The sequence below is a fragment of the Nymphaea colorata genome, chromosome 1, assembly GCF_008831285.2.
Source record: "Nymphaea colorata isolate Beijing-Zhang1983 chromosome 1, ASM883128v2, whole genome shotgun sequence".
NCBI lineage: Eukaryota > Viridiplantae > Streptophyta > Magnoliopsida > Nymphaeales > Nymphaeaceae > Nymphaea > Nymphaea colorata.
Genome location: NC_045138.2, coordinates 39,655,265 through 39,724,060, shown reverse-complemented (window position 1 = coordinate 39,724,060; position 68,796 = coordinate 39,655,265). Strand labels below are relative to the sequence as shown.

The window sequence follows — 68,796 nt, the reverse complement described above, 5'->3', positions numbered from 1 at the left end:
GTGGATGCTTCATTGTGTATGCCTCAAGTAGCATTACCATTCTTCTTCTTGCTCACAACCTTACTTAGATCATATGATCCCATTGTTTGGTTGTGGTATTTGTAGCTTTCTTGAGTTTGTTGTAATTCATGAAGTCTTTTGCATTATTAGCCTTGCAGAGAGCTTCGTTGTGGTTGATGTTGTTCCTGAGTATGATAGTCATCAGTCCAATTTTTTGGGATATAACATGTTGCACATGTATTATCCACTGCGGGTTGTGAAATTTTGTGTCTTCAGTGATTTTTTCCTGTGCTCTTTTTGTGGGTAACGTGTGCTTGCACATCTGCATTTTTGTGTGATAGAGATAGTTATCCTTTATATTTATTCTCTGCAAAATTGTTTGACTGGGGTTCATTAGACTTCATTATCAATTTGCAGAGGGTATAGATGGTATAGTGCCTCTTTTTTCTTCAACATTTCAATTAAGTGTTGCTTCTTTTATGTCATCCATTCTTGTTGGTCATTGGATGTGGCAAATAACATTTATCAGACATTTTTTTGGTGGACTTGTCAGATTATGCAAGTTGGTGTAATAATTGCTCATGTGTAAGCTTTACCTTGAAAGTGCTTCCAGCTATAGTAGTTACTGACCTGCTACATAAGGTTTCCGTTTTGGTATTATGCTGGAAGCCTTGAATATTTTCTCCTCATAGCTTAGGGTGCTTTCCAATGATCTGATTTGGGAACCAAGGAATTGAAAATTGGACTTGGTGGAGCTTATCTGGCTTCTTCTTGATGCCACCCATTTAATGTAGCTTTTCATGTGAAAAACTATAATTGAAACCCCATCAAGCAATCTTGCCTTGGATGTGCAATTGCATTATTTTCTTTAGGTCTTAGCAGTAGCCAGGAGCACCATTTTGGTTTTAGTTTGTCACTTTGTCTTTGCAAGAGATTCACTGTTTCTCTTTGTTGGTGAGTTGGTACAAAATTAACCTGATCCATAATATTCAGTTCAAAATTTCGAACCTGATCCGTGAAAATCAGTTCAAAATTTCAAATTTCTAACTGAGATATATATGCTGGAAGTTTGATTCTTACGTTCATGTTTTTTGAACTTGTTTATTATTTCTGCATATTATTAAGTTGGCATAAAGTGAACATACTATAATTTATGCATTCTAGGTGGTAAGGTTGTTTATGTGGGGTTGGTAGTATGGTCTGTTGTATGCATTTAGAAGATTGTCACATGACTGACATCACTCATGTTTATTGCTATTATCCGGTTGTTTCCAAACTGATTGTTTGAGTGGAGTGATTGATCAGAAACTAGTTATGTACTGCAATTTGCTGTGTCACTGGCTAGTGTAATGGGTGCATACTCTATGATTTATATTTTTTACATGTTCTTGATAATTCTTAGTGTCTGCTTTTTTGACCTAGTTATTGCTTGGATAATATTCTCTTAGTTTTTGTTACAATGCTTCAGTTGTCACCATTCCTGGTGTTGTGTTTGTTATGGAAGTGTTGGCGTATTGCCCATGTTGTAATGTTAGTTGTGTGATATAGGTCCGTAGTCTATTGCAACATATTATAGTTTGTGGCTTGTTTCAGACTCTCGAAAAGGATGTAATTTTGTATGACACTCAAAGCATAAATACCATTCACTATATGTAACATTGCATGTCGTAAGATACTTTAAGTTACATAGCATAACTATAAGCTAGCGTTTGATTGCACACCCTGATTTGGAGGGGAAACTTCACTAGGGGAAAGTGCCCTTAGTAAAGGGTGGAAGAAGAGAAATTTCACCTACATGTCACACAATCAAGAATATAAACCAAATGTATACCTTCATGTCAAATAATTTTTAACTCAACAATTTATTTTCATATGCCTTCCTCTTCGTCATGGGCAAGAAACATTTATTGGGGTAGATAGATGGAACCCCCAGGGTCCGACTATACCGTGAAATTGCCCGATTTTTGGTAGAACTTTTTCGGCTGCTTGATTTGCGCTGGCGGGGTTACTCTTGCCCCCTCTCTACACTGTTTCCCTGCCCCATTGGACACACCGTAAAGGAAAACAATACCATACACACCTGAAAATAGTTTCAGGATTTTAACTACACCATATCGTGTTTAACTGATACTTACCAGGGTGCAACTTCACAACTTGAAAACATAAAAGAGTATTACTTTTTTTTTTGGGGGGGGCTGAAATTTGTATAAATTTATTAAAGCTGAATATTAACTTTGATATGAAAGGCACTCTTACAGACTTGTACATATCTAAATTAAGAAAAACAATTTTTTTTGCCATGGTTGATTTCATGTAATAAATTATAGCTCTTTCAGTTTCTCTTGTAACAGCTTTTCTTTGTCATTATAAATAAAAAGGTTCAAATTTTCTGATCTCCTTTGATAACTCCAAGGAGTATATCATTGATAATGAATATTTGGTTTCGTTAATTCTATTTAAATATCAGGAGTGGTTTAAGTGGTTAATTTTAATTTTTTCTTATAAATGTGCACATGTTGGGAGCATATGCTGATAGCTTTCTTATGTTTATGCAATTCTGCCTTTTTAGGTTACCAAATCTTTTTCCTATTTTTCCTTGCTTTTATTATTATTTTGTATTTTTATGTTTTGTTGTACTAAAAATTAAATTTGCAGTTTTATGTTAGTTATCTATCTTTGGACCTACTGCTGCAGGTTATATCATGCATTTTACATGACTGGATCTGACAGTGTGAATGCCTATCCTTGATATCTGCATGTTTTGGAGCTTGTTCTTTTGCTGGATTTTGTGCTTGTGATGATGTGTGTCTTTGTATACTTAGTGCTGCATGACTTATATGGCATGTTTGTGATCGTCTTTGTTTTGGTTCATTTGGTGGCTTATCTGATTTAGTTGTTGGCATCGCCATCCTCATGCTTGAAGTACTCTCCTTATAGATGATAGAACCTGGAAGTTGTCTTGGATAATCATGGTTTAGTAACTTTAGTTATGCCTTTACTTTGTCATTTGAAATTCTCTTTTGATGGTGTGAGAGGTGTGTGTGGACAAATTGGTAGGGCCAGTTGCTATGTGACATGAGTACGTGCAATTTGCGTGTTGGTATGTGGGTACGGCTAGGTACGACTGCATTTTAAAACATTTAAAATTATATTTTCTAACTTAATTTTTTCTTTAATTTTGATTTTTCCCTTCTTTTATATTTCCCTTCCACTAAGATTCTGTATTTTCCTCCCATTTTTCTTTAATTTTGAGAATTTTTGTGGATTATAACACAAAGTGTGAACTATTAATGCTTTTTTTTTTCATTTTTATCATTTTGAGAATATAAAATTTGCTGTATCCATGTACCTACAACTTTCAAAATTGCCGTGTCCGAACCTGTACCGTTATATCCGAACCCATACCCGTACCCACACCCATGTGACATAGGCCAGTTGTATGATCGTAAATTTTGGTCCTTATTAGATAACTTGTGATTTTGATTTCAAAGTGTTTCCTAGGTTTGGTGTCATGATGTGGTGGTAATTCTGCAGTTTGTAAAAATAAGAATCATTAAGAGCAATATTTTGTTATCTCCAATATTTTACCGAATGTGGATGTGAAAAGGGCTGGATTTGACTTGTTTCTCTTATCACCGCATTAGGTCATGTTGATCACAATGAGTTTGTCGACCATCAATCCTATCCCTATTTGCTTTAGGTAGGTTTTTTGGGACTGTGTAAAAGTTTGTGTGGATGTTTTCTTTAAAGGGGCCATAAAAACAGGAATTTCTGAAATATTTTTCTCTATTTATGAAATGTTGTGTGCATGTAGTAGTGTATTAGTGTCTCTCCCCTACTCTTCATATTAGGTCATTCAGACTACAGGATGATTTCAATAAGCTGTCAGCCATCATTCTTGTACTGGTTCGCTGGTAAAATTGTTGTCTATGGAAATGCTTTTGAGGTTCTGCAAAACTTTGGAGGGAATAGTTTCTTTGCGAGAGGCTATAAATTGTAAATTTCTGCACCATCTTCTGCTGACTAACTCCTTTAAAGGGGGTGTACAATCAGGAATTTCTCCCTTTTATTATGAATCCATCTGAATATGTAATAGTTGGCCTAAGTGTCACCCTTATGGTCCCACTGACACCTACCTGCTCTGATGGTTTCCTCAGCATGTGTTTTGTAGAGTTTATTAACCACTTTATGTCATATATGTGTAATATCTGGTTGCTTCTGACTATCTTGTGAAGCTTGAAATCACGTTGGTGAGCTCAACAACTCAATTTTGATTCTTGAGAGGGGATGGTTGCAGCTGGGTGGGGCTTGTGAACCATGAAATTTTGATTGTTTCCCAGGGATTTGCATGTTCTGATGCATGTGGTTTTGACTTTGTTGGTATTCTGTTGTTCCTTCTATGCTTGTTTCTTGGGTTGATTGGTGTTTGGTTTCATTGTTGTTTTTCATGCCTGATTTCTTTCAATCTGATTGATTTGGAATGATGTATTGAATTGTGATGGATGTGTTATTCAGGTGTATGAAAGCTCTTGGGCGCGAATTGCTTTGTATGGTTGTGGTGAATGACTGAATGCAGACATGTATCTGATTTGATGAATGGTTTAGCAAACTATGTGGCTTCTGTGCTCTGAACTCTTTACAGATGCAGCTTGTTTTTGCTGAATGGTATTAGGGAGTGACTGAGCGGCCAACAAACACATATCTCTGTTTGACCCTCTATAAAGAGGAGGTTTATTATATTTACTTAATGTTTTTTTTGGATTGTCTGGTTCTTATGCCCGTGATCTGATAGTTGTTCTGTAAGTGCTTATAGATTATCGATGGGTTGTTTCTTTGTTTGTCTGTGGGTTCTGTGATTGCAACCTTCTTGCCTGTGCTTCTAAACCTGTCATGGAAAAAATGGCTGATGTTTCTTCCCTTTTTTCTCATTCCCTAGTCTGATGAACTTGTAATTTGACGAGGCCTTTCTTGTCCCCTCTTAATTGCCAATATATGTTCTAGATCAAAATAGGGGGAAAAACAATTAGTTTTTCAAGGAAAGGTCATGTCCAGAGTGTATTTTTCATCTTGCGTATTCCTTGGTTGTATTCTTCTGTTATCGTTTACCTGTGACCATGCAAGGCTTATAAGCTTTTGTGGTATGCTGGTACGTTTGAGTCCTAGTTTTCTCCCATTTCTGCTTCTCAAAATCGTTCTTGTTAGTGGCTGTGTCGGTGTTTGGAAAAATCTTCAGGACTCATCTGAGATCAATTGTGTTCATTGTGTTTTCTTTTATGCTTCTGTCAGCATTTTTGAAATTGCTTTCTTTAGCCCAATTCATTTTTTCATCAATTCTTTCTCTGTTTTGATAACCTTTTGTAAACATTTATTCAAGATGAAGAATTTTTGTTTATGGATGCTGGAATAGAAGAATAATTGAATATAAAATTTTACCCTCTTTCTTAACTTTTTTTTTTTGGCTTTTGAATGATTGGTTCACTGTAGTTGGCTTTTGTGGCACATTAATGTAAACTTTTTCTTATTAAATTTTCTTTGAACCCAACTGAGAGATCTTAGGCATGGTTGAAGCTATCTTGAAGCTGATTCTTAAATGACCTTTCGGTTGGTTCATGATTGGAATTGGTTAGGCTGGTGATCTTGGACTTGATTGATATTCTAACGTACATCTGTGTTACAATTAGCTTGTCATGCTGAATTTGTTCGCATGAATTATTAATTTATCAACCAACTTTAATTTCCATGATGATTAAATTCATTGTATTGTTATCTGGGGATTTTTTTTTCTTTGCTGCGGCTGTTGTTTTTATATTTCCTAAGAACGTGTTATCTAACATTCATGGATTGTGACGGTATCCTGTGGCTAGAATGGTTCCTTTTTTATTTATGCTCTCTCTGTTTTGTTGGTTTGGTGTGGTTTGTAGGATCTGAGTGTTGTGCTTACTTAATGCGTCAATCGTCGAAGTTAAATGATAAATCCAAACTATTGTTGTGAAATCTGCTTATTTTCCTTTATACTACTGTCGGTGTCCAAAGTTGTCACCCCCTCGATGCTAAGGTGCTGAGTTGCTAAGATTACTGTACTGGACAATTCTTTTCTGGTCTGCTATAGTCATTGACATTGGCTGCAATTCACCAATTGTATTTCATGTGCAATTTTGGTCTCAAGAAACACGTCGTTCTTCTGACCCTCGAAGCGTGGAACATTATCTTCTCTTGACGATATGGCTCGAAGTTTGTTCATGGGTTTACTTCACGTAAGAGTATTCCGATCGTTTGAGAAGTTTAGCAGCATTGGTCTCGTCTATGCCTTGTTGGTCGATCTAGTCCCCCCCGCCTTCTTTCTTCTTTCTGGCCTCTTTTCTTAATCAAAATTATCTGACGGCCATGTGCTAAAGCGACCCCTTTCGTGGCAATAAACTTTTCCTTGTCGATTCCTGCCTGCCCGTCAAACCTAAATCTCCTTAGGCACATTGAAAGCTTCTCTAGCATGAACCCTCCTCTCTTTCGGCCGTCCGGATTAACCGTTTACCAAGGCCCGGATCTCCAGTGCTGATTTTTCTTCGATCTTCACACAGGTCCAAATGACTAGCCATCCGTTTTTATCTGCATCTAGGATGTTGCGTTGGTCGGGTACTTGTCTGTTTGAATATTTTAATTTATTCTATCTCGTGGTTCTTAGAGGCGTTGTAAATGTTTTGTTATGTCTGGTTGGGATCGAAGGTTCTACGTATCGAGAAACGTGAACTGTACAGCTTCTGTGGTCAATAGCTAGGTGAAAATGCACTGCTGATGGCTTTTTTATTCATTGGAATTTGATCTGTTGTGCATAACGTTTCTGCTCTAAGTTTGATTGGGTGGATCAGTATTTTGTTTTGGTTTAGCTGTCGTGCTTCATCGATCATAGCGGCTTCAAGCGTATCAAACGCTGATGCATCTAGCGTTGTAAATAAGCATTGAAATTCAGATATGGTAGACGCTGCAGCTTCTGAATCCTCACATCCAAGATTGCAATGGAGGGTACCAGGTTGAGAGTCGATTCAAAGCTTGTAATTGTAAATTGACCATTTGAAAATGTAAAATAGCTGTTGACTTTGATGTTGCTATTTATTACGTTCTTTGTTTTTGTTTGCACGTGGAGCACATGATGTGGCCAACGAAATCCAGATTGCTGTTGAAATTCAACATAAAATAACCTACATATATTATTGTTGATGAGGTCCAATAAACAATGTGTCAGAGAAAGTGTGATGGCTCGCGTCACGACTCCAGTTTGCCTATCTAATTAAAAAGATCGAGGAGTTGGTTGTCAGATTATTATAATAGATGAGAGCCACGCTTTATGCTGACCCCCGTGGCATCGTTTTAAAAGAAAGCCCGAAGTTGGTACCAAAATATTTCTACTTTAAACGGCAGCCGTATCTTATTTTAGTTATTTTTGGTGTTTAATCATGTCAACCTTTAGGGGGCATTTGGTGGGAAGAAAAGGTTTAGAAGTTTCAGTTTGCTCATAGTCTAGAATATTGTTTCTGGAATTGAAACTGATTTGTTTGATACAATATAAATTTGAATTTTAGAATTGACAAATCAAAAGCATTGTCAAAGTGTCATAAAAAGAGTAAAAAATTGTAAAATTGTAATTCAATTCCTCTAATAATAAATCTTGATTGAAGAATGATGTTATGATTATGGAATCAAAGGAATTTTGATTGAAAGACCTTACGATTTTGGAATCAAAATTTTTTAGTTTTCATTTAATCGAAAATTTAAATTTTAAAATTACAATTTTGTCTTAGTCAAACACCACTTTAACGTAGTCTTTCTCGGCAAGAAGAATCTCCCTAAAGTTAGCTGTCGGGATTTTGAAAATTTTCTAGTACATTTTATCGTGATTTTTCATTGGACTGATTCCGAAAATGTTGGTAATTGGAACATCATTTGGAGCATTGATCGCAACATATATGTTTAAACTTTTAAAATTTCTAATGGAGAAAGGCAGGAAAATTGTGTGCGATATACATATAAAGATATACAGATGACACTATCACTTTCATCACAAAAAAGGTGTATGTTATTGTTGCAAGAAGTGTACGTCTCATCCACAAAAAAAGAAAAGAAAAGAAAAAGAGTGGCGCAGGTGCTCCACCTCAACTAATTGCCACCTCAACTAACTGAAAAAAATAAAGTACATTAAAAAAATTAAAAAATTTTTAGTTGCTTAATGTATTTTTTAGATTCAGGTTTAGTTTGGCCTTACATGAATAAGTTCGTTCCGTTTGATCTGCCCCTCCTGGCTCTGCTTTGCCGGCCAGCCCTCCTTGACTTCGACGCTGGCCATGCCCGCCTCCCGCCCTAGCTATGACCGGCCATCCTTTGTTGGTGTCGCCATGGCCGGTGTTGTGACTTGGAATGTTTAGAACCGCCCTTTTCTTCCTCTGTTCGATGATTGTCAATTTGTCACCATTTGAAGGTGTACTCGCTGGCGGTCCTTCCATCATTGCCAAGTGTTGCTATGTCAGCTCAACTTGGTTTTGAGTCTTTTTGATATTTCTGCCGAACCTTAGTTTATTATATGTTTTGGCATTGGTGTTGTATGTATTGGCATTCAACGGTGTCTTTATTATATTTTTCTCAAATTTTTTACGTGCCTTAGTTCACACTTTCTTTTCTGCTTTGTGATAGGCAATCCAGAATAAGTTTGCAAGTTCACCAATACTTGTTGTTTGCATATTCTCTTAATATTATCATCTCAATTTTGGTTTTCCTAGTTTTGTTTATGTGTTTATCAATGTTAATAATGCACAACTTATGGTTTGTTTGTTTAGATAGTTAATTAAAACATTTTAACTGTTTAGGACAGACGTGCTATGCGCCAATTAAGCAAGCATTTTCTGTATTGTTTACGTTAGGATAGGTTGAAACATATACCAATTACGTAGGTAAACGTCGTATCTGTTTGGGTTTACAAATTATTATCGTTTGCATATGCATTGTTCTTTGTTGATACACTTAGTATTTAGTCATTTTTTCAGTTTTGTTATTATTTTTATAAATGTTATGTCAATTCATAAATTTATCCGTGAAGCTTAAGCTTCAATTAACTGCTCGCCTCATGAGAGGCACAATGCCTCACATGACCTTATTGTATACATGTAAAATGGTATTTACGCCAATACATATAAATGCTTAGCTAGCATTTCGGAGTCCGTGGTTTGGGCATATGGCTCATTAGTCTTCCAATGTTTAACTTACCCATATCCACGCTAGGATGTCATGATCTAAAATTTTTACCTGGTACTTCGTTTTTCTTTTATTAAAAATATATCCACCTCAGCAGTTAGGCATACAAGGACTTCAATTTTTGACAATTTTCGTTGATAAACTTTGTTGATCTATTTTGTGGATGTGATTTTAAGACCAAAAAAAGAAAAAACGTCTTTAAAACGCGTAGGGCATTTCTCACACATAATCAGAGCCACCCACGAACACAAAATAAAACTTGATTCCTTCTGATGATTTTTACATATTAGGTCACATGCATATGCTCAATCTTGCATAAAATCACTAGAGTTTCACTCTGACTTGCGTTTCTCATATGTGCCTTTAAACTTAAGATTACTAACTATTCTGTTCTTTGAAATAATAATAGCACGACACACGAAAAATAACAACCAATTTTCATCCGATGAAACAATAAGCTGAAGCCAACTTGTTCCAGTCCATCGTTTATCATGTCCCATAGTATCCATCTGTTAACATCACCCGTTGAGAACAGCCATCGACAGCCATGGTTGGCATGCAGACAAAGTTGAGGAACCGCAAACCTGCACACAGGCGAAAAGTACGATGAATTGGACATGGCATTTCCTAGTGTTACGAAGGAAACGAATACCTGTTCACAGGTAAGTTTTTTGTACTGCTTTTGTTCAAACTGCTAAAAGACCCGGTTCTTTGTCCCCAAAATAATTTGCCACAATCACTTGAACATCCTGCAATCCTACTCCCACACAAATTGGTGCAGTTGCAGGGTCTTCCATGACTCCCTCCTCATTGGTGGTGCTAGTAGCAGCTGTGCTCGACACCACTCTGACGTTAGGCCCATCGCGGCACTTCCCCAAGCATTTGCACACTGAGACGGCTCCACCTGCTCCTAAGACCCTCTCGAATGCCTCCACCACCTGCTGAGCCCCTGATTTCTTGCACTTCCCTCCCATGCAGACCTCGATTTTCGTTTTTTCAGTTGCTTCTTCAGGAGCTGCTGCGATTGCCGGAGCTGCTTCGATGGACGCTTCCACTTGCATCGTCGACGATTCAAGTAGATGAATTTGAGGGTCCATTGGTGCCGCCGTCTGGCACCCGACAACTTGCAGCAAAGGTGGTCGTTGCTGCAATTCTTCACGAAGCTCTGTTCTGTGCTGTTGTGCAGCAGCGACCCGAAGATCCTTCATGCTAATCACCTCGCCGCACTCACTGTCACTTGAGGACTCAGAGGAGCAACTACTGCTGCTGGACGAATCCTCTTCTTCTGCCCTCCCGTCTTCGTTTTCCATCTTAGCATGAGCTTTCCTGGGTACCACCCTTTCCGCTTTCTGTTTCCTCATCATCTCCATCTCCTCAGCTGTCAGCGCTTCCAACTGAGTGAGTAGAGCCTGCGCAGCTTCCTGAACAAAAACAGAGAGGCAGCACATTGACTTCCAAACCGACAACAACAGATTCGGACTGAAATGGCGATCAGACAGTGGGTGCCCAGAACCAAAGACAAGCAAACACCCTCAATTCTCAATTTAAATGGAGAAAGCTTGAAGCCTTGAAGTAAAATTGACTCTTGGTTAACGAGGGAAAGAAAACAACAGTGCCAAAATAACTAGCAGACTACAGGAAAAGTTTCAGGGAGCTAAATCATGTGATGTTTTAAGCAAGAAAGAGCCATCAAATCATGAGCAGCAACAACTGATTAATCCTGACTCGCTTTGTATCTGAATCGCTACGCCCTCTCGCTTGTTCATTCATCTTTATCTTTTAAGACTTGAGAGCTGGTATCTTGAGGGGACCCTCAAAACCTACAACAGAACGGACAGATGTTGATTTTTGACTTGCTCGAATTGTCCCTACACGTTAGGACGAGGATCCTCTTCTCTCCGAGAGGCGTCTATATTTTCACCTTTTCAAAAAGTGAATCAAAGTGAAAGAAGTTGACATAAAAGGACTCGGTTACATACTATCTTCTTGATTGATAAATATAGGGCGAATGTAGTGCAGGAATATCTTTTCTCATTTTCCTATCTCAATTAATCATCCGGGAACTCCCTCTGGTTCACGCTTCACCCAATGGGTGTATCCCTTTGGGATATTCACTTTTCTCCACTTTTCGCCACCCTCACCTGTCCTTTCACGCTTGTCACCAAAAAACTTAGGAAAGGAGGCCTCACTGATGGAGCATCCTCATCTTCTACCATTGCACCTTCAAGTTTCCACCTATTGCATCCCATCTTTTAATTTAATTGGCAACTAAAATATGCATCAGTAGCTTAAAGAAATGACGTAAGGACTCATTTACCGTTTTGTAGCGATGATAAAGTTCGTATATAACTTATTCAAAAATATGTTTTGGTGGAATTTGCACAAGGAAAACTAACATAAACCCAAAACCAGCCATATTCCAACAGGTTTGTACCCCAACTTTTGTGTTCCAATGAATTGGTTGTTGAATAAAATGGAAGAGAAGATACTTTCCTTCTGTTAGTAATTGTAACTTAGAGACACAAAAACATGTTTTAAAAAATCATAATCTTAGAAAATGTTGGCAAGGTAATAAAAACAGGTTCCAATTGTACAATAGGATGTAAATTGTAATATTAATGTAGAAACTGGTATGAAATCGCCATACACTGTAAATCTGTAAGCATGTTAAAAATAGAAATCATAATAAAATCTCCAAAATGGTGTTAGCATTTGGTACTGTGAAAAAGAAATCCTTCTTCAGAAGCTTAAAATTTACACGTTTTGAAATAAGAAAACCTGTTTTCAATCCAACCGCCTCTTGAACTTTCTCCTGGGTTAAGTAGTGCCCCAGTGCATATTCCTTTCCAATATCGCTGGACAAGCAAGGATTCGTTGTTGCTAGCATAATTAAGATTAGATCCTTGTTTTTGTCTCTTGTTTAAGGCAGTGTTGATCTTTTCCAACCATGAGAAAACTTAATTTAGAAAAGTAACAATAATCAATTGCCCTCCAAAAATATTCCTTTTGCAAAATCTTCTACAGAACAGGAAAAAAGAGAAAATCAAAGAATTGGGTTTGTGATAAGAAGTAAGAACAACACAAAGACAACATATAGGAAAGAAAACCAAAAGTAGAAGCCATTCAAAGACGGAAGAACTTCTCTGTGTGTGTGTGTGTGTGTGTGTGTGTGTGCAAACTGGAGGGAGAAAAGGAAATCGCAAAAGCCCTCAACAACCGCGGAAAACAAATCAATATACAAACCCAAAAAAGAAACAAAACTCACCGCCATCGTCTTGGCCCTGACGTCTCCCGCCAAATCCTCACCGTTCCCAATGGCGAAATCCATAGCGGCAAAAGCCCGCAGATTATCAGCCAATCCCTTCACTAACTTCATCCTCCTCTTCCCCTCTTTGTCCTTATTCTTCTCCTTTTCCTTCTTCCTCTCGGACTCGCACTCCGCTGTCCTCTCCGCCCTCGCGAACGGTCCCTTCCGAGCATAGTACCGAAGGTGTCCGTCATCAGAAAACGTGGAAATTCTGACCCCGGACGAAACACACCCGTAAGAAACCCCGGCGGAGACGCTACTTGATCCCCGAGGGCGGGAGGATGCGCCGCGGCGATTCCATCCCAGGACGGCCGTCCCGTAGAAACAGCGGACGGACTCCCTCAATTGAGGTTTCGCCCTGCCACGGGACGAGCTTGCTTGACCTCCGCCGGTGAAAAGCCGGGAGGCCTGACCACCGGCAACCACCTCCATCCTCCACCCCTTCTCTCTTTCTCTCTCTCTCGATCTCTCTCGGGAGAAGCAAATAAATCTCCACCTATCAGGCGGTTGCAATTCTTGACTGTTAGGAGGAGAGAGGAAGGGAATCGTGGCAGCTCTATGTGGACGTGGATGGACGGGACACCGTGAACACCACTTGTCTCGGGCTGCCCTTCCTCTCCCCCTATATCCTTGTCCGCGCCCTCATGACTCGCAGCTGAAAGGCTGACCGCTGGACCCAAACGAACCAAACAAGAAATTCATGATTGAGTATACTAATTCATTAGACTGGCTCGAATTCGTCTCATGTTCGTCATGAGTTGATTCATTTGGTAACGAGCTTAACCTTTCTCGACTTGTCTACCTCTTCTCTCAAATTTCAATTATTAGAAGGTTGATTTTGATGGATATGAAGAAACATATCACTAGTTCGATTTTGATAAGTGTTATTTTTTAGACTAAAATCTTGTCTTTGAATGAGATTTCAATTTACCTCTTGGTTCATTAGATATCTTACAGCCAAATCTTTCTTTTCTTCCATCCAGCTCCTCTACCATCGCAAATCCTAGTTAGATTCAAGATGATGCACTTTTAAGTTTTGGGAGAAAACAAAGAAAAAGAATTGAGAAAACCATTTCCATGTTGAAACTGATTGAACCCATTCTTTTTTCATATACATATGAAAACTGGATTAACTCGACTTAACGACCAAATACTAATTCAACTTTACTACATATTTAATGCCTGCAAAAATTTTGAAAATTAAATTGCAGCCTCCTCTCGAAAAATTTATCTACTTTCGAATATAATGAGGAAAGAGAGGTAAGCATAAGTATGTACGAATTCAACCTGCCCAATAGGCTCATGCTCACGCCTATAGGGAATTCATTGTTATTGTTAATATAACCTGAACTAATTCAAGCCATGAGCTAATTGGCTCAATTTTGAGTCCTGTTCATACTTGCACGGTGGTGTGGTGCTCATAAGATTAGAACTCGAGGCACTTTAAAACAATGAGAAACCGCACTCACTTCAACGAACCCTCGAGATTGAGAGCCTCTAGTTCAACTAAGCTGGTGCGCATACATGTAAACGATGTGTACATTAGAGGCGGAGCTATTCATGCTTATTGTTAGGACTAGGAGTAGAGCCAGAAATTGTAAGGGCCAAACTATAGTTTCAAAATTTTAATATGACTAAAATTGAATTTTTCAAATTATGTATATATATATATATATATGTTAAACTATTTTTTTTTAGATTTACATATAAATTTTTAAAGTTTTTAACATATGAGGGAGGACCAAGCCCCCTGCCGACCTCCCCTTCCCTCCACCTTTGGCTGGGACCAATGCCTGCTTGGGACTATTTGATTACAAGTCAAGTAGGTTCGACGCCCATTCCTTGATTATTGAGTTTGATTCATTTTTTGTTTAATGGTATAGTAATTTTTACTTTAGGTCGTCAAAACTCAACTCTACTACTCTAGACCCTGAAAGCAAGAGGAAGGGTGACGATACTAGCCTTCCCATGCCATTTGGCATTTTAAGTTAGAACGCAGCTTTGGATCCTAAAAGCCAGAGAAACCATTGGCATAGAATCTAAGTCTTAACTCGTTTAAAGATGGATCTCAACCGTTTAAACTTAAAGGTTGTGGGTTTTTATAGTCCTGTTGGTAAATATCTATGATAAACATGAATCTGTATCGGCTCTAAACTTTTTAACTTAAAATTTAGATGAAATTTTAATTAGTTTTTGTTAATGTATTGACAGATAGGCAGCCCTCAGCCCCCTTTCATAGCAGGTCTTAAATGTAGTATGTAAAAGTATTGTTATAGAAAATAGAAAAATTTAATTTGAAAGACAAAAGGCTTTAATAAAAAGCCGAAATGGCAGCACCGAATACCAAATCAGTTGGCCACCGATTTTCGATCCGAACCAGCAACTCCCCGAGCGGTTCAGGAAGCGTCTTCTTTGTTGAAGCGTCACGCTTTCCTGAGGTCTTCCTTCAAACAGAAACTTGCCTTCCTGTCATACTAAAGGCAACAACAAATTTCCCCAGATAAACAGCGCGTTTTTTAAATTGAAAAAATATAGAAAAGTTACAGAATTCCACATGCTCTATTAAAAAATCTGGAACTCTGTGATTACCGATTTATTGAAATCACAAAATGGAAACTTGTCCATTGTGTAATGACGTATATGATATGACATCTCGAAAAGCGAATCCGCTTGGTGAATTATCTCTCTCCTGTAAGCAATCCGGTAAGCGTCGAGAAAGAATTCCTCCTTTCTTTTCCTCTATTATTTTTAAATGGCTTAGAAGAAAGGCAATGGATTGAGTTTGTGGTTTGTTTTACTTGCACTATTTGTAAACCCCAAAACCCTAAAAGCCACCTTTCCTCAATCCCAGAGAGATATTTACGCTTTCTTCAATCCCTGGGAGATCATTTGAGAGTCCCCTTTTTCAGAATAAGGAATCCCAAAATACCCAAAAGAATTGAGGTGAATTCTTCTTTACCGATACCAAATCTCTCTCTCTTTCTCTCTCTGTCTTTTTTCTTTCTTTCTTTGTTTCACGTCAAGCAAACAGAGGATGACCGTCGTTGTCAGCATAGGTATATTCGTTTGTTTCTGGCCTTTTCTATCTATGGAATTTACCACTGTGGTTGGGGTTTTTTTGGTTTGGAGGCGTGGAAGTTCGATTTTTTGGGGCTCTCCTTTTCTTTGTTGTCTTTCTTCGTTGGGGTTTTATCTGTTAGCTGCTACAAAATTTTGGTCTTTCCGAGTTCTTCTCATGATGGGTTTGATCGATGTGAACTTTTTTGCAGCTGTTTTTTGATAGGTATTGGTTGAATTATAAGACCATGCAATCCTTTCTCTCTCTCTCTCTACTTTTTTTTTTGTTATCAGACGATTTTCGCTTACTTCCTATTTCTCTCTTCTCGTCGATGATTTCCTTAGATGGCTGGGTGGTTTCTCATGCAAGTCGTGTCCTTCCCGCTTGTGTTCGATATTTATTGTTTTTGTTATTGTCGTCGTTGTCGTCGTCGTCGGATTATTAATGTGATGTTTTCTTCCTGGTTGATGGAAGTAAAGTAACCGTCTTTCAGATTTTGTCCCGTTCTTGGTCCTTGATTATAGTTTCTATGCGATGATATTGTTCAGCTTTCTGTTTTTTTATGTTGTTCATAGCTATCACTGAGCCGGCTCTTGTCGGGAGTTTCTTGCTTTTATCTCCACGAGTTCCACCTTCTATTGCTTTTCTTCTGTTCTTATTGTTTCTTCCTCAGACCGTTCTCTAAAAATGGTCCTGATAGCTTTTCTACAACCGAGGGCCTATCGCTCTAAGATTTTTTTTCAATTGGCCGTTTGCTTTCTCCTTTTCAACACTTGATTTTCGTGGGGCGCTAACTAAAAGTTTCTTAACTTTCTGATGCTGCCTATCATCATTCACCGTTAAACGCTAAATTAGAATTGCAAGTTCATTCCTCTTTTCGTGAACGAAACTTTAGGCGCCGTGCATGTGTGCGTAACTAATGTGCCTTCTTTAGCAGAAGCCTGAGGGACCTCGTCATGAGTTGGACTGAAGACCTATGATGGTCAAGAATTCAATATCCTGGGCGCGTCTCTGTTGGCGTAATCTGTTAGGGTCTGCCAAATTCCATCTTGCCCATCTAACACCTTAGTAGGAAGGAAAAAGGTAACAGGAAGTCTGGGGGAAGGCTGTGGGTGGTGAACAAAGTAGTGCAACGAGCAACTTGGCTCCCGTAGGTTCGTCTTGGGCAGAGGTTTGAATCTTGTGAAAGCTTTGCTGACGGTAAGAGGTGCATCCAGACTTCTTCTTAGGATCGTTAAGTGGATTCTCTTTAGCTTATAAATGTTACGATTCAGTAGCAAATGATGTGAAGTCTTTTCTAAACTCAAACCAGCATATGCGTCTTGTTAGAATAGCATAGCAGTCTTTTATTTCAAATTGATTGATTTTTAATTATTTGATCGTTTGTTATGGCTGCTTGATTGTGCGATTCTGTAAGTTCCAGTACCATACATTGTTCGTGTTTTAGTTTTTCTCCAATGCAACAGAAGAGCTAACATTCCTTGTATGCAGATACTGGAGGAATTGACTACAGCCTTTAATCATGTCAACGGTTGAGAAGAAATTGGAGGATCTATTTCAAGAGGGATTATCCTTGTTCAACACGGACCCAAAGCCCAGCAGAGGAATTGCATGGGTTGACAACATGTACCAGAAGCTCGAGGTTATGTGTAAAGGGGTTGATGAAAACAAGTTTCTGCAGGTATTGTTGTCATTACTCTTGTCATTATATTGTCTGAGCTATTTCAACTCTTATATTATGTCAGACTTTATCCGTGGCCGATCTAACTTCTTCTGTTTGTACACTAATGGGTTTATTTTTAATTTGGCATCAAAGGAGACAAGCAAATTTGTTGAGAACCAGGTGCAGTCAGTTGGCGTAAATGTTAGGAAATTTTGTGCTGAATTCGTGCACGAACTTCTCACATCACCCTCAGACTGCCAAGTTAAAATAGGGCCCCTGACTGATTTGTCTTTGACCTATGGTGAAGTTATTGAGAATCATGGAAAAATGAAGGAAGGTCTGGAGAAGTTCTGTCCCTTGGATGACGAGCTACCTGAACCTAAAGAACTGCAGGATGGTTCTGATTTTGGGGAAGATCTCCAGGATGATTCTTCACTTGATGGAAATCAAGTTAATTTTAGTTCTGGGGGAGCATGTGATGAAGCACAGAATGATGCTCCATCACAACCACAAGTACGATGTGGACACAATTCTGAAGGAGGTAATGATCCTGACCAACCGTTGGATGCATCTCAGTGCTCCAACCTTGTCCAAGATTGTCCTCTATTGCGTTCATCAACTCCTTTAGACAGGTTGTTTGAGAAAGATACTTCACAGGGGAATGCATCAAATGCTGTTGTTGCTTCTTCATCCTCAAAAGCTGGTAGTTATGCAACATTTAGGTCCTTGGTCTGTTGAAAGTTGAAACAGTTTATCAATGTGAACCCTTCATGATGTTTACATAATTCATTCTTTTTCTTTGTACAGGCACATCGACATCTCCAAGCGTGGAACATATGGTGGATGTTGCTTCTGATAATACTAAGCGGCAGCAACAGTCTGTCCTGCCACAAGATTTTCAACTCTCTGCAGATTCTGGTATTATCATGCAGCAGCAATATTTTAATTATTTCATGCCTACTTTTTTCCATTTCTCTGGTGCCTCTATGTTTGATTTTCTATATTGTTAAGAGAAATGAATATTAGGTCATGTGCTTTTGGTTATCAATTTGCCACTCTGATGACATCTCTATGGTGATAGATAATGTCTTCGTCTCTCATATATTTTCGAATAGTTTACCTCAAAGTTTTTAGTGCTACTGTAATGTTTTGATGCTCATTAATTTTATTGAAGGCATCATGTTGTTTTAAGTTCTCCATGTTGCCTCAGCTGTGCCTTATGCTAGCTGGACTGAGTTTCAATTTGTGGTTATGTTTCTGCTTGTCTAACCTAAGACAATATTAATTCAAGAATGACTGTGTTGATGATTCTTCCATACCTACACATGTGCAAGTGTGTCTTTTGGAAAAAGGAGGAGGAAGAAGGCAGATGGTGCCAATTTTTTTTAAGGATGACAATTGATATTACAAATTTTAGTGGGCCATGGGACAATTTTAAAAAATTTTACGTGTAAAATGTTTAAGGGGCTCCTTGACCTTATAAGATGACATTCTTATAATAGCTTCAGCTTTAGATTCCTTTGTTTCTTCCAGTCCTAAAAGTCTTCATGTATTCTTGTGGACGGCCTTGGGATGTTTATTGTGGTTCCTCATCCCTTTCTGACATGATCTCAACATTGTAAGCCTAGAAGCTGGTGCAGATGATGCAAGGCAGCCATTGCCATCTTAGGCTTCTCGACACCAGTTCGCAGGAAGTTGTATGATCGTATCTTCATATAACATGGAAATGTGAGCCTGACTGTTGAGTCCATTCCAGTGTCCCGAGGCATGTGCTTCTCATAACAAATTGCTTCTAGAAAGAAAATTTCACATGATAGATAGTTTGACAAGCATGATGTGTGCACTCTTTACCATTTTTCGTGAATTTGTTTATCAAAGCACCTCAAGTATGTGTGTCATTGTAAACTATTTCGCAAATGGTGTTTGTGATTATCTAGGTTGAAAACATGTGGTTCCATTTCTATGCAATGATCTTGTCAAGCTTTAAGTTGTGGAAGGCAAAAATGTGTGATGACAGACAATAAGGTTCTTGATTGGTAAAGTGGGGTCTTAGATGAAAATTATTCAAAGTACTAAGTATGAAGCAAGTGAAATTGGGCTTTAAGCGTTTTGTTGGACCGCAATAAAGTGGGCCTTTTTTTGGGTTCTTTTCAAGTTTAAATATTAGAAATTAAGTGCACTAGTGCAGCACAAATCAGAAGCAGTAGCTGCCGATAGCATTTCCACATTTATATGGAACATGTTATCTGGATCTAAGCACTAAATCTTGCTTCATCATGTTCTGCACCCAAAAGTTTTTGTTTTTAGTGTTTTCTTAGATGCAATATGCCTGCAACTGAATCTGCGTCCCAGGTCGTTGTCCAGTCCAGGTGGTGCAACTTTTCATTACACCAGCCAAACAATGTATTCTGTTTTCCTGTCCATGCTTGGCTGTGTTCTCTGTTGATTTGTCCACGTTAAAGAGGTCTTTCACTTTTCTATTTGATTCTTGTGCCATTTCAAGGAGGACATTGTGACAGCAGAATTATGCTACATTTTAAGTATCTCATTAGAAGATGTGTCACCTTTATGTTATGAGGTGCATTACATGTAGTGAAATAAACAGAATAGTATGTCCTATTATGGAGGTGCTGCCTGAACACATTCTTTCAATTAATTGTGGGGTTGTGTTGAGTACCATAGTGGGCTAAGTAACTTGGTCAACCATCAGTGGACTTGTTTCTTTATCTGGGCTTGCCTTCAGCAGAGATCTGATAAGGCTAGTGGATATAAATGAGGCTACATGACCTGACATGTGATGGACATTGGACATTGGTGAACCTGTGCCACCTGCCAGCTTCTACTTGCTGTTGGTGCCTGTAGAAGACAGAGGGTGGGTGTAGGTTGTTTGGAAGATCAAAGGTTGCAAATGTGTGGCTTTATTTGCAAGCATTCCTTTGTGGTAATCGTCTAATTAATTGGTCAGCTGATTGTGGGAAAATTGCAATCTTCTGGATCTGTCTCAAAGAAATGGGTAAGCATTAACTTGACAACACATCAAAATGGCAGTGTGCAAATTATTTCCAAACAATGAGCTATGCTATGCTATGCTCTGTAGAAATTAGCTGATCAAACCCATGATTAGATGGAAATGTTAGTATATTCACGTTTGTTATACTCACTTGCAAATGTTATAGTATTAGTTAATGTAAACATAAGAAGCAAATGAGTTAATAGGGTGAAACAAGTGTAGTATGATCATCTTCACTTACAACATCACTATATCGCATATATCAGTGTTGGGTTCTGCGGTCATCAATAGCATATGATGTTTAAACAATCTGACCTTGTATGGATCTCATAACTATCTTGACATTTGGTGGCCATGTTGATGAGCATACATGCACATACTAGCGCTCCACTTGTTCTGTCACAAGGCTTTGACTTTTATATACTTTGGTCCGGCATTTATAGTATGCCAAAACAGTTGTGGCTCCTCAAGTTTTCAGATGGTGATTGAATGAAGAATGTTGCTAAACATGCAGAATTTACTGTAATCCCGGCGAGTATCGACGGTGATGAAGCCACTGAGTGCAATCAGAAGACTGGGGTCAGGAAGTTCTTGAGTTTTAGAGCTTCAGAAAATGGAAAAAGGCTTGCACAAAGGAGTGCCAAAGTTGTCCATACTGCTTCAGTGTCCACAGATAAAACTTGCTTGCACAAGGTTATTTGTCCCTTTCGTTCTCTCGATATATAAGCATGTGTGTTCGTATACTTTTTGTCACATGCTTTTTCATATGTGGTTTTCTTCATCGATTGGAAATAAAGAAACCTTTTGTGCTACATTTGCAGTCAGCTGAGGATGATGATTATGAGCAGGTAGCATACTGGTATGTGAACATTGATTCAGAGTCGAAGCATAGTAAGGGCATTTCACCCATCAACTTAGTCGATGACAACCACATGAGGAGATCTGTGAGTGTTGACAACTGTGAATCTGATTGGGAGTTTCTCTGAATATCAAGGAGCTGATGCTGTAAATAAAAGGTGTCAGTCCTGCTGCATGGGGCATTTTGGGTTGTTAAAAACACACGTGCAATGATGTTAGCATTGCTTCTTGTTTATGGATACGTCTATATGGGCAATAAAGGGTTTGATGAAATTAAGAAAAAATGAAAAAATGTTGGTTGCTCTATAACAAAGCAATATATATAAGTTACCCGTCTAGTGTAAATTTCTGTTTATGTAACAGGCTTTAGTTTCGTAGAAATGCCTTACATATGTGCTTTGACATTTTACCTCAGGTCAAATTCACAAGTTGTTTGTCTAATTTTACGTTTGTGATCTCTCGCTCTCTCTCCCTCCCCCCTTCCTCTCTCGCTAGATGCACACGTGTGCATACCTGAGTTTCCGTATGTGCATCTTAGGCGCCTAGTACGATTAACCAGCATCCCAGATACCGGCTATATCTGTATATGAAGTATTTGCCGTTCTTCGAGTTAAAACTGACGATGATTTACTACTGACAATTGGTGAGATACTATTACAAAAAGGCGGCAGTGTCTTGTTGTAATATCAACATTTGGTATAAGATTTCATTCCAAGTATCAGGGAGTCCAGGTAAGCACCAATGGCTGCAATCAGCATATATATTTGGTTTTCCACGTTGTTGGTCTGTCAACAGCTTGCCTCGCCTCACTGTGTACACTGACGTGTGTGCATCTACTCGGTACTGTGACAGCCTGGTGATGTTCAGATATTTCAAAGGTATCTTCGCTTCTCCGATGATTTTCTCAATCAAAGCTGTTGTGGGTGGTGTAAATTGCACGATATTAGATTCATCCATGTGAGGTTGTGTTCGGTTGTAGCACCATTGCTTCTCACTGCAATTTTTCGTTGCAATTCATGATCTATGTCAGGATCTCAGTGCACAATAGATTTATGTAATGGAAAAAACTTCTACGTACCCTTTGTGTTCAGGTGAGATGCTTCTGAAAAATACTGTGGTCTTGGAGGGATTGACGTTGCCATCAATCCACTTTGCCCATGTCTGCATGGCCATCTTGAACGCGTCTTCCACATCCATGTCTTCAACCAGTATTCCTTCTTTCTCTAGGAAGTCCCACCTGCTCGGAGCATTTACTGTATTTATTAATGCCCATTTTATAATTTTAGATCTGTATGCTGTGCTTTTGTATATTTCGTACACGTAAAGAACCTGGAAACACGATCATCTTTTTCATCTAAGATGTGTTCCCTTGTACGCTTGCATGATGTCTATGCCTATGTAGGATGTATTGACAATGACCTAAACGACATAAATCAGGATTACAGTGTAATGCATACTCATGTTGTATACTTGAGGCATGGTGTGGCGTACTCACGCTTTGAGCTTCCCCTTGTGCAACCACCAGTGGCCTGTGTTGAAAACCATAACATCAGCTCCCGGCCAGTGCTTGGCAGCATCTGAAATAGTTCCTAGCTTTAGTATTTTCAGCACTTTCTTTCTCTGCTTCCGGTTCTCTAGTTCTACAAGAAATGGACTCCAAAAGAACTCTACAGTGCAATTGTAGTCCTGCAGAGTGCATAAAACTTTTTAGCTTCTTCTGCAGCTCTTGTTGTTAGTTAAGGAAAACACTGCCAGCTCATCTCCGAGTACAGGTCAGATCTGTTGGCTTGTGGCCTTTGTGAATTTGTGAAAATTACAAGAAAGAGGCGGCCAGGGAAACATGCGATGCCCGGTACTGTTGCACATCACCCACCGGGTGCCTGGATCTCTATTCAGTTATCTCCAGCTTGTGCTGCTTTGCTGAAAGGGATGTTTGTGATTTAAAATGTAATGAAATAAGTTTTTCACATTTAGCATGTGACTTTCTTGTCCCGTTGTGGAGATTTTGCAATCAAAGCTTGGAACTTGACGTTAAAGTGGGTATATGTTAAGCACTGAATTTTATGTCCCTTTAAGGCCTCCCTATGCTGACGGTTGGTTTGTCATAATCTGCCTATCTGCAATGTGAACAAGTTCACGAACATGGCCACGTGCAAGCTGATGCAAAACCAAACCTCACTTCCTCCACTATGCCTGAGGCACGCTTATTGAGTTAAAACCAGATAAAGGCGTCCAATTGAGAGGCATAATTTCGTACCTTTGCTTTGAACACTTTGTGGAGGGCATCCTTGACACTGATGTATGCCCGTGTTGGTGGAATTTGAGAATAAAGAAGGCAAGCCAAGGACTCCCATTGATTCCTGTTCAGCGAGTCCCCGACTATCACCACCCTCTTCCCTCTAAGCATCTCTAGCATGTCTCTTCCACTGAATCTTTGGTATGGTTTCCCAAAATCACAGCAGCAACATGAAACAGTTATCAAGAACAGAGTCATGTCAGCGATGGAGTGAAGTTTCTTCGCAGGCAATATTTCATTGACACACTATAGAGGACACGTTCATTGGCATTGTGGGTGGCTCTGGCTCTTGTCCAAGTAGCCATGGTTTCATTCTTCGTACAAGCAAAACCGGTAGGTGCATAACATAGGGTTGAGGATATCTGTTTAAGGGGTTTCGCTGCCACCCTGAAAGCGCAAAATGTTCAAGTCTGAGTTTCTGTTGAAACTCATCCAAATCACCTCATCAGACCAGATTGAGAGCTGCTCTGCACTTCATTGGCAATAACATATGATATTTTGGACTAATAACCAAATAAGAAGCCCACAAAAATGTTCATGTGGGCTTCATGCAGTCTTATGACTCATGAATATAAAAGTAAGAGCATTGTAGTTTACCTTCTATCTTATATGCCAAAGCTTAACTTACGAAATGGCAAATAAAAAAGAAAAGAAACAAAACCTTATCATTCACAGACCGTGCTAGTAAGATATGAGGGACATAGGCAAGGACCCTGAGCTGTTAGTCCAGTTGCATTGATCGTATTCTCAGAACTCAAGTGGCACATACCTGGGAGTGTTACAGTTTCTAGCTTGCCATCTCCACCTTTGGTAGTCGGAATCCGGCCGGCCATTGTTCTGACAGCTCACTTGGTCACTGAGGAATGGGCAATCAGATGAAGAGTACAGTGGATATGCCTCGGGATCATAAACCCACTGGCCATCGAAGACATCACACTTTTCCGGCACACGATTTGTTCCACGGGCTTTGCTGCCTTGTAGTAGAATGCCAGTTGAGCTACTGTTTATTGCAGCAATTCTATTGACCTGCGCTGGCAAGTCATCGACCAACATGGGCTTCCTAGCATGATCAAGATAGCAGACGAGAAGAATGAAACCAAGAAAGCTCAGAATGATGCAGAGTGTCCATTTTCTGCTGACAAGAGAGCTAGCCTCCATGGCTGCAGTGAAAACCTTGAGAGAAGGCTACAACTATAAGTTTTGAGTTTGGCCTGAAGTCTGAAAATTGGAACAGTGCTTACAGGAGAAGTGCACAGCAAGAAGATTCAAAACATACTATGAAATTAATGGATTTCTGTAAACTGTACCAAAACGTGGCAGCTTAATACTTGTCAGTCAACAGTGGATTAGGTACTTTTTATGACTGAAACTAGTCATTTTCATTGGTTCAACTACTTTCAATAGTAAATTAACTGTTCGTGTCCTTGAAAAAGAAAAAAAAAATCAGATTAGTTGTCCAATATCATGGTGGAAATATTCGTCATGCATCGGGTTCCGTCATTGAAACGAGACAGACCGTTATGAATCTTGCTAGCTTTCTTACTTCAATTATTTAAAATATAAAACAATAAAAAGAAGGCCGATTCGACTCTGATTGTCATCGGCCGATACGGCTCAATTCACCATGTCATCTAGCAACATTTTACAGCTCTGGCACCGATACAACCAACATGGATGTTCTGCAGATGCATAGCGTCTGAAATTTGAACATGGGTTGTTTGATTGGCGGAGAAGAACGTCTGAGGTCGGTCTGTCTCAGACAAACAGACCTTGTTCAAACATGGTGTAGGGTGTTTAACATGTAAAACATACAGACGCCCCTAGGGAAACTGTTTCACTTCCAGGAATGAGACAGAAACAGACGGTAGAAAAGGTCTCGAGACACTACTTCTCGTACTTTTTGTCCTCCACCGCGATTCAAAGGTGCTGCCAGTCTCCAACTCTTCCACATTAGGTAAGATGTTTAAGTAGACCTTCTATTTTTTGTGCTGATGCAGCAGGTGAATCATTCTAGTGCCATTGTCAAACTGTTTAGGAAGGTTGAGGACTTCTGTCCCCATAAAATACTCTATCAGCTCTTGGGTAGCTAAACATTTGTTAGACTTTTCCTCTTTGCTGTACGTGCATTGCATGAATCAGTAACTGGAGAAAAGGAAAGTTTGGACTTTTGTGGCATCTAAATGGTTTGGTGAACCCCGCTCTAAACTCAGAGCAGGCTCAGAATCATGTGGGTCTGACATGATTCAGATCAGACACCAAGTGACCTGCACAAGGCTTGCCTTAATCGAACTCCATAACATAATTGATCAAATCACAAGAAGTGTTAATATGAATATCATGTTTGGATGACACTCTAAAAAAAAAGTTGTTTTTGCGAAATTTGGATTTTGGAGGAATATATTTTGGTAAATTTTTGAAACCTGGTTTGTGTGTTTGAGCAACAAAACCGCAACGATGCTTTTGTGGAAAACCTGAGGAGGGTCTTTTCACAAATCCAGTTTCAGTTGTCCCTGAAACATGCCTGGAATGCTATCTTTCAAAGCAAAACGACTTTTTGTCTCCAAAACTGCATTTAATGGTATTAACCAAACACGTTGGAAATCTTTTTCTCTCAAACGTTGAAAAAGTTCACCTACCAGGACTCTCTCTCCTTTGAATCCTAGACCTCATGGTCCTTACAAGCTCCTTACAGTGAGATATCAAATCCAATCATGGAGCTACGTTGTAGCACATGTGGCCCCACAAGATTTACTTTATTTATATGTAGAAACATCATATTTTTCTAATATATGAGTGCCCCTTAAAGTTCTAAATTTAAACAGAGCGCCCCACAACCCAAAGTTTCTAGCTCCGCCACTGATCAAGGCCCATGTGAAATCTTCCAATAGTCAACACCTCAGAGTCGACCCCAACCAGGGTTAACTTTTCCAAGACTATTCCAACTCCCAACAACTTATTCTCTAGTTGAGAGAGGAACCCTAGCTGGAGAATCATTGCCAAGTTTACCAGCAGACGAGAGATGACACAGAAGCACAATTACTTCTCTTTGCTCTTGGGATTACAGTTTAATTAACGGCGTGAAAAAGTGATTTGATGATAATGGCCGTGAGTTCCAAGACAAAAGAAATGTTTTGAAGGGAGGCTGAAAGTGGTCTCCCAGTACTGCACTAGTGCAATAAAGCAAGCCCAGAAGTTGAGTAATAAGCAGAACAAGACAGTCACTTTAAGAGGCCATTCACTCTCTGCTCTAAAAGGAACATTGACAGCAAGTACATCAAGAATAAACAACTGTCCCACCTTGGTTAATATTTACTATAAATACATGTACCAGGTTTGCTTCCTCTTCATTGTACTTACATTTCACATGCACTGACCTGATAATCTTAGACCTGTAAAGTGGGTTTTCATGAAGATACAAAAAATGTTGGGTGTGGACCATGACTGACAGTTGTGATCAAAGTTTTTAAGACCCCACAGATAAAACTGAAAAAGCTGAAACTCAACTGCAACTTTTGCCAATATGAATCAGAGTAAAGGGAGCATATGGAGTCCACTCGTGATTCATTTCTAATAGTGAAGTGGTTAAGAAATGGTCCCTAGTATTGTATATCAGCAAAGAGAAAAGCACAGACATGGTAGAGTAGCCCGTGGAATCTCTGTTTCCTTGTATTTTCACTAGTGGATTGTCAGTGGCATGAAGTCTTAGCTGTGTTGTTGTGCCTAAACTGGGTCTTGGTTTGAGAAAGGGTAGAGGCTAATAGAACTAAGGCATGGGGCTTGTGTGGAAGGTCACTTGGTGCAGACTCCTGGAAAAGGATTTTTTTTTCCTTTCCTTTTTCTTCTGATGTTTTGTTGAGTTTGATGAAGACAATTTGTTTGGCAATGTCTGAAACTTAAGAACTAAGCAGAACATCAAGGGAACGTTTGACAGCCTTAGATTTGAGAACCATGGATTTAAGACTATACCCTTCCCCTCCAATCTTAAATCTGACCTTTTCTCCATGCAAGGAAGTAAAGTGGGTATCTTAAATGTAGATATTTGGTCTGACTTAGGATCCTTAACTTGATGAACCATGGATTTTATCATAGGTCTTTTGCAACATCAACAAAAGCATGCTACATCATATCCGCATCAGGTCTCTGGATTTCAAATCCAAAGTAATCAAACGCCCCCAAAAGTTCAACAAAAAAAAAAAAAGATTAAGTAACTTCAAGTTGAAGGAGTTCAAAAGTTCAAGGCTCAACTACATTCTTAGCACATAAATATAGTAGAGGTAAGAACAGAGCCGATTGTTTATAAGCCTAGGAATGCACTCATGCAGGTATGGGACCCTTTTGAATACGAGAGTTGAACACTGGAAATGGGACAGGCACGCTAAAATTTTCAAACTAGCAATGGCAATTTGCTAGGCATCCAAGCACATGAGTTAATATTGACCCAGATCTAGGCTTGGATCCAATCCGCACAAAATTGATTTATTGGACCTTTTTCTTACTGTTAGTCAAGGGATTGTCTGGTCCAACCCCAGCAAAAAAGGTGACAGCCCAAAACTGGTTCCTTCGGTGTAACTATTTGCCATAACACGGTTATGGCACCGCTTCTATAACCTTTTTGTGCAACATTTGCATGTTAAACAAAGTTTGGTATAACAAATTCATATTAGATACAACTATCTGTTTACAAATGAAGTTTGGTATAACAACTATTCCATGACAACAACGTGGATCCGGCTTGCGCTATAACAAGCATTCACGTTAATTACATTTGTTAGAAAAGGAAATGTTCATTAGAGTTTTGTTAGGAAAAGAAAACAACATTTCCTTTGGACAAGTTTCAAGGGAAATCCAAAGCCTAACACCCTGAAAAGGCCGAAGTTCCTCTCCTTTCCTTCCTTCACGTAAAGTACAAGACTGTTTCGGAACCTAGATGAGGATCGATATACCAGTCAACTAGAGGACCAGCAGTAGGGCCCCTTGAGTCTACTTCCTCTACTTCAAAAAACAGAATCAAACAGCTTTCACTTGGACAAGAACTGTAGGGCTGCAAACGGGTCCGATTCCGGATACTGATTCCATTCATGGTCGGATCAGAACCGAATCTGGTGTAGCTAAAAATGTTGAAACTCTTGTGGAAAAAACCAAGCCATGTGCAACTCTAACATTAAGTGGCAGCCACGAAAGTGGAACTGTGACTCTTCATCTCATGGCTTGGCCCTTCAAGCCCTAGCAAGTGCAACGGGAACTTTTGCAACTATTTGCATTAAATTATAGCTTGGCATCTTCATGCAGTCAAACAAGATACCTCTTCAGACCTAAAACATTAAGTGCAAAATAATAAAGTTAGCTTTACTTCAACTACTTTGACCTAGTTAAACAGGTCTCTGCATCCACCCTTAGCAATCTCACCATGACACAGGATGTTTGTCTTGACTGGGCGGTTTGTTATATATATATATATATATATAGAGAGAGAGAGAGAGAGAGAAATGGACATAAACAACGGTGTCATTATATATCTGTAATGAAATTTGAAGACATTTTAGATTTTTTTTTTTTCAACGAGCCAGTTTGGTAGATCTTGAGGCTCCTTTCCTTCCCACAAGCTGGCCTCGTTTCAAGATCGATGTAGAAAAGCAAAAATCATGTGTTTCTTAAAGATTAACCAGTGCAGAGGAATTCAAAATTTAAGTACCCTGTGAAAATTGTTCACTTAACTAAGGGATTATCGTTTCACCTCACATGGTGAGCATGTAGAAGGCATGGTAATGGTGAAAATTCAACTTTACATAGACATCTTGCTTTTTATCTTCAGGAAGTGTTTCCAGCTCATCAATTAGTAAGATTTATGTTAGATCGTAACTATTCTCTTTGAAAATTTAGTTTTTAACAGGATATTGTAGTGGATAAACACAGATAATTTAACTGAGTTGTTGGGCTATTAATAAAACAGTTAAGCATATGAAGGATCGCATTATCATATTCCAGAAATCCTCTGTCCTACAGCAAACATCTGCAAGCTTGACGGTTAGAAGTATTTGCTTAGTGCAGCTGCCAGCCGCCAAAGCAAAAGTCATGTTGCCACTCTTTCCACGCTTGCCTCGAGGGGCCAGTAAGCATGAAGTATCATTTGAGAAATGTAGAATCTTTTCTTTTTCCGTCTTACGTTTTAGATATCAATTGAAAATGGTTCGAATTTTTGTAGAGATATTTTCAAGTATCAAAAACGCTTTGGAAATTTCCTTGAAATAAAATCCATAATCATGGTTTGAATTTAGAGTCGACAGAATCATCCAAAGAAAATAACATCTGGATGCATTTTTTCTGCCAAGAACTCAATCACCTGTTCATGGCATCTGGTTTTCCAACAGTTTATCGAGGAACTTGGCACGTTAAGCCCATCAAACTAATAGGTGGAATATAATGTTTTCCTCACGGAATTGAAAATTACTTTGAACAAATAATACAATTGTTTAGTTCGCAAACTTTCGGAATGGCAATAAACAGGAAATCTCTTCTTGAATTAAGCAAGCAAACATACAATAGTTAAAACGAACAGGTAGTTTCACAAGAAACCCACTCAGTGAGAACTTTGAAACTGGAAGCTCTGAGGTTTCACAATTTTATTTGAATGGGCCACTCTTCAAGTTCAAATGAAGCAGACATACTTTAGATGCTCAACCCAATCCAGTTAAGTCACAGCATCACAAGCAACATAACGTAATTGCTTCAGTCAGTAGCTATCTCTCTCCACCACCGCAACCTGACTACTAGCAGGCCCGTCCTTCCTTTTATTCTTTAAAGACATTGTCACGAACAAAAATTGGTTACCTGTTTTCCATGTTTAGGAAGTGCCCTTGCTTGTTAACACACAGGTGGAGAGAGAGCGGCCTCATAAAGGCAGACCTATAAAGACATGGCCTGCACATCTAACAAATTTGAACTTTGCGACCAATACCCACTAGATTCAACTTTTTTACCTTTGTAAGAATCTAATCCTTTAACCAGAGTTGGGAAAGGGGCTTCCCTTTTAGGCAAGCGTCAATGCATTCCAGTGAATTATCTCTAAGTAGCTTCTCCACATCCTCCATGGGAAGAGATGCATCAATAATCTAAAAGACAGAATATTGATTAGATGGACGAATCCAACTTCAGAAAGCAATTGAGATTGCCCCAAAGTGTGTACCTTCCATGTAGGATCACGGAGCATTTGATATTGCTTCATGACATTTCTCTGAAACTCAAGCTGTTCGTATCTCTCTCCTCCATAGCCACCCCTTTCAGCTGCTTTCTGAAAATATGACCCGAATGAAGCTTATCATGATTCTTGCATTTCATATCGAAAATTAAAGGCATGAACATGATGAACGGGTAAAACTTTGAGTCATGAGTTTGGCAGTCAAATTCTAGATCAGATGAAAAGTAAAGAAATGGAAATGAAGAAAATGTCAAACACAAAACGGTCATGAGCTTTGTTGCTGAAAATAAGCTCCATAATGCAGAAACTCAACAGATTTAATTGGAAAAACTTTTCAAGTCAAATTTCAAGGTTTTATGCATAGAACTTAGAAGCTTACAGTTAGTAATTCCTGAAAACATGCAAAGTCTAAAAATTGAAAGCATAACATTGTAGTTCCTACACATGGACTTGGAAAATATGCAAAGCCTAAAAGTTGAAAGAGAAAGACAGTCTGTATTCCTACAGTTATCTACAATATTCTACGAGATATTTCTTTCATAATTTTTCTCTTCAAGAAGGAAAAGCAATACTATGAAAGAAAGCGTTCAGCAACTTTGAATCTGCTAGATATCTGGTTCACTGTGCTGGACTGTGATGCATAAGGAGATCTATATTCTTCTGGTCGTTCTTAAAGGACAGAAGGATGCCATTCGGCATTCATTTTGAAGCTTAAAAGTTGCTGGAAACTAAGGTGACATGTTCTGAACCAGAATTTGTCTAGCCAAAAGGTCTGAAACCATCGCACTGTTTGCTGGAGGACCATGTCTCCTGGTATAACTCAAACATATGCGTTTTGTGCTTGAGCAATGATCAACTAAATTGCATAAAGATGAAAAGGCAGAAACAGACAATGGAGCTCACCTGAAACATAAATACATCTTCACATCCATATTAGGATATAGAACTTCAGAAATGAGGACAAAACAAATACCAAAAGGAAGCTTGAGAGCTTAAGATGAACACGAAAGTTGAACCGCATTTATTCAAATAGGGATAGATTGAGAATGGAACTCACATCAAGCTATATAAAGACTATAATCAACATAATATAGCTGCCAATCTTTCCTTACGGAAGAACTAAACATGGAAAGCTTTCATTTCCATTTTCTTAGAATCCGGCTGCATAAATTGTCCTTACTATTTAGTCTTCAACAATGGATATTTTCACAAACGAAACTACAAAGACGGCTTCCCTGAGTTCAGCATGGCAAACTGACATATGCTAATACATCCACTTGTGCAACTTAAGGCCCAAAGTCAATCATCAGTGCTTTTCTCATTAGTATCTGAACATAACTTGTTAACTCGTGAAAAGAATAATCGCTACATATTGTTTCTTTTGATTAATTTCCTTTCTTATCCTCCATGTTTAATCTCATGAAAACAAAAACTTTTGGTTCTTCAAACAATCAGTGGGCATCCATATAACATTTAAAATTATTAATTATTTTTCTCTCATGATTTTGGTGCCTTTTCCGTTGGCACAGTATAATGGACATTCTAATTTTCAACAGACACATCACTAGAACATTTTTTAGTTCATTCTTGGATCACTTTTTTCTATTTCACTAGTCAGAACCGCCCCATTCATTTGTGTATGCAAAGCAGCAAAATGACAGCATAAAGTACCTCAGGGTTTATGTCTAGGTAAAGCACAAGATCTGGCGCAAGCAATCCAATTTCAGGAGCCTGAAAAAGAAAAAAGATCACTTTAATTTCAGACAGAAAATCATGCATTAAATACATTTACTCATTTTGGAAAGAGTATGCACCTTACACCATTCAAGATCAAGTCCCTTAGCAGCTGAGAAAGCCACGCCAGAATATGAATAGCGGTCAACAATTATTGAGGTCCTGTTTCTTAGCTTGCTTTCCATTAGGGACCTATAAAAAGCGGATTCAAAGTCAGCAGTTGTTCCACCATGCACGTCATTATGTGATTGCAAGCAAATGTGCAAGTCAATACAAGTATCCCTGAAGCATGCACTGGCATGTCGTGAGTATACACTCTTTTAACTTTTTCTCATTCCAGAGTACCATTACCCACCAGGGAAAAAGTTACTGTCTAACAGTTCCAAGCGAGAATCAAACAAACCATATGAATATTTTAGCTATCCAGCAAGTTCATAGCATAAACAAGTGGCTCTTCGAAACATCGTATACAAGTTTGATATTGCTTGAGGTAGAGAAACACTTGGTTTTCAGTATATAATGATATTCTGGAATAACACCTTTTGATATCGGTTTTCAAACTAGCAAAGCATATAGATACGGTATGCATGCTTCCTGACCTGTTCATCCAAACAAAAGGCATGACTCTCACCCCAACCCACTGAATACACAATAACTCACACAAAGTCGCTGCTAATGAAGAAAGTGGTGGAAAAAAAAAAGGTCACAACGCATGGAAGCAGCAAACTATTGAATGAAACAACACCGTGGACAACAATAAGCGAGAGAGTCATGCCTTGAAGAAAATAAGAGAACAAATTGTAGCACAGGGTCCGCCAGGAGGGACTTGTCATTTGACCTATGTATCTCAGCTAGACGTGACAGAAGTGGTTGTGGATACATGCAAAAGGCTGTGCCATGATTAGGCTGCCAAGATGAACATAAGATCTAGGGATTTCCCTGTTCTCTCCTGCGACAATGATCTGGGTTGCTACTACTGTTAAGTGTTTAAAACAGTAAAAAATTAACACATTTGTAACCAATAATCCCATTCTTGGAGCCATAAATCCATCAATGAATTCCAAACGCGGATTTACTCACGAAACATCTTTAGTCCACAACAAAAAAGTTCTCAAGAAATCAGAAAAGCAGCATCAAAATAATTCGATCTGATAAAGCAAATCAAGTATTGCTTCTTGTATCATCGTAAACGTTTCACAAGAGGACAATTTTTCGACGAATTCTGCAGATTAATCTGGTACATAAAGACCACGCGGGTCTTCCACGATGAAAATTAAGCCCCAAAAGATGACAGATAAAGAAAACCCTAACCGAAGTTTAACTACCACATCAACAATCAGATTGTGCGCACAATTTCTTTTAATCAATAATAAGAAATACAATAGCGAACAAAAGTAAAGGAAAATTCACCTCTTCTCCCATCGGTTGGCGCTGAAGAGCAGATGCACTGTGTGATCGTCCAGCTCAGAAGCATTTGCGAGGTAGGACGAGATGACACCGCCGACTGAGGTCGTCCGATCAGGGAAGCGCCACGATTCAACGGAGAACCCTTGTTCCTGCAGGAAGGAGAAGAGCCTGGTGGACTGCGACGTCTTTCCACACCGATCCAACCCTTCGAGCACGATGAGAGCGCCACGACCACCGTCTCCGCTGCTGCCCATACCAACTACCGTCCTAGCTGCGGAGGCTGTCGAGAAGGAGAAAGAAAAAGAGATACGTGGGAATGATCGACTTCCTGTTCCTCTCCTTCCCAATTTCCTGAAGCAGAAGCGATCGATTTAAACGAAATTAATCCATCGCGATTATGGGGATGCAGGAGAGAGAGGGAGAGCGAGGTAGAGAAGGGGGAAAGAAAGGCTCTTACTGAGTGGTAGTGGCGGCGGCGGCTTTGGTGAGGAAGAGGGAAAGGGAATGGCGGGTCACTACCATCACTCCCCACTCAACCTTCCCTTTCTTGAGACTGAAATGGCAACAGGAATGGCGGGAAAAAAGCACAAACATATTTAATTCCAATAAAGGGAGAATTCCTAGCGGTAGGCTCCAGACTTTATTATTAGCAAACACATACATATTAATTGTTCACGTAAATGTCAATTAATATTTTTCCTTTGGAAAAATCTTCATGTCGATTAAACGATCTATAAATAAGGGCGATTTTATATCTACTTAATATAACACTTAGTTTTAAAATTAACAAACTTTAGTACAACTTGAAGCTTTTTAATTTTTTTCGTTAATTTTTCTATAATAAAATTCCTAACAACCAGTCTGAAATTGATTTAACCGCGGCCTTCAAATCATCTGTCCAGTGAAACAAAGAATGAAGTTTCACTCGTTACGGAGAAGATGAATGTGTTAACGGAAAAGGCTAAGAAATCAAGGTTTGCGTTTGTCAATACCCAATAAGGAAGACCTTAAGAATGTAAAATTTCCATGTTCAGGGTCCTTGTCCATCCACACCATGTTCTAAAACTTGGGCCCCATGAAGAACCATCCTCCCTAAATATAGTGCCTCAAACAATGAGACGCATTCAAAGCCAACCATGGCCATTCCCAGAATTGCCTCAAACAATGTTATTACAGGCTGTGTCGTGAATTTGGATCGATAAGCGAGGGAACAACAGACCTCATTGCAGGCTGTGTGGTGAACTTGGATCGATGAGCGAGAGAACGAGATGATAATACCTGCAGCTTAACAATAGTTCATACAAGATTCTGCAACTAAAGCGGAGCAGGGATGGCTCCATCTCTAGCAGGGTCGCTGCTCGCCATGGCCATCTGTGCTCTGCTTCTTGGGGAGGCGTCCGCCATGGATCACATTGTTGGAGGAAGCTTTGGTTGGAAAATACCACCCAATGCCACCTTCTACCAGGAATGGGCCAAACCTAGAACCTTTGAACTGAACGATCAACTGGGTAAGTGCGCTTTCGATTCCATCAGTTTGCTTGAGGAATTTCTCCCTGTGATGTTTGATGCGTCCCCTTGTTTGATCCACGCGAAGAACAATATCGCATGTCATGTTTTGTGAATCTAGAATGAGACATGTGTTCATCATAATCTGCTCGATGCACAATATCTGTGGCAGTACAGATTCTTTTTTCTGCTTTCTCTAAAAGGCGGTTACACGAAGCTTCTGCTTAAAAATTATTTTCGTTTTCTTTCCATAAAATCAATCTGAACAACGGACACACCAAAGATAATAAATTTTGCAATAAAAAATTTTGCTATCCGTCTTTGGGAATGTCTGAAACAAGACGGGCAGTTCTTACAACAGGTGTTCCAGACAGCAATTACATAAATATGTGTTCTATGTTCCAGGCATTCCACCACCAAAATGAAGGAACATGTTCTAAGTATTGTCACAAAAAATGGGTTCTATTCGAAAAAATGCGTATGATATGCCAAAAGCTGTATTAAACATGAAAAACGTGTTTTAAAAAAAAGGCCAAAAAATAAATAAAAAAACGTAAAAAAACACGTATTATTGAAAACACACCTTTTTCCTTTTTTTGCTTACGTTTTTCATTTTTTTGTGATTTTTTTATTTTTTATAATTTTTAAGATTTATTAAATGTTTTAAATTTTTTAAAATTTTACTGAGATTTTTTTGTTTTATTCCCGAAACATACAACTTTATTGTATTATACTTAAGAAATTCTTCACCCTATAATACTTTGAACACATTTTTTTGTAACAATGGTTCTAACATATATATAAGAGTTTAACGGTCAATGTCACAAAATTCATTCATAAATGCATACGATTGAACCATGCCTCATGAAGTTTGTGACGTTGATAGTTAAAATTATGCTTGTGAAAACTCTCTGCTTGCTCAATAGATTCAAATTATTGAAACCCGCCAGAACCAAAATTTGCACAGATGTTCTAAAAGAGATTAGCAGTTATAACTTCCGAGAGGAGTATTTCCATAGCTTCAGAGCCTTTGGTAAATAGACATTTGTTAACTCTTTCATGATTCCATGGTACTAATGAAGAGTCGGCGACTGATTGACATGAAACTTTCATGTTGAAATCCAGTGTTCCTGTATACTTCTGCTCTCCACAATGTGCTTGAAGTGTCGGAGGCCGACTTCGATGGCTGCACTCAGGATAAGGTGATCGGAATGCACCCCGTCGGACCCACTATAATTCCACTCACAAAAGGAGGAAACCATTATTTCTTCTGCGGCATCGGAACTCACTGTGATCAAGGATTGAAACTCAGCATCACTGTAGGAAAGGCATCCGCTGCAACTGGACCCGACGATGATGGCGCACCGGACACATCTCCACCAGCTGATGCTTCTAACTCTTCTTCTGCACCTATGCTGCACTATTTTGCCGGCGTGCTGGGGCTCATCCTATTGCCCCTCCTCTTTGTGTAAACTGTATTAAGACTCTTGGATATGTACTGATGGTTTTATCTACGAGCTGCTGCTCCATGTACAAAGGCGATGAACTTGATAAGTTTTAACATTTGGCCATATTGGTGCTCTTGATTGAACTCTAATTTTTTTTTAGAACATAATCTACATTATTGTGGGCACCAATTTTCTGAAGTGGTTATATGGAACCAGGAGGAATGAAGCGCTTTCAGTGATAGATTGTTCACTAGTGTGGCTTGAAAACTTGTCGCAGCTACGGAAGTTTTCCATTAGATAAACCACTTTTAACTAAAAAAATTAGTTACATCGTTGAGAGAACAATCAATTTCGAGGTTTAAAGTTTAGCAAGGTGCTCTTGCGTACTTCTCATGCAAAAATGAAGCAGCTCAAGGCAAGCATTTCCCGAACTACTCATCAATATCCCGAAGATAATCCATTGGAGATCTTTATTCAACGGTCATTAGTAGGATAAAATGGTATTAAATAACAAGTAGTCCAACAAACAAATCTATAGTGTTTAAGCAATAAGAGTTTTAACAACCCCACCCCTTCTTTTTTTTCTAAGAGTTGTCAACGAGTACTACACTTGTCACTTCACCACTAACACATAAACATAGTGCCCACAAAAATTGAGCTAAAAACAGGGACTTTGACGGGCTTTACCTCGACTTATGTCCCTGAGGAAAGAAGCTTGATATGCAAACTTCAAGCAAGGGGCAAGAGAAAGGAGTGATACGTTAAAATTGCTTCGAATCTACGGAAAATGATGAAAACCACAAGAAGAGTTGTTCATCGTAATTAGTGTTTATCTCGTCAGCAGAGTACGAAAGGCCGGTCTACCAACAGGTGAAGGCAGAACACATAAAAATGTGCAGTCTCTCACGCAAGTAATGAAACAAAATCACCTACTCACCAAACAGCATCCGATTTTGGCAAAGTAGACAAAATTTATCCACATTACATTTACGACTTCCCAACGAGAAGATTCTCCTCCATTTCCACGAGAAAATAAGATGTGCATACTGCAATTCAAGAGGCACTGGTCAGACAGGCAAACGTGTAAAGTTCAATTCTGGCAAATACTAGTGTAGAATCGCAACAGTCAAGTTATACCATACGCCACATAGGTGCAACCCAAGACCCGGGCGGTGGGTTGTTATTAGTTAATCTCTTATCACCCGTTGATGGCCGTGCGACACGGTTTAGAAATCACTAATTTCCCTTTACTTGGCAATGTAAACAAATTGTGTCCATCCGATGAAGGTTGCGTCGAAACAAGTTGACTCACCAGAAAAATTCGGCCATCCATCGATAGTTTAGTTCAGTTTGCGGACCATGTAAGATCAGTAAACCAAACAGGTTAAGCTCTCTCTCAAACGAATCAACAGTCAAATTCTTGCCGTTGTCCGGATGCCTATTTTTTTGCAGGTTACAATATTAAATAAAAAAACGTATCTAGTAACTTTTCTTGAAAAAATAAAAAAACAAGTAAATAACTTTCTGAATAAACATAAAATCGACAGAAAAAGATGATGAAAACAAAGACTTTCATAAAAGTTGCAAAACATGACTCAATTTTCCGAAACATAACATCGCGATTTCCTTGTTTCAGGCAATAGTTTAAAATGATAAAACTCGAGAAACATAAAATCGACAGAAAAAGATGAAATCACATGCTTAAAAACATGAAAACAAAGGCTTTCATAAAAGTTGCAAAACATGTTGACTCAATTTTCCGCAAGATAACATCGCGATTTCCTTGTTTCAGGCAATACTTTAAAAAGATAAAACTTGGCTGATTACTTTCGGCTGTCTTCAAAGTGGCAATAATGAGATATTTCCGAAACATCAAAGATGTTTTTTACATGGTCTAAATCTTAACAGTGACATTCTCCACCGCACCATCGCTAATAACAAAGATCCAATGAAGCCTCATCATATCTTCCACATGGTAAATATCCACCATAGAGCAGAACTACTATACCCAGTAAACATAGGAGGAAGCGTCAATCCCGAAAATAAATAGAAGATGCCAACACGAAAACCCATAACCAGCTTACCATATTGAATTCCTTGCAAGTCAAAAAGACAAAATCACAACTGCTTATGTAACTCAAGCTTTAGGATGGGTAATACAGCCTACAGGCCCACCACTGCTATTACAACTCCAAAACTCTTAGCCCTCACATTTGACGTGGACCTTATGATGGTGCACCTAGGTTCCAGCTTTTCGGCGATGAACACGTGCAACAAAACCAGCCTTGATGGGAGCAACAGAGCGAGAACATCCACACTGCACGAAAGAATATCAAGTCAGTATCTCTATCACTAAATAATATGCAGCTTATTTAACTCTATCTTCTATTCAATATGTGACATTTCCCCTCGTAAGGACAGAAATTCCCAATTCATAACCATTGACATAAAACTGGAAACATACCCAAACGAAACTTTGAGTTTGAGGTGAAGAAGAATATAATACATATCTAAACATACATACGTTTGTGGGGACGTTCAAAAGAAGAAAGTTATCGCATCCGACTGGGAACATACCCATAAATGAAAGTCTAGGATGTGAAGTAAAAGAGACGTACCTGTTCACAACGAAGGAAGAAAAGACGATTTTCCTTTGATAGAATTGTATCAGGGCTTTTGCATCCATTGCAGATAACGTATTCATCTGATGTATGAAGTAGCACATATTAGAAAAGCCAAACTTTCTTCATCTCGTAAAACCACCGTACAGATTTTCTCCTAATCTTATACATGGTCATTATTCACTTGAGAAAAAAATTTCAGACTTCCTCATAATATCATGAAGCATAAAACTTCTCTAGAAAGACAAGAACTACCGAGAAAATCAGAAGTACAAATGCTCTTATTAAGGTCCACTGTTAATACACCAACGTCAATAACCAATTCAACAGCACAACTCCAGTGATCCTTACGCATACCAGGTATATCTTTGTATCACTGGGGAATACATGTGTGTGCATGTCATGTATTCCTAACGTAACATACTCTACCTAAGTATCTCAGTTGTATGTTTGTTTGTTATAGAATAACTGCACAAATGTGATTAGAATATTTAAAAAGTCAAGATAAAAAAACTATCACGTTTACCAATGCCTACGTCCTGTTTTCACAGACTTAAAGATCGGCAGCTTGAACTTTCTCAGCTGAAAACATCCAACCAAGAAAACGTGATCTTTTCCCATTCCATGGTCTTGTAACCATGGAGATCACATCCATGTGGCTAATTTTGTAAAAAAAAACGTAGTCATCACAATTATATTTAGCTATAGGACGTTGCACTCTATTGTACAATTATATATATATATGCACACACAACACACACAGACACAGAGGTGAAGACTGGAGATCTGAAGATAATAATCACTTTTTCTTAGCAATATTGTAGAAGCTAGAAAGCTAAGAACCATAAATGTTAAATTAAAAACTCCAATTCTAGCAAAGAACTTACTGACGTATCTGCGCAATATGCCCTCAAAGTTCTTGGGTGCGAATCTTCCTTTAACAACCAGACGCTGTTGCCCATCAAGAGACCCACTGGTTCCCATTTCAGCAAGTAAGAAATTCATCACATGTTCTGGCTGCCTATGCATCCTGCATCACAACAGTTGCCGTTAGAACCAGCACAGGCTACAGAAACAGAAGTAACACTGTGCAATTGTATTAGAGAAACAGAAGAGTGTAATAATCCATTACAAAGGTCAGATCTGTCGGTGTGCATAAATAATCGTGAACATGTAACAGTGTGCATGTGCAAAGAAGTCTAGGAAATAGCCCTTTTATGATCATCTCAAGAAAAGATTAAGGCCATATTTAGATGACACCCTAAAACGAATGCAAAATGGGCATGTTGTTTTGACAAACCAGTGTTTTCAAAAGGAAGCCTCCACAATCCCTCCCCACACCCACCCACCCAACCCCCCCCCCCCCCCCGCCCCAAACAAAAAAAAAAACAGTTTTTCACAAAAAACACTGTTTTGAATGTCAGCCAAATACACAAAACAAGTTTCAAAAACTTATTACCAAACCAACCTTTAACAAAACCTAATTTTTATAAAATGACTTTTTTTGAGGGTGTCACAAACGGCGCTGAAAGGTTTTAAAACTTAGGTGCTCTACTATCAGTTGTCTTAGTTCGTGGCCCATTTGGAGCATGAGCAAAAGCTAATTAGAGGGTTGGGGTCTGCCAGATCATGCATTTGAGTCAATCTTGAGATGGGTCATTGCATGCTGGGATGTTTACATGTAGATACTCGAGACTTCAGTTGGACACTAGTAGGCATTATTCAGAAAGAGGACATACGTTTTGCAGAGGTCCATGAAGTTTACGAAAACAGTCTTCTTTGTACCCTCCCGTAGAACCTGTGGCGGCCTCATCACAGTTCTACGCCTGTCTCCAGCAAGTTCTGGGTTATTCTCTCGTAAGGTGTTGAAGACTCTGTCCAGTAGCTGCAGAAAAGGAAATTGTGCTTAACAAGTCACACTGAGTACATTATATAAATGATGTGTACGGTTTATGATATTATTGACAGCCCAAATATTAACAAAATTTTCTAACGGTGAATGCCACAAAATGGATGTGAAACATGAAACAAGCAATACAAACAAATGGTGACAACAATATGGCAGTACAATCAAAGTATGCACTAGGAACTAATCTTAAAAGGGGAAACTTCAGACATAGACAAGTAGGCATATGTCAACCAAGACATACTGGGAGTAGTACAAATTCAAGAACTTGTTACAAGCAAAAGAAAACACAATAAAACAAAACCCACACCCCCGCCATTGATAAAGGGAAAAAGAAAGGACTTCTATACTTCAAAGGTTGTGGGAACCAATATTACACATGTACAAAATGGCCCATCAAGCAATTTGGGTCTCTCCAAGACACCAAACTATTGTCACAAATATTGCAGTTCTTTTCAAAAGATCAGGTTAAAAATGAAAACAACCAAAAAAACAAAAAGGAACATGGCAAATCGTGATATTTGAGAAAAAAAGCAAAAAAACAAATTATTTTTGTTTTCCAGAAAGGAAAATGACACATCTAAAATTTTTCAACCTTATTTTAACATTTTAATACCTAATTTGAATTTTTATCAATGGTTTATTTGTGAGAAATTAGATAGAACCCTTATCCAAGCATCTAACTAACGTCTCATCTCTTCACCTACAAACCTGACCTATTTCTTGTCTAAGCCAAAGAAATAAGACTACTCAGGACTAAACATCTCAGAGAGCTTGAATCAACCATGTACAGTGGATATGGCACTAACAGGTAATAGTTCACACATCAAAACTTTAAAGCAACTAACTCACTATCAGTTGTTGAGTTCTCATTACTGTTGTGAAAGGGATATGACAAGTGAGAACTTGAATTGGAAGTAGCAATTGAAACGTAAATGTTTCCACTTTTCCTTGCTTCATACGCACAAATACCAACATTATTTACCTATCGATACAAAAAGGAACAAATAAAAGCCTAAGACAGCTTTTTTGATAATCTGAGACCTTTGCTTACTAGCGCTCAAGGCAACAGGTTAAGTATCTATCCTTTTTACTACACATCACCATGAAATGGGCACGGTAAAAGCCAAAAATGTCGTACTGAGGATTAAAGCAGTATGAGGATTAAAGCAGCCATACCTCCTCATATTTGTAATCTCTATCACTACCTTCCCATGGATAGCGCTGCAACACAATCCCTTCTCCTTCTTCATTTTCATCAATATTGCCACCTGTAATAAGCACACAAATCAAGAATAACCAACATTAGCACGACAATGCAGAAAGTAATGCAGCATCTCAAAAGCAGAATACAAAAGGAGAAGAGTCAGAATCATGACTCGGTGTTTGCACCATGATACTAAAATGCAAAACATTATATCCTAGAACATCATAACCTATAACTAGAATTAGAAAATGGCACAATAATAATCTCCATGTTGACAAGTAAAAACTACATGATCACTGATAAATGTTCACCATCAAGATCTTCTCCAGCATCACCATTCTCATCAAGTAACAGATCAACTTCAACCTGCATTTCAGAATCATGTAGAAAAGTTTATTAGAATAACATTTAATGGAAGAGAAACTATCAATCAACCTGCCATCCTGTACACTCACAGGCTTCTTCTTCTTTTTCTTCCCAGTAAACGTTGTTGAATCAAAGCCTTCGCCAACTACAAAGCATGCATCAGAAAGCACTCAGTGCATTAGTCTGTATAGCCATTGCCTCGTTGGTAATAATCAATCACATTATCTGACAGAAATATTATCAGCTATTGCAATTTTCATACCTGAAAGGTTTTCTGTTTTCTCAGCCAATTTATCAACAGCATCATCCGTAGGTTCTAGAACGGTAACCTTCTTCTTTTTCTTCTTCTTTGTAGGGTCAAATGGAGCAAGCTGGAGAAAAAGGAAAACAAGACAACTTTAAGTGTCTCTGACAAGACAAAAAACTGAAACAACACAAAGCAACTCTTAAAACCCATACTTTTAAGGGTATGAGGCACAAGGAGGCATTTCCAATAAATACAAACAAATAGAACTTGAAGAATTTTTAAGTCAAACTCTCACTTAGAATTCAAGAAACAAAACATACAAGCTTCAAGCCTATATAAAAAGCAAATATACTAACACAAAAAACAGTACTCGGCTGCCATTTTTCTAAATTACCCTGAAACTACATGCTAGTACATATAACAATTTAATATGAAAACAGTGATTAGATGGAATGTCTAACCCTATTCATCATCAGCACAAAATTAAGAATGCAACAATGACATGAACAAGGAAAGGCGTTAAGGGTATCTTTTGATAAAAATATAAATACAAGAAAATGGACATGTTCACTGTTTGGAAATTCTCATCTTTCAATTTATTCCATAACTCATTTTTCAGCTTTTCCTGATCATATAAGGTAAAAAATCTAGGCAACTAAAGAATCTAATGCAACCATGATTGAAAATGCTAAGGAGTAAGGACTACATATTTTGCCTCTCCAGATCACCCTGACATGACATAGATAATAACAGAACTCTCTATGCTAATGTACTTTAGGAAATCATGTCAATGCCTTGCATTTATTATGTTTAATTTCTTTCAGCAATGTTTGTATGGAATTCTTTCAGTCGAATTAAATCCCTTAACATTATTAGCCCAATTTCTCAAGTTATACCTAGCCTTTCACTAACACTTTATTTTCCAGGGAGAAATTTTCAGGTTCAATGACTTGTTTAGAGGCCACAACTTCATACAGAGGCTTATGCCTTTGAGGCAGGTTACGACTTCAACATTTTAATAGCACAGGATCATTGTTCAAAAGTAAACCCATAAATGCATTTGAAACAACGGATACCTGATTGCAATGAACAAGACACTGAGTAAATGATAGTAAATTATGACAAGCAAAGCCTTCCTTCATCTACAACTAAGACTTCCATCGCCCCCATGTTTCTAGCTGAAAAAGCACAATCTTTCTGGACCGAAGTGGCATTATCACGAACCTGGTCGAACAGGGTGGCTGCCTCGCCAAATTACACCATCACATCTGAACGTCCCCATGTTCGGGCACCATAAGCCTTCATCACCAGCTTCCTCGCCGAATAAACAAAAGAAAGAAAAGTATTCGGCACAATACACAACCCAAGATAGCTAAATCCTTCCGAATAGATCAACAAATCCACGGCAAACACGGAAAGGACAGTTCCCCAACATATCCAAATAAGAACGGACAGGGAAAACAATATCCACCAAAAGGAAACCAAAATATGCGAATGGCAGCTTCCGGAAGCAGCGTTTAAAATCGACCCACAACAGCGTCGACGAAAAATCACGTATCTAGAGAAAACCCACATACGCATAAGGAAACCTAGAAACAGAGAACCCAACAACTACTGCGATTTCGTGAAAGAGAACCAATCAAAGTCAAACAACATGGAACGCAAATGACCAATGACCAGTTCAGCAATAATGAAGTCAAGGGAAGATGTAAAAAAACATTAAAGGAAGTAGAGAACCTCGGGAATCTGCTCCTTCAAATCTGCAGGAGCCTCGTCCGCCATGATTGCTTCTGAAACGAGATCGGTCTAGGCAATCAAAATTCCGATAACAAGAGAGCAATGGAAGAGGTCCCTCGAAACCCTAGCGCCGAGTCGGACGAGGCAAAATGACACGAAGCCCTTGCGTTTGTGAAGGAACAACAAGAAGATAAACGCAGGCGGACGATCCGTTGCCCGACTCGATTTGGCGGAGTTACGACGGGGCGACACGGTAAAATATCACACCGGACATTAGATGGCTGGGACAAGATGTCTTTGATGGGTTGTTTGAGAACCGGACAATTCCGTGAATTGGCGAGAAAAAATACATATCTTCAATTTGTGAAACGATAAATAAATATCCTATCTAATTTCAGTTTCAAAATAAGAAACTAAGATCTGATCAAGTTGCCGCCTTGCCACAACATGAATAGTCCAGACTATCTTTGTACAAAGATGGAGGTGAAATTTGTCTCATGGTACGTTTGAATAAGCGAACAGGTGCTTAGTATACCAACATAAGTCATAACCTAGCTACCAAACCTCTTACGGCTCCGTTCCACTACTTGGAACTAAATACCTACCTGGGCATCAGGCCGGCTAAATCCAAACCCAAGCTCGGCCCTATTAAATTATAAAATATATATGATAAAATAATATATAAATATTAAAAAGCATAATCAAGTACTATAATTATATAAAAAATGATAAAAATATATAGTAAAAAATTATTATCGGGACCACCCAGGTTGGCCCAATAATATTTTGGGTCGGCCCAGTGCCCCTTTCTTTCAGGCCCATGGGACCGAGTATTGAGTACGTGTCGACGGCTCGGCCTGGTGCCCATACTTAGAATCTAGTATAACTAATAACATAAGATGCTTAAGCAAAATTACCATTATGTGACTTGGTATTTCTTACAATAAGAGTAAGATGGACCATAATCATATGCCTTTTGTCAATGTTGTGGGTATAATCAATGACAAACATACTATAATGCATGTGATATATGGTCTTAGAACCATGATACTTCAATCAAAGGGTGTTTATCCATGGGGATATTTCTCATAAACATAGAACTGTGCTCTAAAAATTTGAATGATATTAAATGAGATTGTAATTTTTTATAATTTTTTCCTTGACATACCTAGGGAAATAAAAGCTCAAAAATATGAAAAAGATACACCAAGGATATCTAAGAGATGCTTGATAGCATGGATAAATAGACCAAGGTCACTATAAACCATTGCTAAAAAGCATCGTTAATCATTATTGTAAATTGTCAATAGTGTTTCTATAACATTTTTTTTTTTTGGTGACAGATTCTAATTTTATAGTAATTAGGCAACATCCAAACTTGAATTCTCCTACATACACATATCATGCACATTTTGACTTAAACAATATAAAGTTCCATATGTCCAAAGTGATATGGTTTTAAGATAGAGGCCTTATAAGAAAAAGTAAAAGCGTTTGAAGCCCTTTTCAAGATGACAACACAACAATGGAGGCTTAACTTGATGGGCATTTAAGTAATTGCATATGCGTGGTGATTTGTCGAACTTCTCCCCTCCACCTTTTCAATCGACCTTCTTAAATATATGGTTTTTTTTAGATGTAATATGCATTTAATAAGACCCTCAATTTATTTAACCCGAAGATCTTTCAAAACACACATTTTAATGCAATTTTTGATCTATGATTCGAAGCTGTAATGCTTCAAATGTTTAGTCTCTTATCGAAGATTGTTCTGTTTTTTAGCATTTTTTGGGTTAAAATCGAAACTGCTATGAAAAGAGTTGAAATCCGTCAAGTTATGGGTCAGAACACAAAAGTGAATCGGGTTGTTATACAAGCTATCATACATAGTTTGCTTATTTATTGAGGCAAAAAATGATGGATACAAAGAAAGAGTCGGGACCTCAAGCCAAGATAAGCACATAATATGTAACATGTTTCTAAATATTGGATCTTAACCGGCTCTTTTTAAATCTAAAAGGTCTGTTTTAAGGAATGAGAACAACGATTGAATAAAAATAAATAAAAACTTACATTTCAAACAACTGTATTCCCACAAGAACAGGAAAATTTCCAGTTTCGAACTGAATTGCCACCAATTCAATTTGCATAACCCATTAAGCCAGACTTTGCCAATGCTGTTGAAATCATTTTAAAATATGTATCAAAATATACAATTACCAAAATTTCTCATAAACCCACTGATTCGATTTGAATTGACGGATTTGAGTTGTTTTTTAACTATACTTATTTTAAAATATTACGGAAAAGTTCTTCATTATTAGAAACAACACATTAAAAAAAGTTTTAAATCACCGTGGGCGGGCAGAGGTCATGCCCCCCTCCCTTAGATTTTTAAAAATTTAAATTTTTATATGTAAAATTTAAAAGTTTAGTTCAATTTATAAAAAAAAAGATTAAAAAATTATGTTTTTGCCCTTGAAGCTATAGTTTCACTTCCTGCAACAAAAAAATTTCTAGCTCTGCTGCTGTCTATGTCGCCAAGATGCGGGATGAGGGTGCAGGTGCCGGCGCGGCATATCTCAAAAAAAAAAAAAGGTGCGATAGTGCAGTAAAAGTATTTATTATTATTATTATCATATATTAATAATATCAAATTTGTTAAAAAAATAAACTGAAATAAACGTGGTGCGGTTTGAGTGCGAATCTAGGTTGCACCGGCGTCGCGTCGACCTGAGTGAGTCTTCTTTTCTTTCTGCCGCACCCCTGGTGACTGTGGCTGAGTGTAGTATAACTGGAGTCGATAAAGGAGTTGATAAGTAAATTGGCTGGACAGAAGCCCTTGTCTAATTCAATTTGGCTTATCCAAACCTTCCTTGGGCATCATGGACACGCTCTCTCACAGTACATCACGCTGTCCCCTGCCATTCTTTGAACTACGTAGTCCTGAGCTATACGATCTTAGAAGTTTGGATAATTCATAAGCTATATGATGTTAGAAGTACTTTATCTTCGGGAACATAATACATGTATCATTTTTTTTTTTTATACCTAACAAATAAGCACATTATGTTGGATTTTCATGTGGATCTGCTCATGATGGGGCAGGATCCAGACCCAATTTCACAGGGAATACGGTCATACTGGCAACCGCTCCTCTTACCAGAGTGTTGCAGGGTTCTTGTTATTGAACACTCGTGCAGCGAACTGAAGCCTCTGTATAAAAACATTTTTTTTTTTTTTTTGAAATTTTAAACTTCTTTCAAACTTGGAGTTGAAGGTCTCCTACGAACCAGAGCTATTAAAAAATTTTCCGGAAATTAAATTTTTTGAAAACATTTGTTAGCAAGTGCATGTTGATGGTGCTGATCCTGATGATGATGAATTTGGTGATGTTGGTAATCTCCGAAGTTCGATCCATCGATTTAGCCAACGGCAGCGATGACGATCACGAACAGATCTGAAAAGCGATGAAATCTATTCTATTTAATTGGTTTAGCGTTATATTTATTTTAATATTTCTTTCAGGACGAGCAAAACCATTTTAATGTTCTTCATTTCATAACCAGTTTGCGTTCAGTTCGTTCAACCAAGATTCAATTACTGACAGAAAATGACATGCATCTAAGAGTTCTCCTCCTCGTGAGAAAAGGTGACGACGGAGAGAAGGAATCTGCTGCTCTCCCCGCCATTCAAATTGGTACCATGACAACGCTCTTCTTATTGAACACTCTCTATCAGTTCATGCGGCGAACTGAAGCCTCTGTAGAAAACTTTTTTTGAAATTTTAAACGTCTTTCAAACTTGGAGTTGAAGGTCCCTTAGAACTATTAAAAAAATTTGCAGCAAATTTTGGATTGTTTCTCTCGACATTTGGTGGCCAGAGAATGATGGTGGTGCTGATTCCGATGATGAATTTGATGATGTTGGTAATCTCAAAGTTGAATTCAGCAATTTAGCCGCCGACGCCTGCGATGACGATTACGAACAGATCTGAAGAGCGATCAAATCTATTTTATTTTATTACTTTAACATTATATTTATATTTTATTCGGACAGGAAAACCATTTTAATGTCATTCATTTCATAACCAGTTCGTATCATGTTGCCTACAAGTTCGCCGCGCATCCGGTCTGGTTGTCGGCGTTATAATTCAACACCGTAAGCCGATATCTAAAATTTGATTACTTCTTATTCAATTCGTTCAGTCAATATTCAATTACTAATAAAAAAGCATACACAATGCAGATTCATTCATATGCATTTGCATTTGGATATTTACATTTGCTTTTACTTGAACTCACGAGTTATTGAACTTGATTCCGATAAGAAAGTTGTCCCAGCTGCAAACTTACCGACCAATTTTTTCTTTATTCAAAATAATCAGCATTAAGGATGTAAGGAAGTAAGTTTTGAACAACATTAGATGCACATCTGATGTTGAAAACACTTTCTTGATTTCAATTATTTGAATCGGATGTATTCCTTACCATATCGGATTCCATTATGAATGAAGAAAAGTCCAATACCATATTTGGATATGATTTTTAAGTTCACAGTCAAAATATGGTATGGACCCACTTTTATTCTTACATCTGAATCTGATTTTCAAGTGCACAACTGAACCTGAACTGCATTATGTTATATTATGAACAAAATTTCAGAAGATAGGGATACTGAATGTAGGATATTTATTTAAAACCGAGTCCCAATCAGAATTCAAATCTGGATCCCCAAGGACATATATTTAAAAACTGAAGCTCAATCCAATCAGATGTCATTCCTTAGATTTAAATCGGATCCAATTTCTTAATCAGATGTCAACTTTTTTTTCCCGATATTCAACTTATGTCTAGCATTGGATCAGACATCTGATCCGAGTCATGATCCATTGACATAATCTCAATGAGAGTAAGTATGACTACACAGTCACAACCAAGAAAATGCAAGATTCTTTTTAAGACGCTAGGGATGGGTTAAATACCTGATTAATTAGCGAAACCAGATCTAATCTGCTGCTTGGTAGGATTGGCGAATGCAAAAATATTTGGCTAGGGTTTGATCACTGAAGCAATTAGCTCCAATTAGCATCTTATTTTATTCAAGCTGGCAATGGATAGCCTGAATCCATATGTATTTTTGGCTTGGGGTTCAATGGATGAACATATCAACCCTTTGCTCGGCTCGCTTCGATTTGTCGAAAATTATCTTACAACATTTGAGTTTCTTCACAATTGAGTGTTTAGTTAAGCACTTCTATAGACATAATTGTAGTTTTGTTTTTCCATAAAATCATCTTCCGCTTTCTCTCTTTCATATATATATATATATATATATATATGTGTGTGTATATATATATATATATATATATATATATATATATATATATATATATATATATATATATATATATATATATATATATATATAGAGAGAGAGAGAGAGAGAGAGAGGTAAATTGAATAGTGACTCTGACTATCTAGAATCATTCATCGCACTCATAAGGACCATTTCATCTACTGTGGACGGATGAGAGAAAAATGTATGAACTGACTTGATGATGAAAATGACTATCACCTTTTTCTCATTATTTTTCTTTGAACCATCCATCCTAATGAATTAGACGGCCTCATGAGTGAAGGAAAGTTAGTAGAAACTAAACCGCTTAGGTAATTGGCAAAAAACCAAACCCATTAAAATTAACTATTAAAACATTTCTTTTTTGCAATCTAACCTTATATATATGATCTTAAGAGTATTTTGGTAATAAACATGTATTAAGTTAGTCATTTTTTACTATAATAATATTTTTTAATAATTAAAAAATGAACGGCTCCAAAATTTCGATAGTAAAAATGTCATTTTTTTACAAAAATAATCTGTACAGAAACATAATCACATTAAAAGGTTCACACTTTGTTTAAAATAAACTTAAGACAAATTTAAGAGGTCTAGTTTTTATCCCTTACCCAAGTGGTCTAGTATTTATCAATCTTATATATATATATATATATTATGTGTGTGTATGTATGTATGTGGTCTGTATCTATAGACACTCAACCTGACCCGAAAAACATTTAATTGGAATAAATTGTTTACAAAGTTATACACCTCATTCCGTGATTTTGCGGCCATAGAGATATGAATTTTTGAGCTAAAGATACTGTCAACTCAACACGACCGCACTGATGTATTTAGGATGCAGTCTTCACCATGTTCTGAACCTCATAATATTTATAAGCTAAAAAATGTCAATGTGTTACGGATATATTATATCCTTGTCTATGCTTTTGGAGTTGAATCTTACATATCACTAAATGAGTTGTAGTCCACAAGCTGAAATTTTACATGATACATCAACTAAAAGATGGCAGACAAACTACATGAAATGGATATATAATATGCGGATTGTCGATTGGTCTGAAAAATCTGCAAGAAAGTCAAACTTGTTTTTTTTTTTTTTTTTTTTATCATCAAGTCGTTGCTTTGGATACATTCTCTACTAAATCGATTATAAGATTATAGAAAGTTAGACTAATTACGTGAAAAATCATGTTAAGACTACATAAACAAGGTTTATCGTTCTTTAACTCTATCTTTAAGATACATGTAAATCTGAAGAGATGAATAACAATGAATTCTCATTTTGTATATCATATTTTATAATACGCCAAGCCAATAATGTCTGAATTTTAAACGTCATAGTATCCAATTTATATAATGAAAAATCATATTTTTTTTTATCCCTACATTTATAGACATGAAAAACCTACCTACTTGATTAGATTTATATTTTGAAATTCACATGGTCAAGTTAACTTTTGTAAACCTAGCCATTTGGACGTTTGTGTCCATGTTTAATAATATGGAAACGTTATAAAGAAACAATTTTCTTGATGTTTAGATCGGACTTTGTAAGCTATTAATAGAACATCATATTTTTTTGATTAGCTCAAAGTTCTTCGAAGACCAAGATTTGCATCCATATATATGATTTGTTTCGTGAGATCCACCTTCGAAAAATGAGTATCATTAAAGTAGTTTTCAACTACGAGGGTAGAGAAAACTTCTCTTTCTATAGACAAGGTTATAAGAGTTCTTATTGTATTTATCCTATTAGCTGCTATTACCTTAGCACACTCTAGCGAAAAAATAATGTCTTGAAGGTGTAAAAGATCGAGAGCAATACGCAAAACCATATTAAAGGACTACACTTAGAACATAAAGAGAAACCATATCTGATTGTTTGATTAGATGACTTAAGAACCTGTCATACAAAGAGTAGTTTTATCAATTTTAAAAAGTTAAAATGTCATTCGCTTTTCATAAAGTTACTTTTTGACATGTATACATATATAAAGAGAGAGAGAGAGAGTTGAATGTTGAGAGTTGAGACATAGAAGGATTCTTTTATGTTCATGATAGAGCAAGTATAAACAAACCTGTATAAAAAAAAAAAAAAAGAAGAAAAATGTGGCTGCCCTGGTTGGGTGGTTGAAGATGCAACATCATGAACAATAAGTTAACAAAAGGAGACTTTTTTGGTGAATTATTTGTTGGATTGATGAAGTAAATGGGGGCCCTACATGTCTCTGATAGACTTATCCCCATGATGTCACGATCATCGCAAAATAATGAGGCTGCCTTATCATTCGTCATATAAAATATGGTTTTCATAGTATTATTTTACTATTCATTTGATGACAAAACAGCCCAAGCTCAATAATGCACCTCTTGGTCCCACACTATCTAATCAAACCATTAATTATAAGGCTTCAACTTGGAATTCATTGCACCAACTTGGTTCTTCCTTGCTTCCGATTTTTCTTTTTTTCTTAACTTTATTGGGATTTTCCTTGGTTTGAAAACTTTTGAATAAACATTAAATAACATCTTGGTAATTGAGTCCGCAATAAAGTGGGAAGTTAAAGCTGCCCATTTACTTCTAGAGAGAGAAGGTCAAATATAATTTTGAGATCACTGAGCCAACTTTTCGGTTTTATGCCAAGTAAAGAAATGTTAAGAATATTCAATCGCCAAATTGGTGCTTGAGAGAATCGAGAGAATATGAACTCAAATTGAGTCAATGGAAACTAAGGTTAAATAAATGCAAAGGCTAAAGTTATTTAGCTCTCAAAGGCCTTTCGCCTTCTCAAGAGTTGATTAATCTCATGTGAGATCTTCAAGTTCTTGATCAGCTTGATAGTTACATGGAATTCCATGGAGAGATTGAGCATTTATGTCTTGGAATTTAACATATTGCTCAATCTTTGCTATCAAATTTAAGAAAATCTAATTTAACGCCAGCAAGATGAGGCAAACCTTTTCTTTCAACTTCTAATCACAACAACAAGAATAGAGCAATGAATTTACTGGCACTTTTCGAGCGCAAAAGTTATGGGTTCGCCTGGCACGAACCTTGTCTATTTGTGGAACACTGTATTACAATATTTTCTATTTGTGGAACACTGTATTACAATATTTCATGAACCTGCTCTAATATTTGGGACAGATACATAAAACAATAACATGCTATTACTATTGTCAAATGGCTTATTAGGCTTTTTATTTAATTATATAGTCATGGTATATATTTTATCGATTAATCAAGGTTGACCTACTAGCACGACCTATCTTCTATCCAAACTGGTCGTGTTTTTATGAATCGGCCCATTCGAATCGAATTGGTGGCAAAACAATTTGATTCATCGGCCTATAAAAAGGTACATAACAATATCTTTTGTTGATTCATAACTGATTGAGTTGATTCGCCCGGCTCTCGCGGCCGATACCGAAACAGTGCTTTACACCTAGATGTCCAGTCGACTAGATCGATTTGATTTTTTGAATAATGGTAGAATGATTCAACTAATCTTCACCAATAAAGTTCCATGTTGATCGATTATCTTTCATTAATGCAGAATCTTACCCTCTTCTTCATTGATTTTTATGTTAACGTAGCTTCCATCCTTTATCATGGATATTGGGTCTAGAGCAGCTCAGCCACAAAATTATACCAGGTGTTGGAGGATTGAAAATAACAAGTGGGGTCACTAATGTATGTTTCGATGCATAAAGTATTTCGTTTACTTTGACAAATTTTGTTGTTGCGACAGTTGAGAATGAAACCATTTCAATTTGCATCGTCTCCATAATGGCAAATTATTTTGCGTTCTTCTCTTAATCGAATCAAATATTGCTTAAGTATGTAAGCAGTTACGACTTCGAGGGGAGTCGAATAGGTCAATGAACACCGTAACTAAACTATTTAGTTTTATGTCATATTCTCGATGGAAGCTTATGGAAGGCAGCAATAGAATAAGGTAAGGGCCAAAAACATTGCAGTCAATCATTTTTTTGCCTAGATGAAGGACAAATATTGTGCTAAGAGATGATAGATTTCAATTCACATCAAAATTGGAATCGAACCTTTCTCTTTAGATCAAGTAGGAAGGTTACTAGCTGTTTGGATTAATAATATTTAATAAATATATGAAATTTATTTTGTGACATAGGCAGTGTTAAAGTTGAAGACAATCAATAATTCAATCAAATTTGTCAAGAACAATAATTCAATCAATATTGCCATTATCATACTTGTGTTAACCCGTATCAGACAGTACACATAGCCAACAACATCTAACTCAATAGCAAAGGTGAGATTTCTTGGCAAAAACTGATGCAAAGTTCGCCTATCCTCAGCCTAAGCATCTAGGAAGATGCTCTACTACTTTTATTTGGTGTTCGGTAAAAAAAAAAAAAATGTTTTCTTAGAATATATAATTATAGGACACATAATTTAAAAAAAACCATGCTTATGTTCCAAGAAACATCGTATATATTAAATATTATTTTAAAATTTAACAATCAGTTGTCAAATATAATCACACGACAACACGTCATAAGAAGTTGCCTTCTAAGAGGCCATTTGACATTATGAGCACCATGTAAGTGTTTCATGAATCTGCGTTAAAACTAGAGCAGATTCATAAAACTCTTGAACAAGTGTTTTACAAATATGTCTTTACTTTGGAGTAGATTCATAAAACACTCACATGGTATTTCCAATACCAAATGTTCCCTAAGAATGCAATATTTCTCTTATCAAACACTGAGGGCATTACATCTTGAGTAGAATAGATAGAAAAGTGAGTTTCTTGATTATCGTCCTACCAATCTCATGAAACTGCCATAGAATGCTGCACTATGTGAGTGTGATATTTTTCTCCTCGCATCAAACACCTCTTACTTATAAGCCCTTCGATAACAGTAATGAGTTATTAATATTCTATGAACATATCCTTAAGATTGAGGTAAATTCATGGAACATCAACAACAAAGTGCTTTATGAATCTGCATTGACAAAAAATTTTGGATGCACAGCAAAAATGGATCGAAAACTTAGGAGATCCCAACATAGACCCACTGCCAATTTTAGGTTTTACTGAGTATAGGGAATAAAATAAAGAAGGAAAGTATGAGCATCTATTCCAACTACAATAAACATTGAGAATCACAACATGGTGATGGGCCTTGTGCTTTCATCCTCATCCTTTTGATGACTTTTTGTGACATTGGGCTTCCATTTTCTATAGTGAAGATCCACACATACTCCACATATAGAATCATCTCATCATTTCTTGATTTTAATCTGGACCCACATTCCACATGCAAACTTTCTTGTCACTGTAGAAGATGTAAAGAAATCCAATTCAGCATCCAAACAAGGGTTAGTGGCATGGACAAGCTTAGTGGCCATGATGGTACCATCTTGCCTGCACAAGATCCTAGAAATTCAAGAACTGGGAAAATCAAGATTCCCACAGGTGAAGATATGTGTTTGGTACCAGAGAAATTGTTTGCATTTGCATCTGCCAAAGGCTATCACCATGGTTGTGGAGAAGGTACAAGTTCAAGAACTTGGTTGTTCATGACCAAGTATGTGTTTTTACAGTACTTCGCCGGATCTAGGGCTTTGAACTACTCAAATCGGCAGTGGGCCAGCATAAAGCATGGAAAAAACTAGTGGTACTTGCGCGGGTGCTAAGATCCAAGCGAAAAGCTCCAAGCTATGAATCATCGTTACTTTGGCATTCTGGTTGCATGTGGGTCCAAGATTCAACTATTCATATCCGCAAGAAAGCTGATCCTTTATAAGATTAGCAAGAATCATCGTTATTTTTGCAACTTATTCTTGGGGGACTTCTTGTCCCCAAATTTTGTTATATATTTTCATTTTATGGGCTCATATATATATATATATATATATATATATATATATATATATATATATATATATATATATATATATAGACAACTCTTTATTAGAGACGTCCAAATGACTGTTTCTTCTGTTATTCGTGCTCAAAGTACCGATGAATGAAAGAGGTAGAGATAGTTATCCCAGTAATTGTTTGAAATGGATTGTCAGTATAACACAATAGACTATTCAACTTTTCACTTGTTCAATTAAATGTTCAGTATTGACCACTAACATTTAATGAAGAGGACGATAAACTTATTTGTTCGAATTATTAATGAGATGTTGGTATTATTTAGATTTTCATAAGAGAGAGAGAGAGAGAGAGAGAGAGAGCTTGCATTAAATGAAAATAAAAATCTTCATGAAAGAAGACTTCATTTCATTGCAAATGATCCAAATCTGCCACCAAAAGACACATAACCATGTATGCCAAAGGAATCACCAACGCTTAGACTTGCGAAGGGCCAAAGGTAAGATGAATATTAACTAAAAAGTTAAATATATCCTGTTAAGATTGTGAGAAGTACGAATATTAGATACATCTTCAATTCAGCATTGCAAGCTATGAAAGTCATATATATGGGTAAATAATCACTTTCATAATTTACTTTTGGTTAATTTTAGAAGTAACCCATCCTTGACATGGAGTGTCGGTTTTCCCTTCTTGCAAAGTCATACTTGTCACGACTTTTATTAGCATTGTATATTCATTTGGCTGTCAATTTTAAGGTAGTTGGTCCATGGCAAATGCTCATCTAGGGTTAGATCAGCCTGAATCTTACGACATGTTAATTATACGGAAGAAAATGAAGCATCACATTCAAAGAAGCAAGAAAATCACGCATTAAAATGTTAATTGAACACGATAACACGACATGTGGCGCTTTCACATTCGCTACGTGTAGCCTAAGGAAGGTGCTTGTTTTGAATTTGAGCGCGTTTGCATCGCAAGATTCATTTGATTTGAAGAGTTCAAAGCCCTTGAAATTAGGTTCATTTGCAAATGTTATAATTAATCGATCTTAATTATGGCCAAAACCATATTTTACCAAATTTGGTTAAAATAGTTTCGTGTTTGGTTTGGTGAGTAGATACATCTGGGACCTATTTCGCAAAGTTAAGAGGGCGTTTGGTAAGAGGAACATTGTTTTCTTAAGACACATGTTCCCACAGCAAATGCTACAAGAACACCGTGATCTTGTTCCGAGAAACATGAGGTAATCACAGATATTGTTCGGATTGCTAGACATGTTAAAACAAGAACATAATGCTCTTAGAACATGTATTTTACAAACATATGCATCGGAGCAAACCTGCTTATTGGACATCAACTACATATGATTGGGAATAGTTGGTCGGTTTACATCACGATTGCCATATGATATAATAAATCTAACACTTGCAGATGAATCCATCGACTGGATCATTATGAACAACTTATTATAATTGTGTTGCCATCTTTATAATTATATGTCCATAACATCTACAAGATTATTTTTTAATGTGCCGTTGCAAATAAATAACTCTTCCTTTCTTTTCCTGCAAGCATTTATGTTGTTTGTGGGTTTTTCATCCTTGTAAGATAAGGAATGATGTCTCAGTTGTCCATAGTTTTATTGTGAGTGTAGAAAAAACCAAAACAGTGCGTACTTTAGTTCGTCATGTTGCAGAGCATATAAAAAGACCTGCACTGGTTCTTATCAGATGCATCAAGAGGACTTGGGAAGTCTTTAAAAATGCAGCCCACAACCATAGCCACCAGGAATATTTATTTAATGTATTTATTACACCTATAATAAAATTAAACAGTATAAGAAAGTACCTTATGTTACTTTTTGCTAGAAAAATGTTTTTTTTGGTATTATTTTGGAAATGTAAGAAACCATGTTTATCATTTTGACAAAAGCAATGTTTAGGTAAAAAATGAAGAGAAAGGTAAAAGTGCCGTTGAAAGAAGAGGAGGAGGAAGAAGAAAAAAGAGAACCGTTGAAAAAAATAAAGGCAGATAACTCCTGGCCTATAAAGCCAAAGGGAGGGCCCTCCGATTCCATGATGGTGATGCGTCCTAGAATCGGCACCACCGTCTGCTTTATAAGTCTTCCATTTCCTCAGATTTCTTCCCTCTCCTCACTTGGGTGTTCATTTTCCTCCCGTAATTGGAAATACGATTCCACCAAAAAGATGAGATAGTTATTTCAGAGCCTGTAGAGATGGTGGTAATCGAACGCTAAGCTCCCTTCTTCATCGATTCTTTGTCTAAGCCGCGACCGTGATGGAAGGGAAGAAAACGCCGACTGGAGAAGTGGAAGGGATCCAGTTTCGGTGCCGAAGGTTGATTCGCTGGACTGCCCCCACGAGCCGTCCTCCTGGTGCAGAGATCATGCTTTGTAGCGCTTAAGGGACGGCAGAGGGTGAAGGGCAAGGAAGGGGAAGAAAGAAGGAAGTGGATGATGGTCGGGGAGGAGATGCAGATGATGGGTTCTTTTCACGCGGCAGGAGATGTCGGAAGGAAGCGGTTCTCCGGGGTTTTTGGTGGGTTTGGGCATGGTGGTGGTCAGTTTAATGTCGGCGCGCTGATGTCGTCGTCGTCATCTTCCTCCCTGGTGCTGGACAGCGAGAAAGGGGAGCTGGTGAAGGCGAGCGACCTGATGAGGAAGGAGATGGCGGAGGCGAAGGCCACGATGGCATTGAAGAGTCACAGCGAAGCGGAAAGGAGGCGGAGGGAGAGGATCAACCGTCACCTGACCACGTTGAGGGGACTTGTGCCCTGCACCACCAAGGTGAATCTATGTGTGTGTGTGTGACAGTGTGTGTGTGCACATGTAGGCCAGAAATAATAAGGCTTTGAGTATGGCGTGATCATTACTGGAAGTGGTCTATAATTATTAATTCTCTCCCTCTCTCTCTCTTTGCGGAGGGAGAGGATCAACCGTCACCTGACCACGTTGAGGGGACTTGTGCCCTGCACCACCAAGGTGAATCTATGTGTGTGTGTGTGACAGTGTGTGTGTGCACATGTAGGCCAGAAATAATAAGGCTTTGAGTATGGCGTGATCATTACTGGAAGTGGTCTATAATTCTTAATTCTCTCCCTCTCTCTCTCTTTCTTGTTCTGTCTTTTTTTTCTTTCCCTTTTCCTGGTTTCCGGTAACAAATGCATAGTATGAACTATGAACAATTAAAATGGGAGAATAAGCAGAAAAACTGGTTAACATCAACGAGATAGGTTTTTTCTTGATCCTCTATCTGCTTCATAAGGTTTGTATCTTATTAACTCACTCAGTTGAATATCAACTGTGATCATGTATTTATGTTATGTGTGTATTAGTCAGGTAAGGATCTGCTTAGTTGATTTCTTTCTTCTTTTTCTGCTCTCTGTGCCTGGTTCTTGCTTTATTAGATTAGAGTCGGTATATTACTTATGTTTCTCCTGTATGGTTTTTGTGCTTAATCTGTGCCCGAATATCTTATCAAAGGATCCATGGCCCACATGCATCTAGGAGTGGGGTCCATGCCAGATCCGATCATTCAGAAAAGTGTCTGACATCCTTAAAGCCATGGTAAACCATGCACTTCTGGGGGTGGGGGGCGGGGGGGGTGGGAGAGAAGGAGATTTTTTGGATGTAGTTTCTGAACCTTCGATCTGTAATATTCCTAGGGAGGTATGATCTAAGATGGTGAAGCCATATATAAGAATCGTAAAATGCCTTGCTGTTGTGGGTCCTGGTGTATCATTCAAAATCCAAATGTTATTCCTTTTTTCTCCTGGGGCTCTTTGATAAGCATAATTAATAATTGTTTTGATAAGCTTAGATCTGATCTAACTACATAACCCTCAGGTTTGAGGTCAGACCTTCCACAAAGATCAGTTCTTTGATCTGAGCATCAGCCAGTATGAAGTAGAAAATTGAGGATCTGAAAGTCAACCAAGATAGGAACTAACATCCTTTGTTGATAGAGCCTGGATTTTGTGTGGGAACCTCCTTCTGCATCAGCAGATCCGTCTAGAATCTCAGTTCTAAGATCAGATGCTTTCACTTGCATCGTTATTCTTTTCTATGAAGTTGCAAATTCCTTTATTTTGTGTTTTGATCGTCATTTTTTGTCCTAGGATGGCATCGATTTCTTTTGGTAGATTCCATCATCATTGCTGTGTGGTTCCTATCCTGTTAAAAGTATTTGATGTGGAATAATGGAAGCCTTCGAATTACTTCATTGACTTTCATTTTTCTTGCTGTTTTGTGTTGACTTTCTCCCTTCTTAACCTTTCATCTGGTACAAGTGGAGAAACACCTATTTTATTTACCTTTTGTTGATAGAAAACAGACCAACGAAGAATAGCTTCCTTCTATTTTTGTTTACCTTTTAATAAATAAAGTATCGTGATTTTCTGTGCCACATCCTGTCATCATCTTCTTTCTAAATGATATTTAGTCTCTCTCTATCATTTTTGAGAGTCATTTTCACTTGTCCTGCAATCTTTTCCTTCCATGTCTGTTTTTCTCCTGAGGGAAAGTAATAAATATAACTGAAAGTTTATTCTCGGATGCAGATGGACAAGGCTTCGCTGCTTGCGGAAGTAATAACCAATGTAAAGGAATTAAAGAGAAATGCTGAGGTACTCACCAAAGGTTGTGTTGTTCCAACAGATTATGATGAAGTGCAAGTGGAATATGATGCTGACAAATATGATGCTGACAAAGGCACTTCTTATATAAGAGCATCACTATGTTGTGATGATCGGCCAGAGCTTTGGACTGAATTAAAGCAAATGCTGCAAAATCTTCAATTGAAGACAGTTAGTGCAGAGACTTCTACTTTGGGAGGAAGGGTAAAAAATGTATTCATCTTCACACCAGGAGAACATGTCGATGAGGCGAAGCAACGGTCTGCTGCAAGATCAGTCCAACAAGCCCTGAAGTCTGTTTTGGAAAGAGTTTCTTCTACAGATTTCTCACCGAGGAGCACAGTTTCGAGCAAAAGGCACAGGAGTTCACCATTCGAATCTTCGAGCTCCTCATCATAAACCTGTATACATTTATGAATCTGCTCAAGAAGGGGAATTACTGGGTCCTTGTTAACTCTCTTTGGAACTGAAACTTCATATTCCACACACCTAGATTGGTGGTTGTCCATTTAATGCAAATCATGACCGGTTTCTGTTCAGGTTATGAAGCATTGAAGATGTCTCATGCATGGAACAAATCTGGTACTTACCACAGTGGTATCACATAAAGTCGGTCGCTAAAGATCAGAAAGAACTATTATGCATAGTTCTTATCTGGTTTGTTGTAACTTGTTATGGTAATCTCTATTTGTATTAACTGTGGTATCACTTAAATGGATGTCTACCATCTGTAATGCTGGAGAAACTGTTACTTCTTCTTGAAGAGTAAGCTGGTCTGAAGAAAATGTTTACTTGCTAAGATGTTCTCCCACTTCCCGTTGCTATTGTAAGCTAATTTCTTCCTGTTATCTGCAGTTGATGGATGTTCTAAGATTTTCTGCCTCCTGTCTGTGTAGTTCCAGATGTATAGCTTTGGCCATGACAGGAAACAGGGCTGAGCACTGGGCCAAGCCAGGCCTTGTCCATTGTCCAATCTGTGAAGACCCGAAGGGGTCGTTTGTCATCTGAGACAATTTGTGAGTGTTTTATGAACTTGCACTAAAGATTGGGGTCGATTCATGGAATAATAGTTATACTACTACCAAACAACCCTGAAAGGCATTTTATGGGTCTCAACCTTGCAATAGATGGCACAAGAGAATGAGCCTTTTTTATATCGTTGCATTTATAGTCCCCAGCAAGCTTTTAGGAAGGTAGAGAATCACAGAGAATGTAAATAAAATGCTTACAAGATAGCGTTGCATTTAAAGTGTTTATTTTGATATTGATACTTTCTATTTTCTCCTTTTTTCTAAAAAGTTCATACATTGAATCTGGATTTTGATCCAGACTGAACTAATCCGAAGTTTTAAATTAACATGTACTTGTTTTCCTAGTCCATTATTATCTGATACTAAATTTGGCCTTGGATGCCATGATACTAAAGTTTACGCGATGTTCAGATTTGGGATTTTGATTAACCAATTATTGGATGTGTATCTAGACTTTATTAAACTAAATTTTCGAGTTCATTAAATCCTATAAAATCTTCTTCCTTTTATTTTGGAAGATAAGCAAGTAAGCAACTGAAATGAACTTTTTCTACTTCCAAAGCGACTTCAATAAGGATGAAGTAACTATGATGATTTTCTCAATGCAAGCACATTCCTAATTAAGGATTTCTATGTTATCTTTGCAGATGTACAAGTAAAACTTTATAAGGATGAAAAAAATGAACCATCTAAATATCTTCAATTTATGTTATAAAATCTTATTCATGCAATGCAAGAACATGTTTCCAAGTCTTCCTCCATAAGATGATTAAATCTATACAAGTGAAATCTCAAACAGGAAAGTTTTGTTTTTGAAACGTTTTAATAAAGTATGTACAGTTACATTGTCGTTCTTTTCAGGCCGCGTAATTGAGTGTTACGTGCCTTGAGATCTTCTTCATCATTTATTTGTTTACTCTCACTGAAGTAGGGCCAACGTAAATCTATGTGTTATTTTAAAATTAGTTCAAAATAATTGAGCCGGTTTTAAATTAAAAATATGAAATTAAGAGCAATACGGGTTCCTTTCAAGGCTGATTTTTTTCCTTTTTTATTTTAACACTGAGCAAAAGTGAATCAGACTTCATGGAAAACAAGCTTTCTACTTTAAGAGGCATTTGAGATCAATAATTTGTTACTATCTATTAAGTTTGCTTTAAAATTTGGGTTACATTCATAAAACACTATAATATAAGATTTTATGAATCTGTTATAACTTTTAGGTCAGTTTTACTAAACAGTAACAAATTTGTACATGGTGTCAGAGATCCTAGGGGCTGTTTGAGAACAATAATAATTTTATGCATTTGTTTCAAAAAATGGGTAGATTTGTGAAACATTTTTAAAATATTCGATACATTTAACCAATTTTTGATTTTAATGCATAGTACAATAAGAAAAGGCTCTAAGGGGATAACTGCTAACTTTCTACCGAGCAGTGAGTCTCTTGCTCTTCACTCAAACAGCTATAGATTGTTTGGGGCTTAAGGTTTTAAAAGAACCATACAAATCGGTGATTTTTTTTCTGTTACAATAAATCACAAACATGATTCAAATTTCACCCGTTCAACTTTGTAAATTGCTAGAAAATAAAGACTTTTCTCTCATAATATTTCACTCGGGATAGATAGGAAAAGTATTTTCTGGAATAAATTTTCCAATTATCAAACGGCCCTTAAGACATTTCGTTCTTGGAACATTTATAAAGCGCTAGATCGAGCATGCGAGAGAAAATATCGGAAGAAAGGGTTTCATCCTCACTCTTCCATATAAAAGGTCTCCTCGCTCATCCTCCCTCAGTCCCTCTGGCTAGGGTTTAAGCTTAGGGTTCCCCTGTTTACCATTTCTGTCGTCACTGTACACTCTCGCGCTCTCGTCCCGGTCGTCAATGGCGTCGGCGATCCTGGGAAGGTCTCTTCTTCTGAGGCGGGCTCTGGTTTCGTGGAGGCCGTCTTCAGTCTCCTCCTTTTCTGCCGTCGCTGGCGCCCGCCCTTCGCGGTTTTATGCAGGGTTCTCTGTCCGTTCTCTCGCTGCCCTACAGCAAATCACCCGGATTCCGGCGATGGGCGTGCGTTGTATGGCGACCACCAGGCCGACCACTTCGTCCCTGAACGATTCTTCGCCAAACTGGAGCAATCGGCCACCTAAGGAAACGATTCTGTTGGATGGGTGCGATTTCGAGCACTGGCTGATCGTCATGGAGCCGCCCGAGGGGAATCCCACCAGGGACGAGATCATCGATAGCTATATTAAGACGCTTGCTCAGGTTCTTGGGAGGTTAGCTCTCTCTCTCTCTCTCTTATGTAGATGGATGTTCTGGTTCACGGTTACTTTCTTCAAGTTTGTTAGCTTTCTTGAAGTTGTTGCGAGAAACCAAAAATGTTAACCATTGGTAGTTTGGTAATTCTTTTGATGACGCGTTTGTTTATGCACGTTATGTTACAGTTTATATTTTGATAGTGACGAGCTCGGATTGAATATTTTTCCTGCTTTCCATGTTTTGGATTCATGGTTGCGTTTCGTCGAGTTTTTCAGCTTGGAAGGAGTTGTAGCGAAAAAAGAAAATGCTAAACGTTGTTTATTTGGTAATCCTTTTCGGTAACGCGTTCGCATCTTCCCATGAGTGTGCATATTACAGTTTCTATTTTGTAAATGATGATCTCGTATTGAATAGTTTTCCTGATTTTCCTCTTATTTTCCAGATTTTAGGGTTGGGGGAGAGTGTTCACTTGTTAGTACCGAGTAGGTAAAACTCGGAAATGAGTTATTTATGGTACAAAAGAAATCTTAGGGCATGCATTTGCCCTCCGATTTATCCAAAGACTGATGACGTATTGAAGAAGGCTTTGCAGATTGATATTGGAGCTTTCTAAGTTAGCTAGGTCCTCTAGTAAAACCATGCCGCCGAATGCCCCTTTCTTGTCTTTATTGCGGTTTTTGTCGTTCCTATTGTAGTTTGCCATATAACGGCTGAAATTTGAAACTGGGCGGTTAATCATCCTTTGCTTTTTCGCCCTACCTTGTTTTTTATGCATGTGGAAGGTGTGTTCATTGCAAAGCTCTTACGGGTGATTAATTATGAACTAGAGGAACGTTCATTGTTTTAGTGAAATTTATTTTCCCAAATTAAAGCCAAAGATGGCTAAAGAAACAAATCTTATTCGTCTGGTTTCAGAATATTTTGTTGCTTGATGAAATATGGCTTCATCTGCTGATTTCTCCATCCCATTTGGTGTTTTGTTGTTACCTTAGTAGAGGGAAGTTATCGAATTAGTTTTGTAATTCCTTTATCTAAGTGAAGATTACCTTTGCTGATTTCTCCATCTTATTTTGCCTTTTCTTGTTATTTTGATTGAGAATGGTTAGCGAATGAGCTCGGCAATTCCTTTTAGTTTTATCCACTATTGATTGAGGCCTTATGATTGTTTGTCTGGTCTTAGTGAGGATGAAGCAAGGAAATCAATTTATTCTGTTTCAACTAGGCACTACTTTGCTTTTGGATGCAAAGTTTCAGAGGAACTCTCATACAAAATAAAGCGTAAGTAGGAGGTGTTTTGCATATTCGATTTTGTTTCTGTGGTCTATTTATGTGTACTTGATTTTTTCTATCTGGCAGCATTACCAAGAGTTCGTTGGGTTCTTCCTGATTCTTATCTTGATGTCAAGAACAAAGACTACGGAGGTTAGTATTCTACGCTAGAATTGCTGAACCTGTGCAAGCTGTAATTAAAGCTTCTGGTCCATTTATATGAATTCTTTGTTAGTTTAAAAAATGGTCTTATTCTGGTCCATTTATATGAATGAGTTCCTTAATCTTAAGACACACTATGGACTTCTAGAGTTTTACTATGACCATGTAACCTTAAGTCCATCATAGTTCTTTTGTTATGACATATGCCTTTTGCTATTGTGAGTTGACTTGTGTGTTAGATACAATATTTTGATTGGCTTTAGTCGAGTGTGTTAGATACAATCTTTTAGTGGGACTTTTGGGTTCAACAAATTTTTTTGTTTTTTGTTTTTTGATTGCCACTACGCATGTCTTCTTTGTCAATATCCAGGAGAGCCATTCATAGATGGAAAAGCAGTACCCTACGATCCAAAGTATCACGAAGAATGGGTGAGGAACAATGCCCGAGCCAATGAGAGGTCCAGAAGAAATGATAGGCCTCGCAACTTTGACAGGTCGAGAAACTTTGAGAGAAGAAGGCAGAATATGCAAAGCCAGGACTTCCAGAGCCGGGACATGCCTCCCATGCCTAACCGTGACTTCCAAAATCCTCCTCCTCCAAATGCTCAGCAAGGCATGCAACCACCTGGTCCACCTCCTATGCCCAACCGTGACTTCCAAAATCCTCCTCCTCCCAATGCTCAGCAAGGCATGCAACCACCTGGTCCACCTCCTATGCCCAACCGTGACTTCCAAAATCCTCCTCCTCCCAATGCTCAGCAAGGGATGCCACCACCTGGTCGACCTCCTATGCCCAGCCACGACTTCCAGAATCCCAATCCTTATAACCAAAATGCTATGCCGCCTCGTGACATGCCCGCAGGAGATCAAGGATACATGCCCAATAGAGATTTCCAGAGCAGGGACATGGGAGGCAATTTCCAGAACAGAGACATGGGAAACATGGGCAACATGCCACCAAACAATTACCAGGGAGGATATCAAGGAAACAATTACCAGGGCTACGGCTACCAGGGCAACAACATGCCTAACAGAGACACGCCTCCCCCACCGAATAGAGATTTTCCTCCCATGCCCAACAGAGACTACCAATAGTTCAATTCGTTAAACTAGAACTCTAAATGGAGTAAGGTTGATATATTGTGCAGTATTTATGTTTTTATGTTTTCTGGACCTAAAGTTGCGTCACTTACTGCAGAGATCTTGTTGGTTCACTGTTGATCGAGAACTTGCTTGGAATTGCGAAGACTCTGTATTGTTGATGACATGCTTTGGGGCTATGGTTTTGACTTGTGAGTCGTTTGATCCTGCCATACCCTTTACCAGTCCCTCCTGCACTTGTAGTCGAGCTAGACTATTCTCTTGGACTTCCTCCTTGAGTTGTTAAACGGTCTTGACCTAGCAAAATATTATCATCGTACAACTGCAGGTGATCAGTCGAAGCAAAAACAGAATTCCATTCTCATTTGCTTTAAAACGATGATTTTGTTCAGAGATGAAATGATGCTAATCTCTTGCAAATATTTATTAGTATTCTCTCACTCGTGGATTCATTTGTTCTTTTATTTTTATTTCCTTTCAAATGCTTTGGGTGAGTGGAGGGAATCAGAGGCTGAAATCCTCTTTTAGTTTCTTCTACCTCCAGGATTTAGGTTACGGTTATTTTCGTCAACTTGACAGGAGTGTCGACTAGTGAATTTGCGGTTGTTTTCATCAAACTCCAAAGTAGTGCCATCTTTTGTAATTCAAGGGAATATGCCATCTTTTGTAATTGGAGGGAATAGTATCTATGGGAATCCAACTGATGCTGACTCTCATTATTCTCTTAGTTGTGCTACTGCCTGCTTAGGCGGTGGGGTGGTTGCTGTAGTGGGTGTGCTTTATCTTTGCTTGAGTTGAGTTTTTGGGGAAGGCGAACACCCCCCAACAAGGCATCAGCGTGTACAAGAGAGTCTACTTTGAGATTTGAAATGTTAAACAAAAAAGTTTCGAGTCCTTAAAGGTCCATACCCCTTCAAACAAGCGAGACAAACAATGTCTACCAAAGGGCGTTTATCGTGGGAGTGCTACGTGATTTTAGCACCCAGCTGGGAAATGGGGCTGGCATTATCATATTTGGGTCCTTCGAATTTTAACACCTTTCACTGAATCACCTGGTTCCGTGACTGAAGTTTTATACTGTCTTTTAGGGCATTTTTTTATTGCTGGAAGCCTGGAAGTGTGCTGCCCTTATCGACTCTTTTTCGCCGTCTTTTCCTCTTGAAAGTGAAAAAGGGTTCTATACCTTGCAACTCTTGCGAGGATCAGATGCCCTAGGGAAAAAAGTCTTCATTGAATGGCATTAACTTATACTTATGGCATTATTCAGGTAAGATGATATGTTTTTTTTTTTTTTGGGGTTAATGAGTTCCCTTCTTTCAACCAAAATGATCGGAAAATCTGTTCTGAGCTCATGACGTCTTCAGTGAGATGATGGAGAAAATCCCGAGCGCCCATATCAAGATCACATTTAACCATATAAATCTGATTCGCTGACACGACCCATTAGCTAGACCCTGTTCCATTTACATGGAATGATACATACGCATATCCTTGTGAATTCTCTCACTTAGGAAATGCATTAAATCAGTACCATTTTGGGATTGATTTTACGATTTTATACTTTTCACATGTTCTTCCAAAATAATTATGCAGATGTAATATGCTTAAGAACATATAAATCAAAACAAAAAAAGGTACTTTTGACATGTAAGATGAGTTTTAAAAGCAAAACATAATTCAAAAGATTGATTTGAAAATCTTATAACAATAATTTAAAATATATATAAACTGTTATTGATTCATAACAACCCCACCACTTCAAAAAGATGTCTGAACTCTTCGTTGAATAGGGTACAGTGCACCTGACCTGTTAATTAGAGTGTTGTAATCCCACTATTTGTAGTTATACCTGGGTCAGGCCACCGGCAGGTACTTGGCCCGGTCTGGACCCAAGAAACCGGGCTCAAGTCTGCCCAATGGGGGTCTGATCCGGTTCGATAACTTTTAAATACAAATTTTTATTATTAATACTAAATATTTTATTACTAAAAATATATTTTATATTTAAAAGCATTATTTTATATCGTCTATGCAACAAGGTGGCTGACCAGCTATTCTTAGTTTTGATTCATGCTATAAGGCAGATCATGAAAGAAAATGAGTAAAAACTGTCAAATGACAAAAGGTATGATAAACCAATCTCAGAATAGGTTTGGTTAAACACATTTTTCCGTATTTCCTATGACATCATCTCGATGATGGTTGTGGAGAGGAAAAAATGATAAAAAGAGAAAAAATAAACCCATCCTCCTCCCTCCTCTCTCTACGCACACAAGAAGC

The 68,796-nt window shown here is 38.0% G+C and overlaps 9 protein-coding genes across 20 annotated transcripts in view; 5 read left to right on the top strand and 4 right to left on the bottom strand.

The window, feature by feature from the left end:
• Nucleotides 1-4,838, top strand: part of LOC116246187 (UBP1-associated protein 2C) — a 7,353-nt gene extending 2,515 nt beyond the window's left edge. The window contains exon 2 of the mRNA XM_031617923.2: nt 4,516-4,838. The gene's annotated coding sequence lies outside the window, so the exon portion shown is untranslated. The remainder of the gene's footprint in view (nt 1-4,515) is intronic.
• Nucleotides 4,839-9,481: 4,643 nt separating this feature from the next.
• LOC116245885 (diacylglycerol O-acyltransferase 3) lies at nt 9,482-13,108 on the bottom strand. Its single transcript, XM_031617484.2, has 3 exons — nt 12,503-13,108; nt 9,890-10,658; nt 9,482-9,821 (listed from the first exon to the last, which is right to left on the bottom strand). The coding sequence occupies exons 1-2, from the start codon at nt 12,974-12,976 to the stop codon at nt 9,924-9,926; spliced, it is 1,209 nt and encodes a 402-aa protein (XP_031473344.1). The 5' UTR covers nt 12,977-13,108; the 3' UTR covers nt 9,482-9,821; nt 9,890-9,923.
• Nucleotides 13,109-15,102: 1,994 nt separating this feature from the next.
• On the top strand, nt 15,103-21,574 carry LOC116258111 (uncharacterized). Of its 9 annotated transcripts, none has more exons than XM_031635258.2 (7): nt 15,120-15,247; nt 16,540-16,802; nt 17,094-17,283; nt 17,419-17,968; nt 18,073-18,183; nt 20,790-20,968; nt 21,097-21,574. In XM_031635258.2, exons 3-7 carry the CDS (start codon nt 17,125-17,127, stop codon nt 21,259-21,261), a joined length of 1,164 nt encoding a protein of 387 aa, XP_031491118.1. In that variant the 5' UTR covers nt 15,120-15,247; nt 16,540-16,802; nt 17,094-17,124; the 3' UTR covers nt 21,262-21,574. The 9 variants fall into 9 exon arrangements, with proteins under 9 accessions (XP_031491160.1, XP_031491118.1, XP_031491103.1 ...); XM_031635243.2 differs by lacking the exon at nt 15,120-15,247 and adding an exon at nt 15,298-15,487; XM_031635251.2 differs by lacking the exon at nt 15,120-15,247 and adding an exon at nt 15,582-15,600.
• Nucleotides 21,575-21,643: 69 nt separating this feature from the next.
• Nucleotides 21,644-24,659, bottom strand: LOC116258103 (xylan O-acetyltransferase 1-like). Its single transcript, XM_031635227.2, has 5 exons — nt 24,199-24,659; nt 23,391-23,565; nt 22,629-22,819; nt 22,212-22,370; nt 21,644-22,127 (listed from the first exon to the last, which is right to left on the bottom strand). The coding sequence occupies exons 1-5, from the start codon at nt 24,585-24,587 to the stop codon at nt 21,788-21,790; spliced, it is 1,254 nt and encodes a 417-aa protein (XP_031491087.1). The 5' UTR covers nt 24,588-24,659; the 3' UTR covers nt 21,644-21,787.
• A 5,261-nt stretch (nt 24,660-29,920) lies between these two features.
• LOC116251916 (thymidylate kinase) lies at nt 29,921-34,345 on the bottom strand. 2 transcript variants are annotated; one of them, XM_031626089.2, is made up of 7 exons: nt 34,223-34,345; nt 33,769-34,116; nt 32,439-32,550; nt 32,296-32,355; nt 30,613-30,717; nt 30,407-30,538; nt 29,921-30,257 (listed from the first exon to the last, which is right to left on the bottom strand). In XM_031626089.2, the coding sequence occupies exons 1-6, from the start codon at nt 34,285-34,287 to the stop codon at nt 30,419-30,421; spliced, it is 810 nt and encodes a 269-aa protein (XP_031481949.1). In that variant the 5' UTR covers nt 34,288-34,345; the 3' UTR covers nt 29,921-30,257; nt 30,407-30,418. The 2 variants fall into 2 exon arrangements, with proteins under 2 accessions (XP_031481949.1, XP_031481948.1); XM_031626088.2 differs by having other exon boundaries at nt 29,921-30,538.
• A 565-nt stretch (nt 34,346-34,910) lies between these two features.
• LOC116245750 (umecyanin-like) lies at nt 34,911-36,785 on the top strand. The gene is made up of 2 exons (XM_031617281.2): nt 34,911-35,273; nt 36,397-36,785. Exons 1-2 carry the CDS (start codon nt 35,096-35,098, stop codon nt 36,741-36,743), a joined length of 525 nt encoding a protein of 174 aa, XP_031473141.1. The 5' UTR covers nt 34,911-35,095; the 3' UTR covers nt 36,744-36,785.
• A 1,768-nt stretch (nt 36,786-38,553) lies between these two features.
• LOC116246027 (eukaryotic translation initiation factor 2 subunit beta) lies at nt 38,554-45,018 on the bottom strand. The gene is made up of 9 exons (XM_031617704.2): nt 44,804-45,018; nt 43,082-43,190; nt 42,909-42,964; nt 42,765-42,819; nt 42,426-42,517; nt 41,080-41,225; nt 40,228-40,370; nt 39,338-39,423; nt 38,554-39,036 (listed from the first exon to the last, which is right to left on the bottom strand). The coding sequence occupies exons 1-9, from the start codon at nt 44,846-44,848 to the stop codon at nt 38,959-38,961; spliced, it is 810 nt and encodes a 269-aa protein (XP_031473564.1). The 5' UTR covers nt 44,849-45,018; the 3' UTR covers nt 38,554-38,958.
• A 13,115-nt stretch (nt 45,019-58,133) lies between these two features.
• On the top strand, nt 58,134-61,492 carry LOC116245146 (transcription factor bHLH30-like). Its single transcript, XM_031616829.2, has 2 exons — nt 58,134-58,846; nt 60,619-61,492. The coding sequence occupies exons 1-2, from the start codon at nt 58,514-58,516 to the stop codon at nt 61,090-61,092; spliced, it is 807 nt and encodes a 268-aa protein (XP_031472689.1). The 5' UTR covers nt 58,134-58,513; the 3' UTR covers nt 61,093-61,492.
• A 1,968-nt stretch (nt 61,493-63,460) lies between these two features.
• On the top strand, nt 63,461-66,956 carry LOC116245749 (multiple organellar RNA editing factor 8, chloroplastic/mitochondrial). 3 transcript variants are annotated; one of them, XM_031617279.1, is made up of 5 exons: nt 63,461-64,001; nt 65,165-65,262; nt 65,341-65,406; nt 65,786-66,541; nt 66,614-66,956. In XM_031617279.1, exons 1-4 carry the CDS (start codon nt 63,613-63,615, stop codon nt 66,508-66,510), a joined length of 1,278 nt encoding a protein of 425 aa, XP_031473139.1. In that variant the 5' UTR covers nt 63,461-63,612; the 3' UTR covers nt 66,511-66,541; nt 66,614-66,956. The 3 variants fall into 3 exon arrangements, with proteins under 3 accessions (XP_031473139.1, XP_031473138.1, XP_031473137.1); XM_031617278.1 differs by having other exon boundaries at nt 65,786-66,546; XM_031617277.1 differs by having other exon boundaries at nt 65,786-66,956.
• Nucleotides 66,957-68,796: the final 1,840 nt, after the last annotated feature.

What these genes read in the sequence shown, in the direction of transcription:
- LOC116245885 (XM_031617484.2), bottom strand. Translation starts at nt 12,976, where the DNA reads ATGGAGGTGGTTGCCGGTGGTCAGGCCTCCCGGCTTTTCACCGGCGGA. An exon ending in TCAGGGCCAAGACGATGGCG is followed by an intron (nt 10,659 to 12,502) that starts GTGAGTTTTGTT and finishes GTTTTTGTTCAG; the next exon opens with GAAGCTGCGCAGGCTCTACT.
- LOC116258111 (XM_031635300.2), top strand. Translation starts at nt 17,125, where the DNA reads ATGTCAACGGTTGAGAAGAAATTGGAGGATCTATTTCAAGAGGGATTA. An exon ending in TTCTTCATCCTCAAAAGCTG is followed by an intron (nt 17,969 to 18,072) that starts GTAGTTATGCAA and finishes TTCTTTGTACAG; the next exon opens with GCACATCGACATCTCCAAGC. An exon ending in TCAACTCTCTGCAGATTCTG is followed by an intron (nt 18,184 to 20,789) that starts GTATTATCATGC and finishes CTAAACATGCAG; the next exon opens with AATTTACTGTAATCCCGGCG.
- LOC116258103 (XM_031635227.2), bottom strand. Translation starts at nt 24,587, where the DNA reads ATGGAGGCTAGCTCTCTTGTCAGCAGAAAATGGACACTCTGCATCATT. An exon ending in ACAAAGTGTTCAAAGCAAAG is followed by an intron (nt 22,820 to 23,390) that starts GTACGAAATTAT and finishes TGCACTCTGCAG; the next exon opens with GACTACAATTGCACTGTAGA. An exon ending in ATCTCACCTGAACACAAAGG is followed by an intron (nt 22,128 to 22,211) that starts GTACGTAGAAGT and finishes GAAAAATTGCAG; the next exon opens with TGAGAAGCAATGGTGCTACA.
- LOC116251916 (XM_031626088.2), bottom strand. Translation starts at nt 34,287, where the DNA reads ATGGTAGTGACCCGCCATTCCCTTTCCCTCTTCCTCACCAAAGCCGCC. An exon ending in GCCAACCGATGGGAGAAGAG is followed by an intron (nt 32,551 to 33,768) that starts GTGAATTTTCCT and finishes CGCTTTTTATAG; the next exon opens with GTCCCTAATGGAAAGCAAGC. An exon ending in ACCTAGACATAAACCCTGAG is followed by an intron (nt 30,718 to 32,295) that starts GTACTTTATGCT and finishes TCATATTTTCAG; the next exon opens with AAAGCAGCTGAAAGGGGTGG.
- LOC116245750 (XM_031617281.2), top strand. Translation starts at nt 35,096, where the DNA reads ATGGCTCCATCTCTAGCAGGGTCGCTGCTCGCCATGGCCATCTGTGCT. An exon ending in TGAACTGAACGATCAACTGG is followed by an intron (nt 35,274 to 36,396) that starts GTAAGTGCGCTT and finishes GTTGAAATCCAG; the next exon opens with TGTTCCTGTATACTTCTGCT.
- LOC116246027 (XM_031617704.2), bottom strand. Translation starts at nt 44,848, where the DNA reads ATGGCGGACGAGGCTCCTGCAGATTTGAAGGAGCAGATTCCCGAG. An exon ending in TTCATGGACCTCTGCAAAAC is followed by an intron (nt 40,371 to 41,079) that starts GTATGTCCTCTT and finishes GTTGTGATGCAG; the next exon opens with GATGCATAGGCAGCCAGAAC. An exon ending in TCTTCCTTCGTTGTGAACAG is followed by an intron (nt 39,037 to 39,337) that starts GTACGTCTCTTT and finishes TCTTTCGTGCAG; the next exon opens with TGTGGATGTTCTCGCTCTGT.
- LOC116245146 (XM_031616829.2), top strand. Translation starts at nt 58,514, where the DNA reads ATGATGGTCGGGGAGGAGATGCAGATGATGGGTTCTTTTCACGCGGCA. An exon ending in TTGTGCCCTGCACCACCAAG is followed by an intron (nt 58,847 to 60,618) that starts GTGAATCTATGT and finishes TCTCGGATGCAG; the next exon opens with ATGGACAAGGCTTCGCTGCT.
- LOC116245749 (XM_031617279.1), top strand. Translation starts at nt 63,613, where the DNA reads ATGGCGTCGGCGATCCTGGGAAGGTCTCTTCTTCTGAGGCGGGCTCTG. An exon ending in ACTCTCATACAAAATAAAGC is followed by an intron (nt 65,263 to 65,340) that starts GTAAGTAGGAGG and finishes TCTATCTGGCAG; the next exon opens with CATTACCAAGAGTTCGTTGG. An exon ending in CAAGAACAAAGACTACGGAG is followed by an intron (nt 65,407 to 65,785) that starts GTTAGTATTCTA and finishes GTCAATATCCAG; the next exon opens with GAGAGCCATTCATAGATGGA.